This window comes from Homalodisca vitripennis, chromosome 1 (assembly GCF_021130785.1).
Source record: "Homalodisca vitripennis isolate AUS2020 chromosome 1, UT_GWSS_2.1, whole genome shotgun sequence".
NCBI lineage: Eukaryota > Metazoa > Arthropoda > Insecta > Hemiptera > Cicadellidae > Homalodisca > Homalodisca vitripennis.
The window spans coordinates 140777935-140838882 of NC_060207.1; the positions used below are offsets into that span (position 1 = coordinate 140777935).

The window sequence follows — 60948 nt, forward strand, 5'->3', positions numbered from 1 at the left end:
TTTAAATGATTTCTCGTAGTATTATGAAATTAGGATTGGTGTATAGAATTCTTTGTAATTTCTTACGAGACTGTAAAGCATTGGCCATTACACTTTTTAAAGTAATTATATTTAATTTATTACTATAACCCTGAGTTGATGGTAGGTATAAATAATTAAATTAAAAAATAATATGTGTGTTATTTTTGTTGAAAGGCGACTAAATAAGCAGGTTAGGTATAGGATAAATCCTTGTTGTATCAGGTAGATAAGATGTACCTGTATAATAGATAACTTTATCAAAATATATTTCTCAGTATATGTTACCGCGTTAGTTAAATAACTCATGTCTTTACTCACTATTTTTAAATTATAAGAATACATAGAAATTAAAAATTTCTTTAGTCTTATTCTAGTAAATATGATAAATAGAATAAATCGGCACATTTAGATTGAAATAATTCTCCATAGTACTAGGAAAATTGGATGTTTCACAGTTAACGTTGACATTTATTTAGAGATTTTAAACACATACACGTACATGTATATACTTTCTAAGAGTTATTCTTGACGTTTGAATAATGGGTTACTACGTTTTTCAGGCGTATGGTAATTTGAAATAAACCATGGCTGTTAGTTTCTTTATAGACCTTTTTTCGAAAATAAGACATTTTAATGCATTCGATCCATCTTTCCACACTCGATACAGATTATTTTATAATTATATGATAAATATTATTCTCTAAATGTGTTACGAAACGGTAATATGGAAAACGGTGGATTCACTTCAACTGCTTAAAAAACTTTTCAAGCCCGAGGTAGGTTTCTATATAGAGAAAGCTCGGAATAATCCCAAAGTATTTTATATTTCTGAAAAAAATAATCATAATATTCATTAAACACATTAAAATCTAACTAATACTTTCAGCTAAATTTCGCCACAGAAGTTGAAACATTTGTTAACATTTCAAGCTTAGAAACAATTAAGGAGCATAAAGTGATTACTAATATTGTAATGTAGATTGTAAAGACGAATTCACTACCTAATTTTCTATAGATTGAGTCAGTGACGCATTTTTCATTCTTCCCCTTTTACCAGAAGTAGATTACAAGATCAAAAGTAGGTGCTTTTTGACTATTCTTCTCAGTCCTATGTATATTTTCTTCATTGGAGCAAGGTATGACACTGTAACTTCACATAAGTAGATTACAAGTACCGGAAGAAGACGCTTTTTAATCGAAGTCGGTTGTCGAGGCCTACACAGTTTTTTACTAGGAAAAAGACAAATTTAACTGTGGCACAGGAAATAACGTTAGATTAGAAGTGAATTTAAACTGCTGGAATATGTATTTTTACCGTGGTAGCCTTCTCACTCATACGTATGTATATACATACTTATTCGTCAAAACGACAAGAATAACAAATTTACGGTACTGGAAATATCTGAGACCAAAAGTAAATTTCAAGGGCCGGAAGTAGACGCTTTTTGACCGAAGTAGATCGTAGTACCGAGGCCTACATATATATTTTCATGATGAGAGCAACAAGACAAACCCAACAGTCGGAATCTAACTTATTCGAAACTGAAATGCTCTTACACGTACAAAATATGAAATAAGAACCAATCGTAATTTCTCTTAGCCTCTGACCCAATAAGGAACATTGAAATAGTATTTAGACTACACGATATATGTTTATCTCCGTTGGAAAAAGGGAGGCAACTGACTTTGATTTTGAAAATTGCGTGCAAAGCCACGGGTCAACAGCTAGTAGTTAAATACATACAACTAATTTTCAAGAACTGAGTAGAGCGTTTGACGTATATTCAGAGAAACCATTTTTTTTTTTTTTATTTCAAGAAAAGTATTAATACAATCTTCAGCAGTGCTGGAGATACATTATTTAATCTCTGAGGAAAGATCTTGAACATTAAAATGTAAAACCGTACAGTTCTATACATGTTTTAGTCGTTCTGGGAATTTTAGTCACGTATTTGAAGATTCTCATGTTAATCCCATTTCATAACACTTATGATGTAAACTGTAGTCGTTTTGCACAAAATCCCACGGGCTAGACTCCACCACACTAATGGATCTCTTACAAGTTACTTTATTATTATTTTCCAATCTTAAAATCTTTTAAAGCAATAAATACACTATCGGGATATCAAATTGAAGTGAATGATTATTTACTGAAAACTAATTTGTTCATACTTTCTTGTTACTGAATCATCGGCTAAGCAAAGCGGAACATTCCACTTTCGGGGATAAAAATCCGAGGCAGCACAATGTCAATGACGAAGTGAGAATAAAAATCCCACAGAATTAAGCGTAATGGTAAACTATAAAGCATTAATGAACTGTTGACCTGACATTTAATGTACAAGTTATCGTAAAATGGCATAAATTGCTTTCCTTAACCTTGGTGTTGAACAATCACGTCATCTTTACGTCACACCTCTCTAGTTCGCTCCGATTATTCTCATTTCGATTAATTAAAAACTCAGGCTGAATATATGTTCAAACAATTGGGCTAAACACCTTCTAATGGAAAAAACCTCCAAGTATCAACATAACAGGAATACATATATGAATAAGCCAAACTCAAAGTTAAAATCGAAAATATATTTTACTTCAGTTTTCGTGGTACAAACATATTGAGCCTTCCACTCTTCCCAATTCTTACAAATGGACGCGACGCGACGCGACGATGTCAAGACCTGCATTGTTGTTGTTGACGGTTGTTTATTCTATATTACTGTATCCCCATAGCTGCGGTATAACCGGGGCGTAATGATGAATGTGACATGAACACGATCGCACCATGACCTTCCCTCTCTCTGTACTCTCGCTTCTCAACTTTTTCTGAGTCTGAACAAGTTTTAGACAGTGAGTAATATTACTTGACCCGAACACTGTTTCAGCCTGGGCAAGGCACGCGAGCTGTGTTTTTATTTTGGCGACGACCTGCTGCAAACTAAGCAACTTTGATGGAAGATTATTAAAAGTTTACCACTACTGAAGGAGGTTAAGTGAAAATTAAGTAATTAATTTGTCCGCATGAAGAGTTCTTAAATTCATTTAATCGCTGGTTTATTCAGAGACCAGAGACACAGTTAAAATAAGTATGCAAAAATTAGTGATAATCTTACAACATTATAAAAGCATATGTTGTCCACTGATTTGTTATTGTTTACCGCTGTAAAAGTACAAACGTACAAGAGGGTTATAGTTAGAGACGATAAAAATCATTAAAAAGGAATCATAAAGAATTATTGTTAAGAGTTCAGTTTAATTTATACTGAGTATCATACATGTATAGCGTACACCCTTACCTGGCTATTATTCTATTTTAAATAATATAAATGTTATTCAGTAAGACAAGTATTGGGGAAATATTGTTATTCCTGTGGGGGACCCGTTAAGTCGCATCCAGCACAACAAAAATACCCAGATGATTATGTGAGCACAAAGTGTCACAAGTAAAATGTTGATATATATTCATATTACGTGTAACAGTAAAATCGAAAGTTAATTATAAGAACAGAAGATAACGTATGGCTGCAATGGGAGCAGAACAATCGGATCTCCAGTTCTATGCAAAAATTAAATAATTGAAACCTTATTCAGAATCTAGAAACAACAATCAAGACAAAAATTAGAATTAACTTATTTATTAATAGGTTGACCGATTCCACCACACATTTGTACCCACCCTTTAGCGCCTCTTAACTTCTGCAACACGTATTCAATACATGAATCCAGCCAATAGCAATAGGTGACCAAGAGCTCAGGTCAGAAGCCTAGGCTTAAACACTAGGTGGAGCTGATATAATCCTAATATCCAACAGTATATATGCACGCCGGGGGCATCTAGAGGAAAGATTGCCCCAAAACTTATGTTCACTCAGATAGAGGTGTCCTTTATTCCATTGATTAAGGACTACCATTCAGCATTTCTATAATTCAAAATTATTTTATTTCCTTACTAAAAAAACAGAAGTCACGTGGTCTCTCAAACCGTGTTTGTAGATCTATTTTCTTGCATTGTTGTGAATGTACAATAAATAATTTTACCAAATATTGTGAATTATCCGTATTGCAAGCAGATTGCGAAGTTTGAAGGTTAGAACCACATTATTTGTGAACATATATAAATGTGGAGTAAGCATGTGTACAGCTGTCAGTTGGTTGCCAGAGACAGCTAATTTGTGACTTTTCCCGGTTTAGGTTTAGGATTAGTGCTACCACGGGGTGACGTCTTTACATTCCCACATTATGTAACAACTACGCGATAAAGACTGAATCCACCAATAATTGTGAGGCACAAAACACACATTTCAATCATTAACACTCTTCAGCTCGTGCATCAACAGATAATTCGAGTATGCCGGGATAAAATATTAACAAAGAAAACTGCTTACCCTTTCCAGAGTTAAAGAACGCCACTTATATAGCTCATGTTTCACGCTATAACATTCCCCCAGAAGGAAAAAAATATTCTAGCAATCGCACTAATATTCCCCGTATGTATCGTTATGTCAGTAATGGCTGCAGGTATATTATCTGGGCAGCACGCGACGCGACGGTCGGGCTTGTTTATGTCATGTACGCTACATGGACATTGCGCTTGTACGAGTATTGCGAGTATATGCTAATGAACGGGAAAACGAGTACTGTAGCTGGACTTCCTGACTCTAGCTGTGGCTTCCAGTGGCTAAGGAACAATTAATAATAATGTAACATGTGCAACGTGTGCCATTCTCAAACCGCAACATCGGTGAGAGATGGGTTTTAATTATTAAGTGTACTCAATTATAACTTTTGTAATTATTCAAATTTGTTAAATGTGCTAATTTACCAGCTTTGAGTACTTTTAATAATCTAATATTCTACAACAAAAAATTAAATTAAACCTACATGTATGATTCCATTTATTGTGAATTACTTAAACATACACATTTTAATGTTTGAGAATGTGAAGCTTCAAGCTAAAAATAATAATCCTCGATTCAACAGGATACTCACAAAAACGTTTTGTCCTAAAGTTAAAAAAGGGTGAGTATCAGGAAACGTGTTGCCTAGCACATCACGTCATGGTATAGCCTAACTCATTATGGCTATTATGCGAGGACTAACTTGTGTGCGCGGGGTGTACCTGAACCAGGCGTATGGTCACACTATACAAACGATTTAACCAATTATTTCGAATATCAATAACGTGTTCTTCAAAACGTACTTAGTTTGCATTCTTTCCTTTACTTTCATCTTGAATGTAAATACGTACGCTGTTTACGTATTTTATTAAGTCCTTTGTAGTTACAAAAACTCTTCAATATGGGCTCTATTGCTATGTAATTTAGAAGTTGTATCCATATTGCTCTTTTTCCTTGGATTCTTTGACAGCTATGAGTCATTCAGTATCATATGTGATGATAACTGATTAACAACAAATAAATCAAGTACACTAGTGTTTTTATTTCTCCATAATAATCCCATTATAATCCCATTTATAATCCCATTACTGTTTTACTGCTCTCTATTCGTTCGACGCTTGCGTGTAGAAACAATTGATTTCCTTCCTCGAAGAGGCAACGCAAACTCTTCCACATAAGTGCACTTGCCCAGCGCTTATCAATGTGCACAACACAGTCACGTCGACACTAGGTTTACATACAAATCTACGATTTTTTATTCAGGCACGCTTCGCCAAGCTTACTCTTCGAGTTTACTTACCTAAGCGTACTTTCAATTTGAACGTGGCTCTATAGAGTCATTAGGATTCTAACGATCATTCGAAACAGTTTACATTCACAAGTGGGATGAAGTAATGTAGCTAGGCTCTCACATATGCGTTGCGCTGCGATGCGCCGCGTTCCCTGGAGCTTATTGTGCAATATATTTGAGTTTTATTTAGAGTTATATGTCATATGAATATGATATTGGTTCTACAACGGCAATTGATTAATACATAAATGTGGTCAAATAACAAGTAAAACTGGCTGAAAACATAACATTATTTTTGTATGAAAGTACAATCAACATTATAAAAAAATTAAGTTTGAAAAATAAGTAAGGCAGTATAAATATTTCTTTTACTTAGTGTGATATGGTCAGAAACATTGTCTACATAATGTAACATTGCATTTTTACAGTATATTAAAGGTTTTGATGTATAGTCTGGCACCTATTCTGCTTGTCAGTTTTTTAAGTGACTACGTTTTCTTTTGGTGGGTCCCGGATTAGGTTTGGGATTAGTGCTACCACGGGGTGACGGTTTCACATTCCCACATTATATAACAACCACGCGGAACAAACTGAATCCATCAATAATTACGAGACACAAAACACATTTAAATCATTAAAACTCTTGAGTTCTTGCATCAACAGATGATTCCCGTGGGCCGGGATACAATATTAACAAATAAAACTAAAATAACTCATGTTTCACGCTATATTCCTGCAGAAGAAAAACATTAGTCTAGCAATCGCACTAATATTCCCCGTATGTATGGTTATGTCAGTAATGGCTGCAGGTATATTATCTGGGCAGCACGCGACGCGACGGTCGGGCTTGTTTATGTCATGTACGCTACATGGACATTGCGCTTGTACGAGTATTACGAGTATATGCTAATGAACGGGAAAACGAGTACTGTAGCTGGACTTCCTGACTCTAGCGGTGGCTTCCAGTGGCTAAGGAACAATTAATAATAATGTAACATGTGCAACGTGTGTCTTTCTCAAACCGCAGCATCGGTGAGAGATGGGTTTTAATTAGATAATAACTGTTGATAGGTCCATAATCATAACTTTTGTAATTATTAAAATGTGTTAAATGTGTAACTTTATCAGCTGTACATTCCAGAACCTCTTTTCTTATTGGAATTCCTAATTAATTTGAACACAAATACTCCAATAATATGATTTATTGAGAACAATAGGAAGAAGAATTATGAGAATAATTATGTGCTTCTTCAACACAAAAGGACTCACAAAAATAAAAATTTTGTTACTGGAGTATTTGTTTTCAAATTAATCAATTAAGCATTCCAATAAGAAAAGAGCTTCTAGAATGTACTCATTGACATTTAAATAATCACAGCTTTTAAATCTTTATATTCAAAACTATCCAATTTTGAACCTCAAACATTTGAACTCTATCTAGAGATCACTTGTATAACAATTTTGAATAACAATAAGTACTCTACTTCTCATATGAAATACACAATGATCCTAGAAAGTATTGAATACAAACACACAAATAAACTGGAAAAACTCGAAAAGAAGTTCATTACAAGTTCAAGGTGCGTCGTGTCGTGGACATTTATCAATACAGGTTTAGAGACAGGTACAACTTCCGATCTCAGCAACATAAACTGATGTTATCTCAACACATACCCCAACAAGTTGGTACAGTATTAGATTAATCGATAAACTCCCTGAGGGTATCAAACTTTCCAATAACGACATCATTTTAAATTTTGTTTCAGACGTCTTGTGGTGTTTAACAACTCATGATGTTCCGCTTAGATATCTGAAAGTGTTTGATGCCAATACGATTTTGAGAAAATGTATGCAATGTCTGAATATCTAAATGAAATCAAGCCTATTTAATAAAATCTTTGACGATTGCAATACAATGTAACACTGTGATTTATAATGCAACAAAATTATAAATATGTATAAATCCAAGATCACCCGTCGTAGTCGTTTAGTTCATACACATAAACTTAACTTCCGTAAGAATGTTTACGCAAAAGATCATGCTTTTGATTTGTTCATGTTTTTAAAGCATGAGCATGATTTTAATTCTGTTTATGTGTATTTTAACTTGAACTGCAAAAGTTCGATACGATCCATCTCAGTTCTCTATTCCATCTCTTTGTTCCATATTATACTTTAAAAGTCTCCCAGGGGATCCTGATATATGCAGGGAATTCGCCAAACACATTATATTTATTGGGAAATCCTAATTTATGCATCTTGTCCTGTCTCTCTGTGCTAGAATAGATTCAACATTACCTCCAATAGGGACGTCACTTGGACCATTAGCATGACAAACAGTATTTCCCCTGCACTCTTAATGTAAGTGAAGAAACTTATACCTCGCCTTCTCAACCCATTAGCCACTCAATATTTCTGCACCTAACCTCCTTGTACAAATCCAATTAATGTGCAAAATATACTTAGGGTTTAGCAAAACTCTCACCAAAATCTCATTTTATTGCAATTTGGTTTACTGAACTATTGTTATTTAGCTAATGAAACAGGCTAAAATACAATGTAAATTATAAGCATCTGAGGTACATAAAATATTAACACAATTTTTTATTTTTTGTCCGATTACAAAACAAGTAATTTTTTAGTTCAAAAAACAATTTAATTCCATTCTATGTTGTGTGCTCTTACAGATAATTTAACTTTTTACATGGAAAATTTTATTTTAATACCTAATTTATCTTCATCATTTTCGATTTTACGTACATTTTTGTAAAACACATTTTGGCCGTTCCTATTTTCAAATCAAAATAAACATGAAAAAAGCCAAAGGGCTTGATAAAACTCTCACAAAAACTCAATTTTATTATGATTTGGTTGTCTGAGCTAATGGAGCTTAGCTAAATAAACAGGCTAGATTATAACATAATTTGAAGCATTTGAAGTATATTTAGAATTTTTTTATTTAAAAAATAATAAAGACAATGTTTAATATGGGAAAGCAAGAAATGTTTTTGGTATAAAAAACCATTTTTCCAATTCCTACATTTTATTTTTTAGGGAATTTGATCCTTTACGTAAAAATATTATTTATGCTATCAATATTTACAATGTATAAAATATTACTACTAAAATAAGTTCCACAAAATAAAACACTGATACATATTACTAAAATATTACATTGACGACAATTCCACTACCTGACTAGTTAGAACAGTGCAAGAATACTATGATATGTATACTTTGTTTCAATTGCTTCTATGACGTGAATATATATTTGTGTGTATAGTTGCTTTGTGTAGTTTTAATATATGAACTTTATCATTGGAGCGCATGATAACGTAAAAATTATTCAATAAATGTGCGGTAGGGTACGATAAGCGGACCCGGTTTTGTATATCGAAATTGGCAAACGATATTTCTTAATCATAATCATCGATATAATCAATCGATACTGATTAATTTTTTTGAACTATTAACTTAAATAATCTATATCAACAGCTGTAAACACTCTAAAATAATACACGTAGGATAATATTTCAATTTTAAGTAATTCTGATTATTAAAAATGGCAGTCAATTTTAGATAACTACATGACGTTGCTTTTTCGTGGCTTCAACATGTTGGACTCGTACCGAAAAACCCATTATGTGAAATTTGTGGGAAAGAAACAACTGTACCGGTAACTGTGAGAGGAGTAAATATAGTCGTCTACAGTTTTCCTAATTTTGGTTATAATAATTTGTTTGGTCCTGTAAATATTAAATTTATATTTTAACTAGCTGTTCCCCGTGGCTTCGCACGCTTTTTGTAAGCTTTGCTCGTGTATGAGCACTTCTGGTTCAAGTGAATTATATTGTCAATGCCGATGTAGAGTTTACCTTGTTGACACTATCAAGAAAATCTGCAAAAAGTGTATGTTTATAGCCATTGCATACGTACATGTACTTAATAATAAAGTGGTCTAACATTCAAGCTATAAGGCCAAACAGAAATTCATCTGAAAGACAAATATCCATAAAAACTTAGCGCCTTCACATAGTGTGTGGTTATTATACACAACTATCTCGTAATTGTAGTTTACAATATGCAGGCGCTTTGATAACTTATATATTTTGCAGCGCCTCCTGGTGGTGAGTTACATCAATGGGCATAGCATATAAAACTTATACGTGGAAAAATAAATATACATACAAATTTTAATAATGATCGGTCATATAGTTTCTGAGTCTATAAAGAACAAACACACAAACATTCATTTCTATATATATAGATTTAAAACATATGATTGTTATTGAGGACTATAGGTACTTTTATATCGATTGATAGTCTAGGATTTGAGATGCGAATATTAGGTATCGATGACTATATTCTTCGATATAAAAAACCGGGTCCGCTTATTGTACCCTACCCTAAATGTGTGTAGTCATCATGGTGTCGGCTCGTGATGGGTGTTTTGGTACGCTTCGGCCAGTTCCGTCTCGTTGTTCTATTTATTTTTTCAAAAACTTAAACTCTTCTTTGGAGGGTATTATCTGGAATCCTGATATTAACAGGGAAATTTGTTTTTAGAATTAGAATAGAAGATAAGTTATGTTTTTGTCCTGATCTCTGCAGTTTATCCCGTCTCATTAGATTACTTAGGACGGATTTCACATTTCCTCTAACAGGGAAGTTACCCCTAAGCCCAACATAAAAATTTTAATTAATAAGATTTTGAGTTGAAAGTTATACTTTATTTATTAATAACTACTTCCGAAAACATGTATTTGTATACTGGTCCAATCCTTAAAAAGTTAGTAAAACCTACGCAAGGTAGTTTTTGTAAAGTTCTATTAATTTTCTATTTTGAATTTATTAATATAATGATCAATGATTATTAATTTAATAATGATCAACAATGATCAATGATTATTACTTTAATAATGATCAACTCTCAATTACATATTGTTTTAATTTAATTTTCATTTCCCATCCCATATATGAAATAATTAACCCATATCATTGTAATTTAATATAATTATGTATTATTTGTATTACATATTTTGTCAATAAATAAAAATAATAACTTATTTATATACATTTTTATTCGCTCCTTAATGGTTTATTTACTTGATTGCATCTCATTATTCCCCAATTCTGGAAACTACTAAATTAAATACTCAAATATTTAATCTTTCTTTAATTACTGTTACTAAATTTCAAATTCCCCCCCCCCTTTCCTTTCATAAAATACATATGGAAAGTGACAAAACAAACAAGTGATAAGAATAGTAAGTGTAAACTTCCTATCTGGGTACAATTTTATTTTCTGTCATATTACCAGTGCTCGATTTCTAGAAATTGAGGTACCGGAACTACAACCTGCCGAGACTTATTCCCCACCCCCTTCTATTATATATCATTCCATCACCACAAAACAGTGTTTGCCTTTGTAAAGAATTAGGTACTTGGAAGGAAACAAGAAGATTTTATAGAACTCAAACTTCTTTTATTAACATAAATAGCAGTAGAGCAATACAGCGTTACTTTTTGTATTCGGATTCTTTTTTAAATATAGTCCAAAACTTTAACTCGTTTTCATCGTATTTCTTTTCTCTTGATCTCTTTTTACTTTTGACAGCTAGCACTGAGTGGTGTCCAGAAACAAGCGAATTGTCAACGTACTTTTCTGGCTGAAACAGCTGGAGAGGAGGTCCATTTATTTTTACAAACAACAGGCCAGACACCGTTGTAATATTAAGTGACAATCTCAGAGGTGCTATTATTAAATTCATTTGAGAAAACCCTCTTTCACATTCACTTGATGAAATGGCAACCGAGTTGATCGATTGCTTGAGCCGACAGAGGCTATCTGGTAACGTTCTGGAGTAGATATATTCTCTGAAACCCTTTATTAACTGCCTTTCATTAAGCTTAAACCTGGAAGCAAGTTCCCTCATTTCGTTTTCTCCGAACGTTATTGGGATGTCTTCAGGCCAGTTTCTAGTGTCCATAACTTTGAAAGTTTCTGCTAACTTAGTGTCTTTTTCATTTAACAGTCTCGCTTCAATAGACGTTTTTATTACTCCGTAAAATATTTCCGGGTTCATCGCTTGGTCGTTTACTCGACCAGCTTTTGTTTGGAGAGGAACACTGAAAAAAGACAAGTTGTCAACTGCTTCTTGGGCCATTTTAGAGTATAGACCAGGAGTTGTTTTTCTTTCTTCGAATAAAGCAACTACGATTTGCAATTTTCTATTTGCATAGCTCCAATCTGCGTTGCAATGCTGTAAAGCTTCACTTAGTTATGAAAGCTCTTGTAAAGCGTCAGCCATCAAACCCAGGTCTAATATGAAATTTGTATCTGTGATTTTGTTGAGGAGGCCAGAAAAAGTACTTCTTTCTTTGTTGTCTCTAGTTGTATCATTTGAAGCTTCTTTGAAGTGTTGTACTAACGCCTCGTAGGACAGCTGAGACAGACCTGAAACTAGATGCGACCCAACGGGTGCTCAAAACTCTTCCAATTTTTAATATTTCTGCCTCTAATAGACTTGCACAGTTCCGGAGTTCCCTACTGTTCTTTGGTGAGGCGTGATAGATAACATAGAGCGTGTGAATAAAGGATTTGAATCTGCTTACTCCCGAAACAGATTTAATAACGTCTGAAACTGACAGCTCAAGTCTGTGGTTTGCACAGTGCCAGACAATAATAGAAGGGAATTTCTGACAAAATAATGCCCCAATTCCTTTGCGTTTTCCGAGCATAGTTAAGCTTCTCAAGTTATCGCTTAAAAACTGCTCAGATAACCCATTTGAATGAAGGCAATTCATTAAAGAGTCAAATACTTCTTTAGCGGTAACGCCATCAAGTTCTACCAGATTCAAAAATGCGTTAGTGGAGCCACACATAACAGTTTTTTTCAAAGAACACCGGACGTATACAATAAAACTCGACTTATTACTTAAGGAAGTGGGTTCATCAATAATCAGACCAATTTGAGTCTCATTCTCAATAATTTCACTTACAAATTTTTTATTCACTTCCTTACTGATGTGGAAAGCAAAGTTAGCACAAGCTTTGTCAGAATGTAAAATGCGACCCATGTTAATCCCGTTAAGTTCTTGCAAATCTATTTATGTTTCAAAATCATTAAAGGATTAATTTTCTTTAACAACCTTGTATGCCGTTCGAAATATTTTTTCAGTCACTTCTTTTTTCTGGGAACGCTGTTTCAAGATATTTTTCTCCAATGCTCCGTCTTTAGCTTCGGATAAAATTTTGTCTGCTGCTTTATGGCCTCTCTTTGTGGTTATGAATTTTTTTCCTTAATGAAGTTTGTTTTTTCTCTTTTGTGTCACCATATTGCCCATTCTTTTGAAATGTTCATGCCTGTTCTTTTCTTCCTTACAAGTCCTACATCCTAACATTCCATTTTTAATAAACAACCAATCATACCTTTTGCAAAATTCTGTTTTTTTGCGAGTTATTCCAACAATCTGGCAAGTCATTGTTGCATTCAATCTGCTGTTCTTTTTCTTTAGGGGGTTTCACATTAATTTCAAATCTGGTTACCTTTTCACTGCTAGAAGATGGTTGTGACGTCGATGAAATCTGTTGTTCATGGTTGTCTGGACATGCAACAAGTCTTTTACTGTCACCCGAAGACGAAAAGTAATCTGTTAATTTTTTGTTCATTTTACTTCACAATAAACACTTCACTAACAAATACAAACACAGAAAAATATGTAACCTCAATGAAGTAACATAATAAATGCAAGAAAACCACGTTTTCGATGGAGAGGCGCATACACATTTGAAACCACTACTACTGAGCAACTGAGCGAATGCGTAATACGACACGTCGACACAGCCAAACGGGCGGGTCTATACGTCGCTGATGGTGGAGAGGGAACATGTGGGGGGGGAATTAGTAATCTGGGAAGTCTATATGCCACTGACGGAGGGGAGGACGCATGTGGAGGAGGAAAGATTAAGAGGCTTCTGGTGCATTTTAAAAATTGTAGGCACTTCGAGATAGCTTCGTGATACATTTGAATGTTTTATTATTGATTGCGAGGTAAGCTATAGTAATCATATATTTCAAGAATTTGATGTTCATAATAAATTTGGTAATTAACTCACCAACCAAAAATTTAGTTTTGGTTTCATTGGCTTTTTGGTACAGCTTATTATTATTATTATTATTATTATTTATTTATTTTTTTTTTTTTTAAGGATAGAGGTCCCGGAACGCCGTTCCGCCGCGTTCCGTCTCAAATCGAGCACTGCATATTACCACAGACAATGGATACGTAGAAACGTATCACAGACAATGGATACGTTTCTATAGAAACGTATCCATTGTCTGTGATATTACTATTTAGATAGTGGAAGAAAACCACGTCTCGACATACTAGTTTTGTCTGGGTTATTCATAACTGGTTATGTAGACCTTTCCAAAGAAAGCGTTATGTGCAACACTAACATAAATAATGAAACAACCCCTAGCAACATTGAAAACTGCAATGTAAACTTTGTAAACCACAATCTCACTCTTACTTCCTCAATGCCTGGAAAAGGCCCTGACTTTCAACTAGATATGGCACATGAATACTCTGCTACTGAGCCAACTTTGGGAACCATCCCATAATTATATTACTTTATAAATAATATTTGCAGAAATAAAACTAACTTTTTGTCTTCATCAAATCATTTGGGCACAGAATTAACTCCCCCTTATGAAGTATCAAAACTTAACTGTAGTCAAAGACATATGATTTTGTGGGAAAAGATTTTTCTATATTGAGTCGCCATTTTGTACTCTATAACTCCGACGTAAAGAAAAGTGCAAAATAAAATAATCATCAGTCTTTCTTTCTGAATTTTAATTCTTACTACAACTAGCTGAAATGTTATTGCAATAAATGTATTAACTGATACCTTATTATTCTTTATTACATCCAAGAAATTATATATATATATATATATATATATATATATATATATATATATATATATATATATATATATATATAAATAAACAAAAGTGTTAAATAATTTTATTATTATTTACTAATTATTTAAAATGACTTTCTATCTACTGACTTTGAGTTATATGTCCATAACTTTAGTATAATTTGATCTCGGCCTAAATTTGATTTATCGTCAGCACGACTGCCACCCCTGAGAACCTCATTGTTCTATTATATATACATATATATATATATATATATATATATATATATATATATATATATATATATATATATATATAATACCTTACTTAATAACTTTGTTTACCCCCAAATATTGGTTGTACCTAATGTTCTTCTTCAAATAAATTCGTTAATTTTATATTTCCTGGCATCGTAAAATTGATTTATCGACATTTCATATCTTTCTTTTTGTAAAACAAAATAAACCAAACAAATACTTTTACTATCAACGAATTTATATTTTCCTTTTCTTTAAAAGTATTTCTCACCTTCTTCCATAGCAGATTTTTATCAAAATCGGTTTCGTAGTTTTAAAAAATCTATGGCCAAGTGTAAAAAAGAACACAGACACATTGAAACGCATGAAACAGGTCGGGTTGTGTCACCTCCTTGTTCTTGAAATTGGCTTAAAAATATACAGTACATAAAGCAGCAGGAATCTTATTTAAATTAAACTTAATCAGCAAAATTAGACATAACAATTTAGGTTTAGTTAAGTTTAAATAAGGGTTCGTACTGGCATCAGATGACACAGAATATCGGATTCCATTTCTCATTAACTGCAAACTACCCGCACAATTCGATACCAAGGCAGATGGAGTACAGCCAAAACAATAAAGTAAAAGTAATAATTAATTAACAGTTCCTTTTACCTACAGAATTTGTTGTTACCAAACCCTAGAAGTTCAAATATAAAGGCTAGTTTGTTTAGAATATATTAGTGGGGATATCAACCATGAAATCAACCCTAGATAATATACATACAAATCTAATAAAAATGTGTTTCTTTCGGCGTGTTATCTATTCTAAAATGTTAAAGGTTTAAAGTAATATAAAAAGGTTAAAATTTTTCCAGGATTGTTAATTAGATCTCTGACCCACACCTGTTGATGTTTAAGACAAATCAGATCCACTGCGCGTTAATTCCCTGTTTTCCACATGAGATTATAAACAGCCAAGTTGAAACAGTGTAATCGGTGATAATATCACTTGTAGAATTTTATCCAGCAGTTTTTTGTATCATTGAGAATTTAACTCAGATATAGGGAAAGGTTTAATTACATTTTTTCACTTTTTCATTTTTTCATTGTTTATAACAAAATCATGTTTACACACTAAATAACATCTTAATGTTAAATAATATTGGCTTAAGAAGTTACAACACAGTTTACGATATTTTAATAAAGATAATTTAGTCTTGTTGGGGTGTGGATATACCCACTGTGTTTAAACGATCTCTTGCCGACAGTCCTTCAGGAGAGGGAAGATTGCTTAATGCCATAGGCCTACATATTTCAAACTCAGGACTACCGCAACAAAATAACAATTTCCAGGCATTCCTCTTTTTGAATAGTATTATTCTTTCACGTTCTTACTGTATCACATTTGTTTTATTTTTAATACAAAACTGTGGATAAAAGAAGTAATGAAAGTATTAAAACAGCATTTGATAACTCTGAGCGGTCTATGTTTTCCGTGTATATAATATTATAACTATTTAGGAGCCCGGTAAAGTACCGCTAGCGAAATCTAGCGGCGGGCAGTGCAGTTATTTGACGCATAATGGCGCCTATCTCGCTTCGGATCTCTCACGAACTTACCCCATTCAGGACACCCTTTCTTGCACTGTTTATTCACCTTTGGCCTATTTACACGTCTTTTGTCCCTTCAACACCGTTTTACCCTTATCTTAAGATGGTCACCTGCGAGGTATTTGTTTTATTACATTTACCTTAGTAGGGCGACATTACTTATTCCGCGGACCAAATTAAACTAAAGTCACGCAGTTAAAGACGCTCTTGAATTTGTGGTTGAGAAATTAAATTATTTTTCTAGTACTGAAACTCTCTCATTTAGCTAATATGTCATATAGCTGTAAATTTCTTAATTCGCAGTCTCTTATGAATTAATTATCCTTGATTTAAAAAAAATTAAACACTTGTAAATGTGTAAACACTGAGTGATCATTTTAAAACAGACCAATTGAAGATATGTTATTTCATCTACAATCTATTGCGGCAATTCAATAATTACTGTCTATACTGTTATAAAAATGTGTGTATATAAAAATCTAATGGTGTCTCGCTGTGTGTGTGTGTGTGTGTGTGTGTGTGTGTGTGTGTGTGTGTGTGTGTGTGTGTGTGTGTGTGTGTGTGTGTGTGTGTGTGTGTGTGTGTGTGTGTGTGTGTGTGTGTGTGTGTGTGTGTGTGTGTGTGTGTGTGTGTGTGTGTGTGTGTGTGTGTGTGTGTGTGTGTGTGTGTGTGTGTGTGTGTGTGTGTGTGTGTGTGTGTGTGTGTGTGTGTGTGTGTGTGTGTGTGTGTGTGTGTGTGTGTGTGTGTGTGTGTGTGTGTGTGTGTGTGTGTGTGTGTGTGTGTGTGTGGTGTGTGTGTGTGTGTGTGTGTGTGTGTGTGTGTGTGTGTGTGTGTGTGTGTGTGTGTGTGTGTGTGTGTGTGTGTGTGTGTGTGTGTGTGTGTGTGTGTGTGTGTGTGTGTGTGTGTGTGTGTGTGTGTGTGTGTGTGTGTGTGTGTGTGTGTGTGTGTGTGTGTGTGTGTGTGTGTGTGTGTGTGTGTGTGTGTGTGTGTGTGTGTGTGTGTGTGTGTGTGTGTGTGCATCTGGGTTTATTTTTATTGAGCTTTTAATCATCTACAGTAAAATGGCATAATTTATTATGAAAGTGTGATCCCTTTCGCCTTAGATCCTTTCGCCTTAGGATTTCTCAACTTTGACCTAATATACTCTTAGTTCAATTGTTACTAAAATCGTTGGAGCTAGTTAATAAAATATTATTAAATATTGGAGAGAAATTCAATAATTATCATACAAAAAAAAACACGTTCACTCTTCGACTTCAGGCCCCAACCTTACACTTAAATCTAAAATAGATAAATAGATGGAATATCTTCTTGTGACTATCACTTATCTCAAGATTGTTTGGGATAGCACTTAAAAAGTAAGCTCATGGTTTCCCTGTTAATTAAAATTAAATTGCGTGCTAAGCCGTGGATAACTGCTAATGTACATTTATGTATGTATAATTTGGTTTTGCCCAATGGCGAAAACAAAAAAGAACTGTAAAGAAAAACCTCACCTTCACAAAAGTCTCACTGAAACACAATTTTGCAGGACAATCCTACGATCGACTTAGGAACTGTCATTTATGATAGCAATGATAGCGAATTCAGCAGTCTAAGTTTGAATTATCCTGGACCCCCAAATTGCAGCGACATCTTATATATAAAAATTAATCCCTAAATGTGTTGCTAAGCTAATTTTGAGAACAGCTGGATGTATTCGGATAATGTTTAATATCGTTGGAGTCCGATGAAGGATTTTATGAAAATAAAAATAAGAAAAGTTATCCGAAATATTTTAGAGTTCTGAAATATGAGAGTAATATTTACGAAGCATAATCCAAACTTAACTGACAGTAAACAGCTGTTGCCACTTTCGGCTGAAGTTTACCAAAGAGTCATAAACATTTGTTGAAATTAAAAGTTTATAAATAATAACATAAATTCCTTGATCAATAGTTGCGGATTGCAAAGACGATATTACTATTTACATTTTACTATGTGCTGTGTGACGAATTTAAACCGCTAATGCATTGGATATACTATTGAAACGCTGTTATAAATTAATTCTAATGAACGAAGCTGTGAATTTTTGCACATAAGTTACTCGAAATGTGTTGGTTTACTTGACATTGAGTATGAAATCTATATTGTTCATTAAGGAACAATAACAGGGAGATGGACATAAACACCCCCAAAAAAACAAGACGTAAAACTTATTATGAACGATATTGTCAAAAGCAGAAAATATGGGACGGAAGTAGTTGCTTTTAACTGAAGTAGTCTTTTTAAGCTTATGTACGTAATCTTATGATTATATTTTATTAATAGAGAAAAAATCTAAATCAACTATAACACCAGAAATATTGTAGACCGGAAGTAGCCGATCTTTAATACAAATTGGTTTTTAAGACTTATATATGCATATATTTTCCTGGTCCGGGCAACTCAAACTCTAACTTCCAACTATGGAACTGTGAATAAACACAGACAAAACCACAGTCTTACAACCTGCATATGAAATATCTTAGACCGGAAGTAGATTATACAGGCCGGTGTAGACGTGTTTTGACCAAAGTAGGACTTCAAAACCAACATCGTACGTACACATTTATTGAAATAATTGAAAATAGTTAAACTCAATTGTGGTACCATTAATACAATGACCAGAAGTAAACGTAAAGGATGGGAATAGGCGCTATTAAACTTTAATAGCTTCTGAGTCCTCCGTATTTAATATATTATCTTTATCAGTACAACAACACAAACTTAAGTTATGGAACTGGAGATATCTAGAGATTTTTATGAGGGTTGAAGAGTTTAGGTTTGTTGCTGTACTGAAATGTAATTGCATTAGTACGTATCGAATAGCCTCGGCATTTAGATCTTTGTTTGTAGTTAACTGTTTTGTAATTGTACTTTATTGGATTTTGCTACAGTTATTTTGACTACTTTCACAAGGTTTCCTAGTTAGACACGTTCTCTGTAGCCTGTCGGATATCTTTTTCCAATAGTTTAGCAACTCCAGTTTGTGATGATAACACTACACTGAATGATATGGGTGTTCACGCGTAGACAAGCAGGTCAGGAGAACCAGACGTTCTGCGCAGGGTAGCTCTTTTTTTATGAATAGAACAGTTTAGCGACGAAAAATGTATCCCGTAATAACACAGGCTTGTCTCAAAATCAGCTATTCGACTCAGAATTGCTCTTCTAACTTCTGTTTATGTCTGCTCAGGTATTTAACACGCGAAAACTAACTCTTTTTTTATTTTATAATTATCCAGTATTAACAATTCGACCATATGGCAAATAATAAGTGAAACAATAATAAACAGCTGGTTGTCTAATAGTGATGGAATCATCGACGAACTTCTTGTTACAGTCGTACATGCTTCACATAACTGTATGAGTAATAAAATGCATTCTTCCCATACGTAACACGAGTTAAAGTTGATCATACTTCATAACATTTGTCCGATATTTTAAATTTAATACTTCTAAAGTAACTGGAAATAAAATACCATAATTTTATTCATATCATCACTAGCGTCAAATTAATTATATATTATTTAAATTTAATACATTGGTGTTTAATTAAACTGGTGGAATTTTCTTTTCTGACATAATCAATATTTCAAATAGAAGTTTCACTTAAACCGTTTAGTTTAAACAAAGCTAAATAACACCGTCGCCACCAAATTAGGGATAGTAAACATATGGCTTATACACGCCATAATGTATGAATCCTGTACTAAACTCGAGGAAACATTATTTTAATGAATTGGTGGATGTGTCCAACTGACTTTGCCTACTTATTTCAAAGTTGCTACGAATGTTTAAACAATTGTGTATTTGTAAATCTGTTTGATTAAATCAACTTCATATATCTTGGTTGTTTTTTTACTGGCATAGGAATTACACTCAGGTGTCAGCTGAGAAGCACTCTTGATACTGTGGTAGTTTTTTTTTTTTTTAATTCTGCTACGTTTAATTGTTAATTTTTAAATTTATAATAATTTTAGTATGAAAATGTGGAGGGAGTGTATGACTTCCGATGCTATCACTATAGAATTTAGAGCAGCAATGGGAGACTTTAAGAGTGCTACTACTCTAGTGCAAATGCGTTACATTGGAGGAACTAAAAGAAAATATAAATAATTTATTAACCTTGCAGACTGGGTTACAAACTCTTTTCGTAGCCGCTTTAATGGTGGAACCAGTGCTGACAAAGAAGATTATACTAGTAGGGTCAATGATAAACTCTATTATATATATATATATATATATATATATATATATATATATATATATATATAGGTAGCACATTCACCCGGCAAGTGAGAGATCCGGGTTCGAATCCCGGCGGAGCAAGTTCTTTTTACGATCCAATGTTTATATATATATATAATATATATATATATATATATATATATATATATATATATATATATATATATATATATATATATATATAAACTAGTGAGGTTCTCGGGTAGGTCTTTACACATTTTTGTTCCAAAATGAGAAGTTCTTTTCCTTCCCACCTCAAGCCCTACTATGCGTAACTGAAGTTGATGATCGACGAGTGCTGCGCTGGAAAACTTGGTCTCTATGCAACAGACTATCACAGGTGTTGCAGCTCTCGTAGCGCCACGATTGTGAGTCATGCAGTAGCTACTCATAATACCGAATAACAAGCTCAACAACTTTACAAAGTTTCAATTTTGTTATATAAGTGATGTCTTAACTAACCAGTTTTTATTACAAAAAACACATAACCTACACGCGGAAAGAAAAATGTAGTCTATATGATCGTTTCAAAGTTTTAGAAAGTATATTTGTAAACAATTGTATATTCTGCATGAATGTTAAGTTTAGCTCCATTTCACCTTCCTCTAGTGCAGCGTCTGAAATCTGACACTGTCACAAACTTGACTCTTTGAATCTGAGGTCCACGTCCGTCTGAAGACGTTGGCCGTATCGTTCAAACCTTTATTTAATTTTTTCGACATCAGTTAACCCTAGACTACAAAAGAGCTCTGACTGATTCACCCAGCAGCCATTAAGTGAAACTAAGATAAAGAGGTATTCTCATTGTCTCATAACGTGCACCATTGAAATCACACGATGTTTAGACACGATCCCAAAGCACGGTGGAACTATTGAATTTTCCACACATGACACCCGAGCTCCAGAGTTTTATTTATCTCTCTATTAGCATGGAATCAATTATTCCCAACATAGTTATATACAGGCGCGCACCCACGGCGGGGGTTAAAGGGGCTGTAGACCCCCCTCATACTGAATACTGAGCACAGCAGAGCGCTCCTTTTGCACTCTTCGGAGAATCAAGACATACCTAAGAAACACGATATCTGAAAGTAGGCTAAATGGCTTAGCCATTCTCAAAATCCACAGAGAAATTCAGTTGACACAAACAGTGTATTATCCATACTGACGAAGACCCAAAGAAGACTCATTTTGTTTTGTAACACAGCTGATATAAAAAGAATTTGTCAAAATAAAACATAAAATCTTATTTAATCTGCTAGGTTTTATTCATTCCTATAGTCCCTACTCAAAACTTGCATTCAAAGAGCTAAAGTAAAGTTAAAGTAATGCCTTAAAATACCCGTTTTTCTAAGGAATTTTTAAAAAGTTTTCCGTTGGTTGGCCCAGGGACCCCCGGTCAGCCCCCCCCCCATAATTATTTTCTGAGTGCGCCTCTGGTTATATAACATGTACCTGTCATACTATTTCTTTGTATAAAAGACTTGTTTACAGATCCTATAGGATTGAAACATGAAACCTCTGCATCATATGAAGAATTATCAACTAAACCATAGGCCTGGTTTGCAATTCCTATGGTCTCTTAGTTGTGGTTAGCCATACATTACCCCATTTACAAAGAATAAAGAAACTTTCCTGATTCGTAGTGCTAAAATACAGAACGTATTTACGAACGAATCTTAGAACCGTCATAGGTTTTTAAATAACCTATTTTAAAGGTGGCTCTTAGATATGGTTTTTGTGTACAATTATTTATTTCTGGATCTATGAGTTATGATTTACACTGAATTTTTAACATACAATTATTTAACATACATACACATATTTATAATAATGGGTCGGCCTGTCAGGCTCGCCCTGAATCATAGAAAAGAAGTAATAAAAATACTGTGTGTCAAAAATAGTTAAATAAATAACTTAAATAATTTGATGAATACGTAGCATGGATCTTTAACCCATTTCAAATCGAAAGTCCTGCGATTGTCTTGGCCTTAGCCATCTAGCAAATGGAACCTGTCGAATGTTGAAGGCAGCAGCATCAGGCACAGGGTCTAAAGAGTAAATGTATTTTTGAAGGATCTCTGCACAGTGTTCAACACTGAGTCAACTCCAAATTATTCGTTAATGTGCCTCGTTTGTGTTAATAGACCGTGGGACATTCACTGCAACTGTAAGAATCTTGTGTTGAAGAACTGGGATTTTGCCAAATTTAATTGAAGATACTGTCAAACCCCAGACAAAAGAATTGTTTTATAAACACATTGTTGCACAGAATTCTTTTTACTTTGATGTTTTGTTTATTATAAGAACCAGTTTTGTGAGAAGTGCATAGTCTTGCATTAACTTCTTGTTTACATGAAGATTTCAATTTATTTTTTTCTCAAACTAAACTTCTAGGTATTTTAGTATTAGAATCGCGCCTCTCATACGGGAAATCATGCAATAAGACGCGTTGGCAGAGGTACAGAATACCTGTTTTAAAAAGACAATTGAATTACCTAGCTAACCAGGTGTGTTAAATCAAAATTTTCAAAATTCAGGACACATTTATATGAAAACTGCCTACTTTATCTGATATTCACCCGAGTGTTTCCAACATACGCAACGAAACAAAGCGTATTCGGAACGTCCGTTCTACTATTCATACTTTGAAACATGGTAAGTTGACTAATGACAATTATGTGATTGACTACATAAAAATGGTGAAAGAAATAATAACTGCAACGTGTTTGTCGCTTATAAGTTTATTTCAACACTATCAAAGGTCTTGGACAAAATTATTTCACAAATAATTCTGTGGAACATTTATTCTGCAAACATAATCCCTTCGGGTCTGTTTGGGTCTCGACCTAATCATCCAACTCTTAATCAAATCCTACAAATAAATATTAAACAATAGTACACGGGATCTAAGGAAAATAACATAAGGTAGCAGTTTTGATATTACACAGGCTTTCACCATGGTATGGCATGATGGACTGCTCTTCAAATTAAATCTATTTTACTTAAACAAATATTCTCTAATAAAGATAAATTCCTGTATCGTATCCGATCGATCTATTGTCATAGATGTACCTCACAGTAGATAATGAGACCTGTATTATCAAATTAAAATACGTCTTACATTCCTCTTAATAATGTTTTAATCCCTTTAAGAGCTATCTTATATCAACACCCTACTGACATCTATAAAGCCGCAGACTCGTTGCAATCTTCCACAGATATTGTAATTGGTTGGTGTCATCAATGGAGGATTGAGCTTGTGCGCGCGCGCGCGCGCGCGCGCGTGTGTGTGTGTGTGTGTGTAATTTCAATAAAGATGTTTATTTCTATAAAAATAAAGCATTTCAATCAGAAAATTAGTACATAGCCTATTACAAAACCTACAATTGTAGTCCACAGTTATTCGAACTGTAATCTACCCACAGCGACACACTGATAATAGCGCTTAAAACATTAATCGTAGGCTCTTACAACGAAATTCTGCGGTATCCAGAAAATTTCCTCTTTAATTTATTGTTTTAATTCCTCATTATTATTGGAGCTACGAGTATAAACTTGTTCCTTTAAGTAACCTTATAGAAAGAAACCACACAGTTAAATCTGGGGATCGGGTGGTCAATATAAAAAATCACTTCCACGACCAATCCAACAGCAATGAAGGTTATCATTTATTTTGACAGGGCTTGCAAAATGAGGAGGAGCACCATTTTGTTGGAAGATTGCTTGAACCATTTCTGGAACCGTAAAATGAGGCAAGACTTGTTCATTTAATACCTATTCCTAGTCATTGTACTTTCTGAAATGTCGTAAGATAGCACTCCATTACAACTGACAGCTGCCCAAACAGTTATTCCTTTTGATTTTAGTAGAGTCTGTTCAAGAATGCGTGTATAACCGGTGTTGTAATAATTAAAATTATGCCTATTTACAGCACCATTACGGGACAAAGTGGACTCGTCTGAAAACACAATTTGAGTATGCCAATTAGGATCTAGCTCATTAAACTCAATGATACGAGAACAAACTTCCACTCTCCTGTCCGGAACATCTTCAAGAAGATTATGAACTATGTGACTTGTGTAAAATTTAATCTTGTATTTCTTAACTATTCTCTGTACTGAAGACTTTGGAACGCCAGTTTCAAGTTCAACTTTTCTTAGTGATTTCGGTTTACCTGGAGAACGGAGCATTGACTCGCATACTAGTATTTCTCTTTCCTCATTTGATCCTCTAGAGTACTTTTTACGACCCTTCCAGTTTCTAACACAACATTTTTCTATTTAGTTATTGTTGGATTGCTAGGTGGTTCAACTCCTGGGTAGGAAACCTGAAATTGTCTACTTGCTTCTGCAATGTTGCCCAAAGCAAGAGCCCAGGCACAACACTTCACTTTTTGTTCAACATTAAGAGCCAGTTCTCGAACTTCGATATCAGTAAAACAAAACTGTAATGAGGAGGTTAGGTTATGTTTTTATAGCACAAGCAATATTCTTCAATCAAACAGCTGTTTTCAACAATGAGCGTTATTAAACAGCTGTTCTTTAAAACTGCAACGCAGTAATGAAATCGGGAATTAATATTTATATGAAGCAAAATAATGGTAAGATTTTCAATATGTCACCATTTTGTGTCTACAATTGTTAGGGAGCTTTAATTTTCCCAGAATATTTTTAAACCCTACTTTATTAATTGTGTTGAGTTTGAAAATGTTCGGTGCATAAATGGGCAAGTAGTAAAATATTTTATAAAAGCCTTTATAAAATCAAAGGCTTAATCCTCTTCGTGAGACACTCTATACATACAAGTAAACTTAAATTAACTCAAACTTAGATTTCACAAGAAGTTTAAAAAGTCAGTTAAATCATTCTAATAACAGCAGTTTACATATATAAATAGAACCATGCTAGAGAAACACAAGAGACAGATATAACTCGTTAACATTAACTGTACAAAGTTTGTTGGTAATTACAGTTACAGTTTGCCGGCAGCATTGCGGAGGATGTTGAAGTGTCCGTTAAAAAAATGTAAAACATGTTTACGACAGTAATTAATGGGTTTCGGGTGGGAAGCAAGATTTGTGCGTGGCTTGCATGACTGCTTACATTAACCAACCGTGTGTTGTCTTGCGCTACCACCACCAAGGCCATAAATCGCTTCTCCTCGCGGTCGATACATACTATAATCGATTGCATTGCTATGAAACCACTACGCCTTTACCTGGCATATATAGTGATTGTTTTATACTATTGAGAATAGACACAGTCTCGATGATATATATATATATATATATATATATATATATATATATATATATATATATATATATATATATATATAAATGGTTACATTTTATATAAAGGTTAAACGTTTTACTATTTTCGAAGTGCTAGTACATTATTAAAGTATTCATTAGTAGATACTTAATACCTATTTTAAACGTTACTATTCGTACTAGTCTTACAATACTAGTAAGTCACAGCTGTGAAACGAACTTAAAATGATCATGAGTAAAAACTATCACGAGTAAAAAAAATAACGAACTGTGCTGTAAAATCATTATTTCATTCTCAAATCTTCTTCTCTGACCAGTAGGAATAGATATAATGTGTGGCATAAAAATACATAAAACATAAAACCAATACATCACATTGGATTTATACAGTCCATTCTGATTCCACAGTAACTCACTCGGAAGTACTCTCGCAATGAACACGTTTCTTTTGAACCCACGCTTTAATTGTTAAGACGTACAACTTGTGTTGTATTTTTAACTTTGACGCGTTCATCGCCATAATATGGCGATAATCAATATATTATATTAATTTGTGCTTTTTTACCTTATATTAGGCTATTAGTATATGAAAAAGAGAATAGATCTCAATTCTTTAAATAGTGTTATATGCTTGAAACGAAACTGTGGCAAATGTTACGAGAAATTCCATAATATTAATGTCTGTAGAAAATGCACAACCTGAAGAAATTGTGTTGGTCACAATGGCAGTGTACAAAAAAGTTCTTTGGTTAGACCAGTGTTGCCAATCGTGGATTAATTACCCCATTTGAGATAAAATCAGGAAACTTGAAGTAACAAGATAATTATATAGTGTTATGGAAGTGACTGACTACTTCTTTTGGCGGGCTATTAATTTATATTTTTCACGGGGAAAACTTCCGTTTTGCGTCTCGGAACGTCACGCATCACGTATGAACGCTTTGTAGCCTCTAGGGACGGGACTATCGCGGCCATTTTGATGTCAGTGCGTTTCTTCGTTCCATTCAGTGGCTATCCAGCCGTGCTATTGCGAGGTTACTATCACTTCTTTTGCTGGGCTATGGATGTATATTTAAAGGATTAAAAATAAATTGTTTAGATATTTTCTAGCTAACAAATGTTAGCTGCAATTTAATGCAATAAAATAAGTCATTCTGTTGATTATAATATTATAACCTTTACTCAATTGCGTTGAGCCTTACCTTACATTCACTTAAAAATAAATTAAGTTAAAACAGATTTAAATACAAATGTTGCTGAAGAAACGTCAAAACCATTTATGGACTTTTAAAAGATAAATTAAATTTAGCAATGTCAAACGATAAAAACTAAAGAACGACAGGAATGGAATAACAATTAATGCTGTGTTTACAAGATATTTAGCACAAGATTTTGTTTCAAAAGGTTTATTCCATATCTAAGTTATCATAATCCCATCATTTCATTTTTAGAATAAAATGACAATACAAATTTTGTAATTCATTCAAAAATACAAGATTATAGTGAAAATGAAACTGACCTAATTATAGAAACTAATAATTGAAATGTACAAATATTTATTACTTTAAGATTTAGAAGTCAGTGATCATTGTAATATATGAAATGTAAAATATATTTTTAGAATCTATATAAAATTAATATAAAATATAGACATTTTACGTTAATGAATTTAGTGACTCATATTATTTTTAAATATAAGAAATAACCATTTAATAAATGGAAAACGTACTTGTTCATGGCATATATACACAGTCCGTTATAAGAAATAATCACTTCTTTTGGTTAGTCCCACGACTACTTTTTCGGGGATAGTACGAAAATCTAAGCTGTAAACTGTAATTATCTCGATAATTATTTGGGGATAACTCAAGTTAACGTTCCCTGGTCTTTTCTCGTGAACGTAAGTACTACATTCCTCTTTTTAGTTTTTAGTTAATTAAAAGAAAAAAGAACAAGAATTGCGTTGTCTTCTGAACTGGAACTGAACCACTTTAAAGAACTATGGAAATCACTCGAATCAGAGTTCTTCCCCAACATTACTTGTACAAGGCGCACCGAGCAATTTCTTTTTGCAAACATCGCACCACTGTAGCCTCCTCCTAATTTAACTGAGAGGTTATATCGTTAGTGTAAAGTGTGTTTTCGTTCTAGTGTGTTGTTATTTGAGAATTTAACTTTTAAAATATTTTTGCGAAGAATATATGTATGATAAACAATTTATTTTTTATCTATACATGAATAAGACAGTAGGGATGTACTGATGGATTTGAACCTTTAAAGGCAATACTAAAGTGCAATATCTGGAATGAGGGGAAATCCAGTTTGCAAATATGTAAAATAGAAATAAAAAATCATCGAAGCTTTCATATTTCTAGTAAAGAGTATTGGTGACGTGTGAGATATTTGATAACTAAAAATGTGTTTTCTAATGTTTTCCATTGCCAACAATTTTTATATAATAATGTTTATTTAATCTGTGTTTTATCAAATTAATTTTATTTATTCCATACTAGTCAATAAATTATATATAAAAAACACACACATTTCGACTTTTGTATAGGTAGACAATTAATAAAGACATTTGGTGTCATTTTTAAGAAAGTTCTTTTTTAGAAAAATTTGGGGAATTACAACTAAGTTTGAAGCAATTTAGAGTTAAGTTGGGGATAGTTTGATTGCTTACTATTGGCAACACTGATTTGGACAGAAAAGGAGTCTGCTAGCTGCCTCTTTGCAGTGCACACACACAGATGAGATGACTCAATAAAAAAAGACAGTTGTGTTGAACTTTAACCTCAATACAATCAAGTATTAATTTAATCTTTGATCCTAGGACATTAGTCTGAATTATTCTGTCCAAATAGTTTTATATTATAGCAACTACATAATAATTTAGAAAACTTTCAGTAGTTTTAAGTGAATAAATCAATGATTATCAGTTTTTGGGAATGATATCAAATGAAACAGTTTTGATACTCCAACAAACTTGTAATTGAGCTATAATTTATTGTAGTTAAAACTTCACAATTAGTGTAAGAATACTTTGGATCCGAGTTTGGCCTAAGTGTTGAAATTAATATAAATAATGGCAAGAGTACTGGTTGGTGTTAAGAGAGTTATTGACTATGCAGTTAAGGTGAGACATAAACTATTTGTATGTTTGGTGTAGTACCTTAAGTTTAAGAGTGTATTTTTTCAAGTACCCCTTCCCATAATTTGTTGATTGTTTTAATGGAAAGTACTTGAAAAAATATTAGGTATAGTATTATTAAATGTAAAATGAGGGGAAAGACCTAATAAGATAATTTCGAATGAAGATAATTCCTTAAACCCTAACTTATACTATCTAAAATACTTATATTTAACCAATTATTATTGCAATAGTTATGAGAATAAAGTTTAAGTTTATTTTTTATCATAAAGTTAACAAAAAGTACCTGACTGTCTCGCTTACACAAGGATCAACCATCCTACCTAAGGGCCTACCACACTACCTGGGAGCTTACCACCATACTTGAGAACGTCCTCTGTACATGAGGGCTTTAATACCCTACCCAAGAGCTCATTTCCTTCCTTGGGAAATATATGTTTAGGCCTACCCTCACTTGTATTTGATTAGTATTGTTACTGTAGTCGTTTTCTGAGCATTTTCAGGGGCCAACTGACCTACCTGAGACTTACCACCCTACACAAGGTGTGTTGTCCTTTTGGAGGAATGTTTTGTTAGTTTTTAGGGTTTTCCTCACTTTTATGTAATTAATATTGTTCTCCTAGTCACTTATTAATCACTTTGCATAAAAAATCAACCAAAAATTTGAAGTGGCTCTTTTAACCTAATACCTTATAGGCTACTGACAAACATATACCTAGCCTACTGTACAAAAATTACATACCTACTAGATATTTATGGTAATCCCACATAGTCCATTGATCTAGAGAATCGGGTTTTTAGGTGGGGAATAACAATTTAAGAAGGGGATAATAGGGTCATCAACATTTACAGAAAAAAAAAAAAACATGGAACTTGAGTTCAGAGGTCTAGAAACTGTAAGAATAATTTAAACTTTTTGTGGCTGCAGTGTATTAATCATCCAAAACTCGAGTGAACGATAATATTAAATCATAAATTACAATGATTTAAATGCTGTCAGACATGTTTACCCTGTTAAGTAATTGTAACTATTACGCAGCTGAGACTTAGTATAAACAAAGTTGTATTGTTTTCTATAATCAAAAATGCACATATTTCTCTGACATATAAAAATTTAGTTTCACTATAATACAATCTTTAAAAGTCTATAGTTTAATTCATTTTGACATCATTGTTCCAAAGTAATTGAAACAAGTTAAATCATGGGTATAGTATTTGAGTAATGGGTGCTTGTTTGTCAATACCTATTACAGAATAAGGTACTTTGGGATTATACCGACCACACCCAGACATGAATCGTTATTTGACATTTTGCTTCTACTGATTACTAGATTAGCGTAGAACAATATTTCGTCAATATAAAACAGGAATTGTCTTATCGCAAACCCCTCCCCATCCTCAGACAGAGGTCAAAGTCGAGCGGTCTAGTAGATAAAGTGATTACAGAGTCTCGCCGCCCGTTCAGCTTGTGCGTCACTTTGTTGTAGGCCTACTTCCGTGTTTTACCTCTACATTTCTCCAAACACAAAAATTCAACAAAAACAAATGTTACCAAACTAAAACTAAACTCTTTATTGAAAAAACACTCGAAACTTGTTTTTATTCTTGATCACACTTCACCACCCAAAATGCGAGTGCCTCCGGCCATCTGCGCATGTCAATAAAAGAAAAACATCCCTCGAGATAGTACCTATCAGTAAAATATCAAATTCTAGAGGGCCTGATCAGAAATATAAATTGCATTGTAATGGAAAGGCAATTATGTACTGTGCAAATCATGTGATGCCGCGTGGCCTGCCGTAATCGGGATTCTTGAGAAAGATAAGATAACAGCGACAACAATACCGATCACAATACCTAGAAATGCTTTTAAGTTTGTAATTTTGTAATTAAAGAGTTGTTTTTTCGTTCTATCATGTTTGTTTCTATAAATTAATATTTTTGTGTTCTTCATACTGGGTGTGGTCGGTATAATCCCAAAGTACCCAGAATAACGTGTTGTGTTATTACATTCCTGTAACCCGTTAACATGGTAGCATGTTACCATACAACAATGTAACTAACTTACTACAATATAACTAGCTCACAACATAGACAGATAAATTAATAAATTTATAAACGGGTTAGTAAAAATTTGACTCTATTGTTTGTTATTAAGCTAAACATATTATAAATATAAAAAGATAACCTTAACAACTGCTCATGTGATCTGAGCTTGAATTTGGCTATATCTCGAGGGATGTTTTTCTCTTTTTGCCAGAAGTGCGGAGTGGCGCCAGGCTCCACCAAAGCCCACACTGATGGCCAGGGGAATTTCTGATCGGTATTTTCCAGACCTCAGATCGTCCAAATTCTCCAATGCCAAATCACGTTATAAGATTTAGGTTGTGATCTAAGATCAGGAAAGTACCAGTTAATCAGGAAGTGTATCTCTAAACAAGTGAACAGCTTCAGAATTCTGAAAGCTTCTCATCACAGATATTAAGTTGCTGGATTCTGTATTTTTCTTTCATCTATCAAACAAACCTATACTAGCTTTAAAATCAGTTTTACCTTTGTTTAGTTCATTGCAACACTTTCCTCTTCAAAATTGGGCCTGAAACCCATACACCTTATTCTCTATATTGAGTAAACCATAGGTACAAAGCTTCACTTACCTTTTCATATTTATATATTTTCATTGTTTTTCAGTCTTTCAAAGAAGTTGTTTCTCTCTGAGGACACTACTTTTCAAGTTCAATGCCGTTCCTATTCCAGTCTCCTACCATGGTCTCTACTTAATAATAATTATGTAATAAAAATTAAAATAGTACACAATTATTGTGTACTATTTTCAATAAAGTATGACCATTGGCGAACCTCTTTAATACTTCTAAGTTTTTTCCATTGAAACCTGTTGAAAACATCACTACAAATTTTAGAAACAACATAATATGTTGTAATATTATTATAAACACAACTAACAGTCACATGACAATAGAGAAACGAGAAAACAAATCACTCAAGACCACTCAGTTGCAGATTGACACTAAGAAGTAGCCGACGGCATTGAACTAACTGAGTGGTTTGCAAAACGTATAACAATAAGGAAAATAAAAGAGGCCTTGTGTGATAATGTATTGCATACATATGAAAGTGGCATGCTGAAATGGATTGTGCACAAGAAGGGTCAGATAACACGGAAGGTATATTAATCAAGGCTTTACTGTAATAGAATTAGATATTTTAGAGAGAGGTGTTGATTACCTGCAACAGCAGTAATATAAAAATTACATTTTTAAGTTACTTATTTTTATTATATTTTCTTTGCTATACCCATAATAGCTTACTATGCCTTAAGTTTTCTTTCAAGTTACTGTAACATGCTTAAAACATGTCTAAATTGTGTTTTGATATAACTGTAATATTGAAATGATTTTCTGTGATGTTTCTTAGATTCGAGTAAAACCAGACAAGACTGGAGTGGTGACTGATGGAGTGAAACACTCAATGAATCCCTTTGATGAGATTGCAGTGGAGGAAGCTGTCAGGATGAAAGAGAAGAAGATTGCTGCCGAAATTGTTGCTGTCTCTTGTGGTCCTGCCCAAGCTCAGGTACAGATTTTTCTTCCAATAGCTGTGTGAAGTTATTACTAGACCTAAACCTTCACATATATGGCAAGTAAGTGTATTTATACTCATCGTGTAAATGACTTGAACAGTGTCAGGCAGATACCGGTTTTAACAGGAAGCTTAAGTTCAAAAATGTGTTATAAGTAGGGACACCTCAAATTCATAAATGTTTTCTTTAGAAACTTAGATTTCTCTATCTCAATACTGATGATATTGTTAAAAATACATTTATCTTTTCGATGCAAATATTGTTGCTACAAAGAGTTTTTAATGATTACTAATAAATTACGTATATTAAAACAGTTTCTTATGGGAAAATCTGTACTGAATATAATTAATTTTGTTAAGTTATGTCAAATATATTTTTAGGTGTTGCCTTTTTATGAAACTAGATTAGCATCTCCCCTGTGAAGTAATTAATTATTAATACTTTTACAGTCATGACAATCAAATATTAAAATTATTTAACACTCTCAGTTCCACATGAAGATTCATATCAAGCATATTTACACTTGTTTTAGAATAAAATAAATGCCCAGAGCTAAAAGTGTTTATAAATATTCACAATTCTGTTATTTATAAACCTAGATAAAAATTAAAAGTATACATTTTATAAAGTTGTTGCAATTAACAATTTCTCTGAATCTCAGTTTTCATGATATTGATTACATCTAAATCCCATAAGAATTTTTTGATTGCCAATAACTGACAAATGAAATGCTGAGACAAGTTCAAACTTGGTACAAACAATACACAAATTTTTACTTTAGTAAATTTACGGGGGCAAGAGAATACAACGACACCAATACGACCGCAACACGAGTATCGTACGACTACTACTTGGCAACATCTCATCATATTGTCTGGCTACATGTAGTTGACATATAGAGCCTAGTTCACGTATTAAACTTCTAAACTGCTAAAAGTAGACTGTTGTCTCAATGACCCTCTATTACAATATTTTATCCTTTCCATTAAAAATGGGTTGTTGACGCTACAATCCTTTTTCATATTGTTTATTCATAGCTACAATGACCTTTGACACAAAGATTAATGGTTTAGTAAAGGCTTAATTTTCTCAATATAAACATTTAATATAATTTAGGATCGTTGAGACAATGACCCATCTTTTAAAATATTATACTAAATTGGCATAAAGTAGTATTGTCTCTACAAACCTAGTTGAGTAATCAACCCTTTTCATTCAATTTAGTGAGTTATTGGAACAATAAACCTTTGTAGAACTTCTTAAATATTAAAATGGGGTTGTTGTCTCAACAATCTATAGACTAAACGACATTGTCTTATTAGTACTTTTCTCAGAAAGAGTCATTGAGTCAACGATTAGTAGTGTGAAAGACCTATCACCTTTTTATGTTAGCTTCTTACCATTTCATCTGATGATTTTCAGACCAGCAATATTGAGCAGTTTAGTTTTTTCGTAGACCCAGTATATTGTATAAAAAATTCAGTCTTTTATAGTAAATAATATTAATGTAAAGGACATTAAATTTGCTTAGTAAATAATGGTATATTTTTTTTATGTCTGCGCATAATCTTTAAGGTATGCCAGGGCTAAATTGCATGTCAGCTGAAAAGTTAAACCCTATTAGATAATTATGTTTTTACTATATATTGAAACACAATTAATCAACTTGAGGCCAGTATGCAAATAGCCCTCATCCTATTTTCTTCTGCCTATTTTTAGGAAAGTCAAGCAAGTTATGGTGAATGCTATGGCTTTTAGTTTAAGCCTCCCTGTGGTACAAGATCCTGGTTTCTGTAGCTCTGTATTAGTAAGAGCTTCTGGATATGTAGCTCCTGGATATTTAGGCATCCCTCATTTATTTCCTCGGGAACATCATAAAAAAACCATTATGATCATTTTATTTCTCAATCTTGTCCATTTCAAAATAAAATCTGTAAAGTAATTAATAACTGCTGCAAGTAATCTGATGCAGTATTGTGCATGATTGCCCTATTTCAACAGGAGACGCTGAGGACAGCCTTGGCAATGGGTGTGGATCGGGGTATACATGTGGAGGTGACAGGTCCTGAGTACGAGACTCTGCAACCCATCCATGTGTCCAAGATTTTGGCCAAGCTGGCTCAGGATGAGAAGGCGGATCTTGTCATTGTTGGAAAACAGGTAAGCACCGACATTATCAATAACTTGTTAGTTGTTATTCTTAGCCACCAGTTGATGTCATATACTTTTTCAATAATTTAATTTTTTACTCAATCCTTATCAGATTTCTTAATTTTTAAAACGTTATCATAATATGCAAAAGGGATTCATGCTAGATTTTGTATTTAATTATCTTCGTCCACAGCCATTGTAATCGAAAAACGCACAAACCAAATCAGTATAGTAGCCAATAATTGCAGCATTGCAAATCAGTGATTGTTCGTTGTAAAGATAGTATACTGGCCATATGACTAAAAATAATTACTTATAAAAAATATAATTGATTCTCTATGTTGGTTAATATGAACTATAATATCAATGTTATTAAATAAAATCAATTTATAAGATGTGTATTTTCCTGTTTTGTACATGTTGATAACTTGTTTTTATAAATAGTTTTTAAATAAAAAAAATGTAACAAGGCTGTATAAATATTTCTTTATTTTACTTTTCTTATCTATGTTATATTATGTCCATAGTCAATATTTACAAAACTAAAATTCGTAAAGATTCCTGTTTATTTAGTTACAAATTTACATCGTGTTATCGTATAAGAAGAATAAAATGGTAATAGTTAAATTAACTAAATCAATTTAGTTTACAAAAGCATCTTTTAATAATATAAATTTGTGTTGTTTCCGTACCTCCTTATATTCCCCATCTAACAGTTACTGTTGAGCGTTAAAAAATTGAGTATTAAAATTCTAAAATTATTAGTAAACTTACAACTATGTTGCCATATAATTCTACACTTAGAATATAGTTCATTTATAAGGTTAAGAAATTATAACCATTTACTGCACCTTAGTTATACGGTTTGGATAAAGATCTCAAAATTAAATTGGAAAATTGTTTTGCTATTTATAAAATTATTAAACAATGACTTATTTTTTATAGTATATACAGTTAAACATGCCAAGTAAAATTAAATTTTGTATTTTTTAAACTCTTTAATGTTGCTATGTCACCTCTGCTTTACAGGCTGACTGATAAGAAAGTAAAACAAAACAGTTCAAGGTTAAGATGTAGATAATGTTATTTTCAGTTGAAGTGAATTTAGAACAAACATAAAAGCAAATACTTTACATTTGTTTATATCTTTTAATAAAACTTGACCAGACAATTTTGTAGTAACAGTAAAAACAGTTAATGTTGAAAGAATGTAAATTAAAGTAAAATGTGTTAGCCAATTCACTATGTTTGTACATTTTTATCCCCTTGTAAACTAGGCAATTTGTGAAATATTGTTTTATAAATACTTACCATTTGCACCTAGATATTGAAATTTATTTTTAAATTACTAGTGTTCATTTATGTATGTATATATATACACACACATAAAACCATTAGTAAACTTACAACTATGTTGCCATATAATTTTAGCATATAATGAATTTATAAGGTAAAGAAATTATGACTATTTACTATACATTAATTATACAGTTTTGGATAAAGATGTCAAAATCAAATTGGAAAATTGTTTTTCTATTTTTAAAATTATTAAACAATGACTTATTTTGTACAGTATATAAAGTTAAACGTACCAAGTAAAATTAAATCTGTGTATGAGTCATTTATGACAGATTAATAACAGAAAGAAAATGTATATTAATGATTGAAATTTTAATATAGACATATAATTATCCTCATAATAATATAATACTATAATATAATATAGGAAAATACATATAATAGAATACTCAGTATTTTAACTAGATGGGGTTGATGGTACATCAAACTGTAAGAGTCTTGTACTTCTGGGGAATATTGACAAATTTAACAAAACAGCCTGATGTAAAGGTCTTGGAAAAGTGTAGGAACACATGTAGTAATCTCGTACGAACAAAGTTGAATCTTCACTTTATATAATTTTTTGTATATTATTTTTCAAAACTACCTTACTATAGACAAAACTTCCAGGTAGTGTCAATTTAACCTACTTTAGAAATTATCCTAATTTATTTTATGGTTTTAAAAATTCCTTAGTTCTGCAAAATGTGTAATCAAAGAAATAATAATGTTATTTTTAATTAAAAAAACAAATACTACAGCAGAATCTCACTAACTTGACATGTGGTAACTCAACAGATCACCAGGGTTGTCATTCACCAATGTTTTCAGATACATTTTTATCCCAGCAGTTGATATTTTTCTAACAGCGTTATATTTGTTAATCTCTTAATGTACAACATTAACAAATTCTGACAATATATTTGAGTTCAACACATATATTTACAATTGTGATAAAACCTGTTTAAATTATCATATGTTTGCTAACTAAAGTTAGTTTTACAAAGTGATAAAGTGTCCTGCGTTACAAAGTAAGAATGGGTTACTATTCTTACTTTCAGTAACAGGAGAAGATAAAATTAATTAAACTTTTTATTGTAACATCAAAAAACCCAAGGGCTGATAATAACATAAATTGCTTAGCCGATGGCTTTGATTTGTCAGTTTGATATAGAAATCACCGTAATGTATGTAAGGAGGAATTAATTTTAACCCTTTAAGTGGCGGTCATTTGTGGTCTCAGTGGCAGGTCGTTTTCGGGTAAATTGCCGTGATCGTTAAACTTATTTTTAGAAAATATTGTCTAAGTGATAACCTAGCAACATTATATATTTTTGTTTTCCTTATGAACTATAGAATAAGAATAAATATGATATTTGGTTCCTTATTTTTATTTTCAGATGAATATCATTGTAGATGTGTAAAGATTTTCTTTTAGAAAAAATAATTTTTAAGTTCTACTGTCCGTCACTTTGAAACTACTGGAGCTACAAAATAATGTCATATTCACAGAATATACACAATTTTATTCTAAACAAATTACTTCCTATGCATTTTTTTCTATTTACAAGAACAGAAAAGTTAGATGGGAAAAACTAAATCTATGTACAAACTGTTTTTTTGGTTTTTTTGTTTGTTTTTTTTTACTCCAAGTCACTAGAAAGGGCTTGTCTTTTCCTCCCAGTAGTGTAGGGCCTATTATAGTGTCTTAGTTTGTCATAGCACAGTATATTTCGTAAATATAAAACAGGAATTGTCTTATCGCAAACCCCTCCCCATCCTCAGACAGAGGTCAAAGTCGAGCAGTCTAGTAGATAACGTGATAACAGAATCTCGCCGCCCGTTCAGCTGGTGCACCGCATTCTTGTACGTTCGTGTTTTACTGTGTGTGTAATAGATTAGTGATGGGTGACACTATGAGAATTTGGGATTTACCCAGGAGCGAAGAGGGGACCATTCGTTTTTTACAAGATTATGACTAGTTGCCTAAATCTAAAATATTCGTGGCGGTCGGCAGTTGCGGCTGAAGGCGGAAATCCACTACACTCACTCATCCTTGATATTGCTGCATTCTGGGCGTCACAGGAAACCCAATAACAATTAATAATCGTTGTTAGTTTGTAATTGAAGAGTTGCTTTTTCGTTCTATAATGTTTTTTTCTATAAATTTATATGTTTGTGTTCCTCATACTGGTGTGGTCGGTATAATCCCAAAGTACCCCAACATTTTCCATGACGAACGAATAACCTAAACATTTACTGGTAACACAAACAACGCGATAGACAATAATATACTGACAATAACAGTACGCAAAGTCGCCAAACAAAACAGTGACGAGACGAGTAGACAGCTGTTCTCTCGTCTGCCGCCAGGTCAAATGAAAACTGTTGGATTCATTTAGGCCAGCAAACATTAGTAACATGAATACACACTATACTATATGATATATATAGGAAATTTCATGGAGAATACGATAGTTCAAACTAGGCCTAAAAATAATGGATGGTTGCGGAGCAACAGCCTTAAATGTGAAACGACGGCTGTGACGACGCTTGCCACTTCGCGGCGGCGTGAATCATACGTCTCAGACGGCGCTAGCCACTTATAGGGTTAAAGGACTGGTTTTTTCAGTAATTTGTTCCTCAGATGAGAATTTTTTGAATTTAAGAATCTACAGAAGAAACCAGTTGTCATGTTGGATAATACTACAACTTGATACTGAATATTTTAAGAATGAGGATATAAAATCGTCTTCTACCAATCACAATCTGTCAACCAATGGGCCAAGGTGTTTTGGCTGCTATAAAAAAGAGATATATGAACAAGCTTCTTTCATCTTAGTGTTTACTGTCCATAGATAAAGGTTTTGATCTCATCAGTAAGTTGAAAGAAATTGATTTACTTTAGCTGGATCTCTGAATCATATAATAAACGCAACCTATAACTCTTGTGCGCTTATGGAAAAATTTTTTGGACCATTTAGGCAATGAGTTTGCTGGTGAATTAGAAGAAGCTGATAAAAAAAAAACTGGATGCCAAGATACTTTTCATGAAGATGTTGAACAATGGATTGGTCTTGGTGGAGCAAATTAACCATTTTTAGAAGAAAAAATAGTAACTGCTATCAAATATTTAGGAAAAAATGATGTCTCTGATGATGGCAAAGAAATCAATCCAAAAGCAAAGAAGAAATCACAGTGATAGTATGAGGTAACATTGAGGGGGGAGGCGTTATTCAGAACAACAGGGTTCATCTGCAATGGATATTGTTTTTCTTCCTTCACCGTCACAGTGATGCTTCCAGAAGTTGAGTTTATTAGAAAAACAGACATCTAACATGAAGTTTCTTTGTCAGGATTAACTGTATAATGTTTAGTTTTACATTTTTAGTTAAAATATTTTTTTTATTTTATTGCTTTATGGTAGACATACAATACTGTATTAGTAATGGGTTATATTTACTATTGTAATGTAAGGAGTAGGTTAATAAAGTAGAACATTAAACCATAAACTTTGTAGTTATTTACAGTAATTTCCTAGTAATCAGTCTTAACTCGACAGTAACTAGATAATTTAACAACTTTATTAGTGCTCATTATTCAAGTTATTGAGGTTGAACTGTATTAATAACAACTTGACATTTTTGTACGAGGGCTGTTCAGAAAGTAACCTCCGGTTGGTCACAGTGCGGGTAGTGGAGGGGAGTAGCGCGCCATCTGTGCATTCACGCACTAAGCAGGTCAGTCGGCATCAAGCTGTAGTCGAGTGAACATCGTACCTGCGCTAGTTTAGTTTTTGTGGCAGTTTGAAATGTGTGCTGCAATAGAAAATACCGCCAAATGTGAAGTGCGTGCTGTTATACGGTTTTTTACAGCCAAAGGATACTCTGCAGCAGCTATTCATCGTGAGCTTTGTGCCGTGTACGGACCACAAGTTATGAGTGAAGGAGTTGTCCGTGAATGGGTACGTTTATTTAAAAGTGGACGAGAAAAACGTTCATGATGAAGAGAGGAGTGGTAGACCATCCTTGGTGACTGACGAACTCGTTCAGACAGTTGATGCAAAAGTTCGTGAAAATCGACGTTTCACAATGGCGGAGTTGTCTACTGATTTTCCACAGATTTCTAAGACTCTTTTGTACGAGATAGTGACAGCAAGATTGGGTTACCGTAAGTTATGTGCACGATGGGTGCCCAAAATTCTTACCGACCACCACAAAACTCAAAGAATGGCCTCTGCATTAGACTTTCTGTCACGTTATGCGGACGAAGGAGAACCATTGTTAAACAGAATCGTGACCGGTGACGAAACCTGGATTAAGTACGTAAACCCTGAGACAAAAGAACAATCAAAGATGTGGGCACATTCAGATTCGCCTACCAAACCAAAAAAAGCCCGGCAAGATTTTTCTGCCAGAAAACTGATGGCAACGGTGTTTTGGGATGCCAAAGGGGTGTTGTTGGTTGAATTCATGGAACGTGGGACGACCATTAATCAAGACGTGTACTGTGAAACACTAAAAAACATTACGACGGGCTATACAGAACAAACGCCGTGGTATGCTGACTTCCGGTATCGTTTTTTTGCACGATAACGCCCGTCCTCACTCTGCTTGCAGAACAACAGCCCTTCTTAAGTCCTTCAAGTGGGACGTTTTCAACCATCCACCTTACAGCCCAGATCTGGCGCCAAGCGACTATCACCTCTTCATGCATATGAAGAAATGGCTCGGGTCCCAGCGGTTTGATGACGACGAAGAGCTCAAAGATGCGGTCACAGGCTGGCTCAAGGCACAGGCGGGTGATTTTTATGCAGAAGGAATTTCAAAGCTTGTGAAGAGATACGATAAGTGCCTCAATCGTGATGGAGACTATGTCGAAAAATAGTGCAAAGATGTAGTTGTAAGATGTATATATTAAAATATTTTTACTTAACTTGGTGTATTTTTTTCAATCGACCGGAGGTTACTTTCTGAACAGCCCTCGTATTATTTAATTCAGCAACTCCTGAGTGCTAAAATCAGTATTCAATATGTTAGTATTTATAATATTTTGATTTTTATTGTATTATTGTAGATGAGAATAACTAGTTAGTTTATGTATAGATTACATAATTTTAATGCAGACTTATTTTAAAAATGAATTGTAGCTAATTTGGTTTTTAAAAAAATTGAAAATCTCTAAAGCTAACATATTTGACTGTGCTATTTTCAATAGTAAATTGTTGTTGGTTGCAGGCTATTGACGATGATTCCAACCAAACAGCTCAGATGACAGCTGCTGTCCTGGACTGGCCTCAGGCTACTTTCGCTTCCAAGGTTTGTTTGTCTTTTAGTTTGTTCTAGTAACATTGATTATATTTTGCCTTTTTTTCCAAAATAGTGTACCATGTATAATATAACATCAAATTGTTGCAGTTATTACTAAATTCTAATCCTGTTTACGTCCACTGTTGTGTGCAGGTGGAGAAAACTGACGGAGAATTAACAGTGACACGGGAGATTGATGGTGGACTTGAAACTATTAAGGTGAAACTGCCTGCAGTAGTCAGTGCAGACTTACGACTCAACGAACCTCGCTATGCTACTCTGCCCAACATCATGGTAGGGCAACTACAACCTACATATTTCTTTTATACACTCTTGTTTTTGTAGTTCAAGGTTATTTTTACCACACCCTCTTTCACTAATTAAAAATTCAAATGCAAAGCTCTCTTTCTTTTTATTAATTTTGTAACTGATAATTAATCTACACAAGAACCATTTGATTTATAAAATACCTAACATGGAGTATTTTATTAAACGAAAAAGATAGGTTTCTCGATTCAGCTGCTGTGCATCGCGGACGGGTTGCCTCACCCTGTATAACATGAGTAGCTATTAATAATTTAACTATTTCATTGCAAATAACATAACTCACTACTAGAGCACTTGATAATATAAGGGTTAACTTGTAAGTAATAGAATAGCTAGGTATTGAACACAACATTAAGTAAGTCTTTCAATGCAAATGACAACTAACTACTACATTACATGGCATTAAAAGGATTAAGTTGCATGTAATAAAGTTTAATATGTTCGCTACAAAAGCTTCATACTAGTGGATAGTTATAAAATATTTCGCTCAGTAACCAAAATTTTAATTTGTTTCATTTTGTATAGGCAATAATACAAAGGTTGCTTTCTAAAAAAAAGTTTAGTTTTAAATAATGAAATTTCTTTCTCTTGTTTCAAACTAAAAACAAATTAGTATAGTACGTAAATGAGGTATTTTTATATTAATTATATTGACTTTTTATGATTATTTTTGGAAACGAATCAAGTTTGCTTACTTAATAGGATAATGATTTGGAAATTTTACTCTTACTACAGAATCTAAAGCAAATTGCAGTCTTTGGAATTTTATACTTTAAATATTTTTCTAAATCAGGCATGTTTTAAAAAAGTTAGTAATTTTTTAATAAATGAAATTAATATCCTGAACGGTACTATTTCACTGGTTGTCTGGTTCACTGTTGTTTGAAACCTATTTGAAGGTATGCTGTATTGCATAGTTAAAAATTTGGGGACCTGCTCTTGTATGGCCCCTAGTGATTAATGTGTATCATCTTATTGTTAGAACATTATCACATCCAACTCTCTTGTGGTATTTCAGAAAGCCAAGAAGAAGCCAATCAAGAAAGTGACCCCAAAGGATTTGGGAGTGGACACAAGTGCCAGGATAGAGGTGTTGAGCGTGGAGGATCCTCCAGTGAGGCAGGCAGGAGCCGTGCTACCTGATGTGGACACACTTGCGGCGAAACTAAAGGAGGGAGGTCATGTCTAATTATGGTGAGTCAGTTATCACATTAAATTAATTAAAGTCTTATATGTACCTAAACTAAATGTCAGCGATCTACCTCATCATTGCCTCACAATTTTGAGTTATATATGCTAAAACTTTAAATCCTTTAATTAGAGTTCTGTGTATACAATGAAATAATTTCTTCACTACTCATGAACACTGATTCTCCTACTAATTGTGTAGGTATCAAAAGAGTGATATTAAGCAAATTAATAACTGCTGCTCCAAATCAATTATTTCTTCAAACACTCTATAGAAAGGGGTAATGTATTGCTAGTTTTTCAACTTGCAATTAATAGTGTTGTAGATCAATCTGCACATTGTTAGTGCTATGTCTCTCAATAGTAGGCATGTTAATATATACTGTTAAAACAATTTTAATCTTCACTATCTTAAAACTTCATAAAAGTCAGTTATAAGAGCATAAGCAATTTATCAAACAAAGAAGTTTTTACAACACTTTACATTATTGATCTCTATAGTGATTTAAGGGCTTAATGTTTCCAAAAAACTTAGAATGGATTTGGAGATAAGGATTTATTCTATTAAATGGACATCACTGACATCTGGAATGCTTGAGGACTTCTCACAATATAGACTATGGCTATCCAAAGACCCTCTATTGTAGACCACAAGCTTCCAGACCTAGTGCAACTAGGCAAGAAGGGATGTAGGGTCGATTACTAATAAAGTTTTCAAGTGGATGCCTGTTAGAGGATACATAATGAACCCATAAGCATATTATGTATTATGTAGTAGCGTTGTTGGATATTGATTCACCTAAGAGAGTTGGGAGAGGAAACATTTCAAACAACCCTACATTAAATTTTGTACTTTTTGGAAAATCTCAAATTAAAATAGCAACATTTTAAATATATACAGGTATATTACTATTCAACAGACTACTTATGAAATATGATTGTCAGAAATAATTTTTGTTGCCATGGACACATCCTCATCCCATGTTTATATTTTACTATGCAATTTACGATATTAAAAAGAATTCGTGCAAAAAAATTTAATGTATGTATTTTTGAAAAGGATATTCAATTATAATCTTTATATGTATATTGACAAAGCTATTTTAACTATAACCCATGTTGTGTTGTATATCATTGGAAAGAGCACAAAAATTGCTGCAAAATGACAACTCTCCCAGCTCTCGTGTCATTTACGAGAGCTCCTAAAGCATTTTCAGAAATCTCTGTTTGTGTCTTTTCTGCAAGTTTTTGGAAATTTTACTTAGCTGTATTTCTTAACGGTTTGAGATTAAAATTTAAAATATTTTACTTTTCTTACTTAGTACTTTTCTTACTTCTTTTCTTAGTCTTAGTTATTCACTTTGACACATTTTTTTCCAAACCTAAAATAGTGAAGTAAAGTTTTTATTTAAAGTGCGTTGATTGACCCTATTCAATAAAATTACTACATCGTAACTGAAATGTAATTAAATTTATTTTTTACAGTTCATTTATTTTAGTCAGTTACAATTTATCGAACATGAACACAATTTTTAATACGGACTGTAATCAAAATATTATTTGCTAAACAATGGCAATTGTTAATTTTGTTACCTGTCTAAATGTTTTATATAGAAAGCATTACAATAACACATTTTAGCGAGCAGTAATTTGTGTGCTACCAAATAAGCTCTCATATAAAAATAAGCTTATTTGAGGATTCAGTCAATTCAAGATTCAGTTTCGACATATATTGATGAAATCAATACTTTTCCAAGTGTTGTATTTTAAAGTACTTCTGTTGACTTTATTTATTATTTTGTAATAAAATACTTTGAAAATATATATATTAGAATCAAACGAAAAAGCCACGGTATCGAGAATCCTAAATACCTCAAAGAGTTGAGATATCGAGTATACTAGACCTAAACCTTCACATATATGGCAAGTAAGTGGATTTATTCTCATCGTGTAAATGACTTGAACCAGTGTCAGGCAGATACCGGTTTTAACAGGAAGCTTAAGTTCAAAAAAATGTGTTATAAGTAAGGACATCTCAAATTCATAAATGTTTTCTTTAGAAAACTTAGAATTTCCTCTATCTCAATACTGATGATATTGTTAAAACAATACATTTATCTTTTCGATGCAAATATTGTTGCTACAAAGAGTTTTTAATGATTACTAATAAATTATGTATATTAAAACAGTTTCTTAATGGGGAAAATCTGTACTGATTATAATTTAATTTTGTTAAGTTATGTCAAATATATTTTTAGGTGTTGTCTTTTTATGAAACTAGATGTAGCATCTCCCCTGTGAAAGTAATTAATTATTAATACTTTTACTGCCATGACAGTCAAATATTAAAATAATTATTTTAACAACTCTCAGTTCCACATGAAGATTCATATCAAGCATATTTACACTTGTTTTAGAATAAATAAATGCCCAGAGCTAAAAGTGTTTATAAATATTCACAATTCTGTTATTTATAAACCTAGATAAATAAATTAAAAGTATACATTTTATAAAGTTGTTGCAATTAACAATTTCTCTGAATCTCAGTTTTTCATGATATTGATTACATCTAAATCCCATAAGAATTTTTTGATTGCCAATAACTGACAAATGAAATGCCGAGACAAGTTCCAAAAACTTGTACAAAAAAATACACAAATTTTTACTTTAGTAAATTATACGGGGCAAGAGAAATACAACGACACCAATTATGTCCGCAACATGAGTATCGTAAACGACTATACTTGGCAACATCTCATCATATTGTCTGGCATACATGTAGTTGACATATAGAGCCTAGTTCACGTATTGTAAACTTCTAAATGCTTAAAAGTAGACTGTTGTCTCAATGACCCTCTCTTACATTATTTTATCCATTCCATTAAAAATTGGGTTGTTGACGCTACAATCCTTTTTCAATATTGTTTATTCATAGCTACAATGACCTTTGACACAAAGATTAATGGTTCAGTAAAGGCTTAATTTTCTCAATATAAACATTTAATATAATTTAGGATCGTTGAGACAATGGACCCATCTCTTATAAAATATTATACTAAATTGGCATAAAGTGGTATTGTCTCTACAAACCTAGTTGAGTAATCAACCCTTTTCATTCAATTTAGTGAGTTATTGGAACAATAAACCTTTGTAGAACTTATTAAATATTAAAATAGGGTTGTTTGTCTCAACAATCTATAGACTAAACGACATTGTTTTATTGGTACTTTTCTCAGAAAGAGTCATTGAGTCAAACGATTAGTAGTGTGAAAGACCTATCACCGTTTTAAGATGTTAGCTTCTTACCATTTCATCTGATGATTTGTTTTCAGACCAGCAATATTGAGCAGTTTAGTTTTTTTTTCGTAGACCCAGTATATTGTATAAAAAATTCCAGTCTTTTATAGTAAATAATATTATGTAAAGGACATTAATTTGCTTAGTAAATAATGGTATATTTTTTTTATGTCTAGCGCATTTGTAATCTGTAAGGTATGCCAGGGCTAAATTGCATGTCAGCTGAAAAAGTTAAAACCCTATTAGATAATTATGTTTTTACTATATATTGAAACACAATTAATCAACTTGAGGCCAGTATGCAAATAGCCCTCATCCTATTTTCTTCTGCCTATTTTTTAGGAAAGGTCAAGCAAGTTATGGTGAATGCTATGGCTTTTAGTTTAAGCCTCCCTGTGGTTACAAGATCCTGGTTTCTGTAGCTCTGTATTAGTAAGAGCTTCTGGATATTTAGCTCCTGGATATTTAGGCATCCCTCATTTATTTCCTCTCGGGAACATCATTAAAAAAAACCATTATGATCATTTTAATCTGTCTCAATCTTGTCCATTCAAAATAAAATCTGTAAAGTAATTAATAACTGCCGCAAGTAATCTGATGCAGTATTGTGCATGATTGCCCTATTTCATACAGGAGACGCTGAGGACAGCCTTGGCAAGGGTGGTGGATCTCGGGGTATAACTCATGTGGAGGTTGACAGGTCTGAGTACGAGACTCTGCAACCCATCCATGTGTCCAAGATTTTGGCCAAGCTGGCTCAGGGATGAGAAGGCGGATCTTGTCATTGTTGGAAAACAGGTAAGCACCGACATTATCAATAACTTTGTTAGTTGTTATTCTTAGCCACCAGTTGATGTCATATACTTTTTCAATAAAGTTTAATTTTTTACTCAATCCTTATCAAGATTTCTTAATTTTTAAAACGTTATCATAATATAGCAAAAGGGAGTGGTTCATGCTAGATTCTGTATTTAATTTATCTTCGTCCACAGCCATTGTAATCAAAAAACGCACAAAACCAAATCAGTATAGTAGCCAATAATTGCAGCATTGCAAATCAGTAATTGTTCGTTGTAAAGATAGTCATACTGGCCATATGACTAAAATAAATTACTTATAAAAAATATAATTGATTCTCTATGTTGGTAATATGAACTATCAATATCAATGTTATTAAATAAAATCAATTTATAAGATGTGTATTTTCCTGTTTTGTAACATGTTGATAACTTGTTTTTATAAATAGTTTTTAAATAAAAAAAATGTAACAAGACTGGTATAAAAATATTTCTTTATTTTACTTTTTCTTATCTATGTTATATTATGTCCATAGTCAATATTTACAAAACTAAAATTCGTAAAGATTCCTGTTTATTTAGTTACAAATTTACATCGTGTTATGTATAAGAAGAAATAAAATGGTAATAGTTAAATTACTAAATCAATTTAGTTTACAAAAGCATCTTTTAATAATATAAATTTGTGTTGTTTCCGTACCTCCTTATATTCCCCATCTAACAGTTACTGTTGAGCATTAAAAAATTGAGTTATTAAAATTCTAAAATTATTAGTAAACTTACAAACTATGTTGGCCATATAATTCTACACTTAGAATATAGTTCATTTATAAGGTTAAGAAATTATTTTAACCATTTACTGCACCTTAGTTATACGGTTTTCGCGGATAAAGATCTCAAAATTAAATTGGAAAATTGTTTTGCTATTTATAAAATTATTAAACAATGACTTATTTTTATAGTATATACAGTTAAACATGCCAAGTAAAAATTAAATTTTGTATTTTTTAAACTCTTTAATGTTGCTATGTCACCTCGGCTTTACAGGCTGACTGATAAGAAAGTAAAACAAAACAGTTCAAGGTTAAGATGTAGATGTTATTTTCCAGTTGAAGTGAATTTAGAACAAACATAAAAGCAAATACTTTACATTTGTTTATATCTTTAATAAAACTTGACCTATGACAATTTTTGTAGTAACAGTAAATAACAGAAACAGTTAATGTTGAAAGAATGTAAATTAAAGTAAAAAACTGTGTTAGCCAATTCACTATGTTTTGTACATTTTTTTATCCCCTTGTAAACTAGGCAATTTGTGAAATATTGTTTTAATAAATACTTACCATTTTGCACCTAGATATTGAAATTTATTTTTAAATTCTAGTTCATTTATGTATGTATATATATACACACATAAAACCATTAGTAAACTTACAACTATGTTGCCATATAAAATTTTAGCATATAATGAATTTATAAGGTAAAGAAAAGACTATTTACTATACATTAATTATACAGTTTTGGATAAAGAATGTCAAAAATCAAATTGGAATAATTGTTTTGCTATTTTTAAAATTTATTACCCAACAATGACTTATTTTGTACAAGTATATAAAAGTTAAACGTACCAAATAAAATTAAATCTGTGTATGAGTCATTTATGACAGATTAATAACAGAAAATGTATATTAATGATTGAAATTTTAATATAGGACATATAATTATCCTCATAATAATATAATACTATAATATAATATAGGAAAATACATATAATAGAATCCTCAGTATTTTAACTAGATGGTTTGCGGTTGATGGTACATCAAACTGTAAGAGTCTTGTACTTTCCATGGGGAATATTGACAAATTTAACAAAACAGCCTGATGTCAACAACACTATGGTCTTGGAAAAGTGTTAGGAACACATGTAGTAATCTCGTACGAAATAAAGTTGAAGCTTCACTTTATTATAATTTTTTGTATAATTATTTTTCAAAAACTACCTTACTATAGACAAAACTTCCAGTAGTGTCAATTTAACCTACTTTAGAAATTATCCTAATTTATTTTATGGTTTTAAAAATTCCTTAGTTCTGCAAAATGTGTAATCAAAGAAATAATAATGTTATTTTTAATTAAAAAAACAAATAACTACAGCAGAATCTCACTAACCTGTGCTTGACATGTGGTAACTCAACAGATCACCAGGGTTGTCATTCACCAATTTTTTCAGATACATTTTTATCCTCAGAAGTTGATATTTTTTTAACAGCGTTATATTTGTTAATCTCTTAATGTACAACATTAACAGATTCTGACAATATATTTGAGTTCAACACATATATTTACAATTGTGATAAAACCTGTTTAAAAATTATCATATGTTTGCTAACTAAAGTTAGTTTTTACAAAGTGATAAAGTGTCCTGCGTTACAAAGTAAGAATGGGTTACTATTCTTACTTTCAGTAACAGGAGAAGATAAAATTAATTAAACTTTTTATTGTAACATCAAAAAACCAAGGGCTGATGAATAACATAAATTGCTTAGCCGAATGGCTTTGATTTGTCAGTTTGATATAGAAATCACCGTAATGTATGTAAGGAGGAATTAAATTTTAACCCTTTTAAGTGGCGGTCATTTGTGGGGGTCTCAGTGGCAGGTCCGTTGTTTCGGGTAAATTGCCGTGATCGTTAAACTTATTTTTAGAAAATATTGTCTAAGTGATAACCTAGCAACATTATATATTTTTGTTTTCCTTATGAACTATAGAATAAAGAATAAATATGATATTTGGTTCCTTATTTTTTATTTTCAGATGAATATCATTGTAGATGTGTAAAGATTTTCTTTTAGAAAAAATAATTTTTAAGTTCTACTGTCCGTCACTTTGAGAAAACTACTGGAGCTACTAAAATAATGATCATATTCACAGAATATACACAATTTTATTCTAAACAAAAAACTTCCTATGCATTTGTTTTTTTCCTATGTACAAGAACAGAAAAGTTAGATGGGGAAAAAACTAAATCTATGTACAAACTGTTTTTTTTTGGGTTTAATTTTTTTTGTATTGTTTTTTGTTTTTTTTTACTCCAAGTCACTAGAAAGGGAGCTTGTCTTTTCCTCCCAGTAGTGTAGGGCCTATTATAGTGGCTTAGTTTGTCATAGCACAGTATATTTCGTAAATATAAAACAGGAATTGTCTTATCGCAAAAACCCCTCCCATCCTTAGACAGAGGTCAAAGTCGAGCGGTCTAGTAGATAACGTAGTTATAACAGAATCTCGCCGCCACCGTTCAGCTGGTGCACCGCATTCTTGTACGTTGTGTTTTTTACTGTGTATTTAATAGATTAGTGATGGGTGACACTATGAGAATTTTGGGATCTTTACCCAGGAGCGAAGAGGGGAACCATTCGTTTTTTAACAAGGATTATGAACTAGTTGCCTAAATCTAAAATATTCGTGGCGGTCGGCAGTTGCGGCTGAAGGCGGAAATCCACTACACTCACTCATCCTTGATATTGCTGCATTCTGGGCGTCACAGGAAACCCAATAACAATTAATAATCTTTGTTAGTTTGTAATTTTGAAGAGTTGCTTTTTCGTTCTATAATGTTTTTTTTCTATAAATTTATATGTTTGTGTTCCTCAAAAAACTGGTGTGGTCGGTCGGTATAATCTCCAATAGTACCCCAACATTTTTCCATGACGAACGAATAACCTAAACATTTACCGGTAACACAAACAACGCGATAAGACCAATAATATACTGACAATAACAGTACGCAAAGTCGCCAAACAAAACAGTGACGAGACGAGTAGACAGCTGTTCTCTCGTCTGCCGCCAGGTTCAAACGAAAACTGTTTGGATTCATTTAGGCCAGCAACATTAGTAACATGAATACACACTATACTATGTGAAATATATAGGAAATTCATGGAGAATACGATAGTTCAAACTAGGCCTAAAAATAATGGATGGTTGCGGAGCAACAGCCTTAAATTTCTGAAGCGACGGCTGTGACGGTGCTTGCCACTTCGCGGCGGCGTGAATCATACGTCTCAGAACGGGCACTAGCCACTTACAGGGTTAAAGGAATGGTTTTTTTCAGTAAGTTTGTTCCTCAGATGAGAATTTTTTGAATTTAAGAATCTACAGAAGAAACCAGTTGTCATGTTGGATACGATACTACAACCTGATACTGAATATTTTAAGAATGAGGGATATAAAATCGCCAATCACTTTCTTTCTACCATCACAATCTGTCCAACCAATGGGCCAAGGTGTTTTGGCTGCTATAAAAAAGAGATATATGAACAAGCTTCTTTCATCTTAGTGTTTACTGTCCATAGATAAAGGTTTTGATCTCATCAGTAAGTTGAAAGAAATTGATTTACTTTAGCTGATCTCTGAATCATATAATAAACGCAACCTATAACTCTTGTGCGCTTATGGAAAAAATTTTTGGACCATTTAGGCAATGAGTTTGCTGGTGAATTAGAAGAAGCCTGATAAAAAAAAAAACTGGATGCCAAGATACTTTCCATGAAGATTTTGAACAATAGATTGGTCTTGGTGGAGCAAATTAACCATTTTTAGAGGAAAAAATAGTAACTGCTATCAATATTTAGGAATAAAATGATGTCCTCTGATGATGGCAAATAAATCAAGTCCAAAAGCAAAGAAGAAATCACAGTGATAAGTATGAGGTAACATTGAGAGGGGGAGGCGTTATTCAGAACAACAGGGTTCATCTGCAATGGATATTGTTTTTCTTCCTTCACACCGTCACAGTGATGCTTCCAGAAGTTGAGTTTTATTAGAAAAACAGACATCTAACATGAAGTTTCTTCATCAGGATTAACTGTTATCATGTTTAGTTTACATATTTTAGTTAAAATATTTTTTTTAATTTTATTGCTTTATGGTAGACCATACAATATTGTATTAGTAATGGGTTATATTTACTATTGTAATGTAAGGGGTAGGTCAATAAAGTAGAACATTAAACCATAAACTTTGTAGTTATTTACAGTAATTTCCTAGTAATCAGTCTTAACTCGACAGTAACTAGAATAATTTAACAACTTTATTAGTGGTCATTATTCAAAGTTATTGAGGTTGAACTGTATTAATAACAACTTGACATTTTTGTATTATTTAATTCAGCAACTCCTGAGTGCTATAATCAGTATTGCAATATGTTAGTATTTATAATATTTGATTTTTATTTGTATTATTGTAGATGAGAATAACTAGTTAGTTTATGTATAGATTACATAATTTTTTAATGCAGACTTATTTTTAAAATGAATTGTGTAGCTAATTTGGTTTTTAAAAAAAAATTGAAAATTTCTAAAGCTAACGTATTCATGGGTGACTGTGCTATTTTCAATAGTAAATTGTTGTTGGTTGCAGGCTATTGACGATGATTCCAACCAAACAGCTCAGATGACAGCTGCTGTCCTGGACTGGCCTCAGGCTACTTTCGCTTCCCAAGGTTTGTTTGTCTTTTAGTTTGTTCTAGTAACATTGATTATATTTTGCCTTTTTTTCCAAAAATAGTGTACCATGTATAATATAACATCAAATTGTTGCAGTTATTACTAAATTCTAATCCTGTTTACGTCCACTGTTGTGTGCAGGTGAGAAAACTGACGGAGAATATCGACAACAGTGACACGGGAGATTGATGGTGGACATGAAATATTAAGGTGAAACTGCCTGCAGTAGTCAGTGCAGACTTACGACTCAACGAACCTCGCGTATGCTACTCTGCCCAACATCATGAGTAGGGCAAACTTACAACCTACATATTCTTTTATACACTCTTGTTTTTGTAGTTCAAGGTTATTTTACCACACCCTCTTTCACTAATTGTTAAAAATTCAAAATGCAAAGCTCTCTTTCTTTTTATTAATTTTGTAACTGATAAATTAATCTACACAAGAACCATTTGATTTATAAAATACCTAACATGGGAGTATTTTATTAAACGAAAAAGATAGGTTTCTCGATTCAGATCTGCTGCTGTGCATCGCGGACGGGTTTGCCTTCACCCTGTATAACATGAGTAGCTATTAATTAATTTAACTATTTCATTGCAAATAACATAACTCACTACTAGAGAGCACTTGATAATATAAGGGTTAACTTGTTAAGTAATAGAATAGCTAGGTATTGAACACAACATTAAGTAAGTCTTTCAATGCAAAATGACAACTAACTACTACATTACATTGGATCTTAAAAAGGATTAAGTTGCATGTAATAAAGTTTAATATGTTTCGCTACAAAAGCTTCATACTAGTGGATAGTTATAAAATATTTCGCTCAGTAACCTACAATTTTAATTTGTTTCATTTTGTATAGGCAATAATACAAAGGTTGGCTTTCTAAAAAAAACGTTTAGTTTTAAATAGACTGAAATTTCTTTCTCTTGTTTCAAACTAAAAAACAAAATTAGTATAGTACGTAAATGAGGTATTTTTTATATTAATTATATTGACTTGTTTATGATTATTTTTGGAAAACGAATCAAGTTTTGCTTACTTAATAGGATAATGATTTGGAAATTTTACTCTTACTACAGAATCTAAAGCAAAATTGCAGTCTTTGGAATTTATACTTAAATATTTTTCTAAATCAGGCATGTTTTAAAAAAGTTAGTAATTTTTTAATAAATGAAATTAATATCCTGAACGGTACTATTTCACTGGTTGTCTGGTTCACTGTTGTTTGAAACCTATTTGAAGGTATGCTGTATTGCATAGTTAAAAATTTTTGGGACCTGCTCTTGTATGGCCCCTAGTGATTAAATGTGTATCATCTTATTGTTAGAACATTATCACATCCAACTCTCTTGTGGTATTTCAGAAAGCCAAGAAGAAGCCAATCAAGAAAGTGACCCCAAAGGATTTGGGAGTGGACACAAGTGCCAGGATAGAGGTGTTGAGCGTGGAGGATCCTCCAGTGAGGCAGGCAGGGAGCCGTGCTACCTGATGTGGACACACTTGCGTCGAAACTAAAGGAGGGAGGTCATGTCTAATTATGGTGAGTCAGTTATCACATAAAATTAATTAAAGACTTATGTAACCTAAACTAAATGTCAGCGATCTACCTCATCATTGCCTCACAATTTTGAGTTATATATGCTAAAACTTTAAATCCTTTACTTAAGTTCTGTGTATACAATGAAATAATTTCTTCACTACTCATGAACACTGATTCTCCTACTAATTGTGTAGGTATCAAAAGAGTGATATTAAGCAAATTTAATAACTGCTGCTCCAAATCAATTATTTCTTCAAACACTCTATAGAAAGGGGGTAATGTATTGCTTAGTTTTTCAACTTGCAATTAATAGTGTTGTTAATCAATCTGCACATTGTTAGTGCTATGTTCTCTCAATAGTAGGCATGTTAATATTATACTGTTAAAACAATTTTAATCTTCACTATCTTAAAACTTCATAAAAGTCAGTTATAAGAGCATAAGCAATTATCAAACAAAGAAGTTTTTTTACAACACTTTACATTATTGATCTCTCTATTAGTGATTTAAGGGCTTAATGTTTCCATAAAACTTAGAATGGATTTGGAGATAAGATTTATTCTATTAAATGGGACATCACTGATATCTGAATGCTTGAGGACATTCTCACAATATAGACTATGCTATTCCAAAGACCCTCTATTGTAGACCCACAAGCTTCCAGACCTAGTGCAACTAGGCAAGAAGGGATGCAGGGTCGATTACTAATAAAAGTTTTCAAGTGGATGCCTGTTAGAGGATACATAATGAACCCATAAGCATATTATGTATTATGTAGTAGCGTTGTTGGATATTGATTCACTAAGAGAGTTGGGAGAGGAAACATTTCAAACAACCCTACATTAAAATTTTGTACTTTTTGGAAAAATCTCAAATTAAAAAAGCAACATTTTAAATATATACAGATATATTACTATTCAACAGGCTACTTATGAAATATGATTGTCAGAAATAATTTTTGTTGCCATGGACACATCCTCATTCCCATGTTTATATTTTTACTATGCAATTTACGGTATTACAAAGAATTCGTCGCAAAAAAATTTTAAATGTATGTATTTTTGAAAAGGATATTCAATTATAATCTTTATATGTTTATTGACAAAGCTATTTTAACTATAACCCATGTTGTGTTGTATATCATTGGAAAGAGCACAAAAAATTCCTGCAATAATGACAACTTCCCAGCTTCTGTCATTTACGAGAGCTCCTAAAGCATTTTCAGAAATCTCTGTTTGTGTACTTTTTCTGCAAGTTTTGGAAAATTTTACTTAGCTGTATTTCTTAACGGTTTGTGATTAATATTTAAAATATTTTAATTTTCTTACTTAGTACTTTTCTTACTTCTTTTCTTAGTCTTAGATTCACTTGACACATTTTTTTTCCAAACCTAAAATAGTGAAGTAAAAATTTTTTATTTAAAGTGCGGTTGTATTGAACCCTATTCACAATATAAGAATTACTACATCGTAACTGAAATGTAATTAAATTTATTTTTTACAGTTCATTTATTTTAGTCAGTTACAATTTATTGAACATGAACACAATTTTTAATACGGACTGTAATCAAAATATTATTTGCTAAACAATGGCAATTGTTTAATTTTGTTACCTGTCTAAATGTTTTATATAGAAAGCATTACAATAAACACATTTTAGCGAGCAGTAATTTGTGTGCTACCCTACCAAATATAGCTCTCATGATAAAAATAAGCTTATTTGAGGATTCAGTCAATTCAAGATCAGCTTCAACATATATTGATGAAATGAATACTTTTCCAGTGTTGTATTTTAAAGTACTTCTGTTGACTTTATTATTATTTTGTAATAAAAATACTTTGAAAATATATATATTAGAATCAAACGAAAAAAGCCACGGTAATCGAGAATCCTAAATACCTCAAAGAGTTGAGATACGAGTATCAGATTGATACCTGGCCCTATTCAAAATTAACTTTTCCACAAAAAACTAAATGTTAAACTTTACTTCTATGTGATGGTTAGTTAGTAAAACTAAAATTGTGTTTTTTTTTATCAACACAAAGTTTGATTTTATCTGTGTAAAAAATGTTTAAACGGAAGATCTTACATTTTTATTTTATGTTTCTGTTTTTTTTATGTTGTGTTTCTCTCTGAAAGGAATTCAAGTTAACATATTGCTTAGAAATTCTCAGTGCTAAATTATTGATATGATACAACTGTTGTATTGTGTTTTAATTGCAAGCACAATATGTGTTATAAACATCCAAATCTGGTGTTTCTTTTTATTAATGCCTCTTTATGTGATTGTTGCAGTTGCTGCTCAAACTCTAAATATACAAATGATGTGGATTGCCAAATCTAAAAGTTTCAATTGCATGTTTAAAGTGGGGATCAAAAATATCATAGAGATTTATTTTTAATAAAGTTCACTGTACCCCTCATCACTAGAATATTAATTGTTGTTATAATTTTGTTTGAGATATCAATAAATGATTGTTAATGATCTTTTATTTTGTTTTAATTTATTTGTGAACACATGATTTTCAACCCTTTGTAATAGAATAGAATAGAATAGTGCTTTATTTCTGAACATCAAGTACAGAGAATGGTGTCAAGTATGTTGAGGTTAGACAATTCAATATTGGGATGAATATACAATGTTATCATGTTCTTAGTTAAGTCCACTGTCTTTGGTCTTGTCAAGAAACTCTCTCGATTGAGTAGACTGGATTATCTGTCAACCAGGAGCTCAATCTGTGTTTCAGCGCTTCGCCTGTCAGTAGCTTGAAGTCAGCAGGGAGATGGTTGTAGAGTTTAGCCCCGATGAATGATGGTTTTCTTTCATTTAAAGAGCTGTCCTATGTCTCGCAACGGGGATTCTTGATGAATGTCTAGTGTCATGAAAAATGTAATCTTGTTTCTTTTGGGAGTCCTAATTTATCAACATGGAGTATGACTGCCTGTATGTAAAATTGAGATTACTGTTTTAATTTTGAGGTTTTTTAAATTCTTCTCGGCAACTGTCTCGTGCTTTTAGGTTTGCTATGGATCTTATAGCTGACTTCTGGATGGTGAGTATACGATTTAAGTTGGTAGTTGATGTGCCACCCCATACTACTATACCATACCTCAAGTATGTCTCAAATAAAGCAAAGTATGCCATCTTTGCTGCTTCTATGTTGCTGATGCATTTAATTCTTCTTATTACATAGAGAGCAGAGTTGAGTTTCTTGCACAGGGATGTCAACATGTGGGCCCCATGTCAAATTTGAGTCTAGGAGTGAGACCCAAAAGGTCAGTTTGGTCTGCAAGGTCAATATCAGGAAGGGCCGGGATTTGTTCACCTCTTCTGCTGAAATTGATCTGTTTTGTTTTAGAAGGGTTTGCTACCAAGTTATTTGTAAGGCAGTAGTCGTATGTCATGTTTAGGGCAATGTATGCACTGATGCTGATGTCCTCTGGTGTGTCTCCTTTCAGTAAAAGGGTTGTGTCATCTGCGGTACATCACCACCGAAACTGTAGTCCTTGATGTAATCAGGGAAGTCATTTGTCAAAAGTATAAAAAGTACAGGCCCAAGCACCGATCCTTGTGGTACTCCTCTTTTAATCGAACGTAAACTTTGATTTTACTGTTCGAGTAACACCATTTTCCATGTAACTGAGCTCTACCAGTTGACACCGTCCTCTGAGATAGCTTTCAAACCAGTGTTTTAGCAGTTTCCTGGACCCCTAGTGCCTCTAACAACTTATCAGGAATGATATCATGGCTAAGGCAGTCGAACGCTTTTGAGTAGTCAAGGAGAACAGTAGTGGTGTATTTGCTTTGTCAATGTGATCAATAATAAATTTACTAGGTCTGTTAAGGCTGTGGCTGTAGATCTACCCTTTAAAAAACCATGTTGGCAGTTAGTGAGGAGGTCAAGTTGTGTCAAATGGTCTATGAGTCTCTTCAGGACGATTTTCTGAAAGATTTTGGAAAAGGTGGGAATTATTGAAATGGGGCGATAGTTACTGAGGTTGGTTGAGGTTCCTTTCTTCAGTTTTGGGTACACTTTTGATACTTTGAGAGCCGAGGGGAAAATGCCGCTTTTGAAGGATTTGTTGATAACATCAACAAGAGGAGCAATGATTGTTTCAGCACAGTGTTTTACTAGCTTAGCAGAGATTTCATCTAGACCACTGGAGGTTTTATTCTTCAGGGAGGAGATGATTTCTTCAACTTCCCTCACAGTTGTGTCTGTTAGAATAAGCTTTGTCTGTGTTAGCCTAGGCCTAGGTGTTGTGGCTCTAGTAGATGGTTGATTTAGGTTGCTAGCTGCTCTTAATGTGTCCTCTGCGATGTTTGAGAAATAGGTGTTGAGTTCTTCTACAATGTCTTCAGGTTTTTCTATGGTTTTCCCTTCAGTAATTAATTTGATGAGTGGATTGTTCTTCTCCCTCTTTTTGTAGCCCTCTCAGAATTCACTATCTCCCAAGCTGCTTTGGATTTATCGCTGGGACTGCTGTATATGGTTTGCTTGCACTCTCTTGCCTTAATTTCCTCAGTCTTAGGTCATATTGCTTCTTTTTACTAGCCATGGCAGATCTGTTTCTCTCTAGCCCTGTCAAATTCATACATACGAAGCAAACTGAAGATAGTCCTGCTTTAGTTGGGTAATTTCTATGTCATTGTAGTTAACATAGGTTTTGCTTTTTCTCTGCCTAAGTTTCTTTAGTGGACATGCAGCATTTATTTCCATAGTCATAGTATTTAGAAGATTGTTATAGGCTTCATCGGCTGATATCGTTGAGTAGACTTCGGTCCACATTTGTAGTGCAAGGCCAAGTTTAAGGTGGTTAAGTGTATTAACATTTATTTGTCTTCTGATTTGGGATGTCTGTCTTGGTTGCTCGGTGGTAATATCTAGCACACAAAGTTGTCCTTTGTGATCTGATAGACCTGTATCAAGTATGTGCACTTTGAGGCTCTCTATGGGGAAGTTTGTACAAAACACAATCAATCAAGGAAGCTGAGTGATAATAAGTTGAATGCTGTAATGTGTAAGCGTACAGACACAGGACATGGACGTGAGAGGTAATACACGACAAGCATATACGACACTAGCAATGTGGGCATCATATTACAGCACTGAAACGATGGTAAAGGGGTGACTATAATGTGTGTTTGTGAAGAGACGTTTATGAGGAGTACCATCACTTGTTTCCTGTTTTAGTAAGGTAAGGAATGAGAAACATTCATCTTAATCATAACCTTGTTACTGTGATGTTTTTCTTGTTTACCTTATTGGAGATCTAGAAAATCTTTGTTAATGAACTATTTACAATCCATTATTTAGCCAATGTCTAATCACTCCTTGTTTGTGCAATATTGTATCCAGCACGCGATTGTTCCACCCACCCTGCGTGTGCTAATACACTCTTGGTTTGAAACGTACATTATTGATTGCATTTGTTATGAGTTGGAAAAAATGACAAGCTGTCTCATCAGTGTAATATACAAAATAGAAGTACACCACACCACCTTGTTTCGTGTAGCAGGCTTCACTGAGGTTCAATCACAATTTAAATCTATAGCACATTTCATTAATATTGACAGATTGAATGACAGACAATGATTGACAAAGAAACTTTTAGTTCCCCGGCTAATAAAATAGAAATAGGCGTGAGTAATAGGCTTCACTAATCCTCAGACAATTATTTACCATGTAAAAACACTCAATATAAGACAAAAAGGGTCAAATTTAATTATTTTAATGAATCAAGGAAGTATACAAGTTAAAGATGCAATTTATGCATTTCACTAAAGAAAGAGACTGATTATCACCCTATTTCAGGTGACATAACCGCATAAGTTCCGAGTTTCCAACAGTGCTGTCATCTGGTACTGCCAGGTTTATTTGCCACAGTCAGCAAAAAGTTGATTAGCTAGTGAACGATTCAGACAACCTGGTAGCAGTTAATCAAGGTGGCCAGTCAAAACTTAGTTTATAATTCCGTTAAATATATCTACCATCTAGTGCATTTTCTAACAAATATAAATACCCTGATTAAAATCGTGACAGTTTTTCGTCACCTGCTGTATTTGTAGAAAATACCATGAAGCTACAGTGACCTAGCAAATTTCTTCGCTAGTGTTATATGCGAGAAATTCATGACAATTCATCGCTACCAACCACTTTAACCACCTTTGTCTATATCTCTATGTCTTTGAAAGTGTCAATATAAAATTGTGTATAGCTACTAATTTTCCTTTCTGTGATGGAAAATACATGTATCCAATTCAGAAAAATAAAAACAAACCAGTGCTACCATGGGCCATACTGCATTGTGTGTCAGAGGTCTGCAGTGTATGAACTTCGGTACAGGAACAACCATTTTGCCAGTACACAAGGTCAGTTTGGTACAACCAAAATATAAACAAAAGAAACTTCATCTGAACTTTACTTTTAATTTGTTTGTCCTTTTGGAGGGAACCAAGCCTAAGAGTACCACGATATTTCAAAGGAATTTGGTTAAAGAGAAACGGATATATTTTTAAACTACAAACCTTGTCCTCTACCTACCACTTCAAAATAATAGAAATGATATATTATATGGGTTTCAGAATACATTTAATTCAAATAAAAATTTATGGATATATATTTGTGATTAGAATAATGTGAGATATAAACATACATACATACACACACACACACACACACACATATATATATATAT

At 32.9% G+C, this 60948-nt stretch overlaps 1 protein-coding gene and 1 pseudogene across 1 annotated transcript; both read left to right on the plus strand.

Moving 5' to 3' along the window:
* The first annotated feature begins 28793 nt into the window (after positions 1 to 28793).
* LOC124372400 (electron transfer flavoprotein subunit beta-like) lies at positions 28794 to 56741 on the plus strand. The gene is made up of 7 exons (XM_046830801.1): positions 28794 to 29173; positions 32624 to 32782; positions 34791 to 34949; positions 41516 to 41596; positions 41741 to 41881; positions 42933 to 43108; positions 56545 to 56741. Exons 1-6 carry the CDS (start codon positions 29123 to 29125, stop codon positions 43101 to 43103), a joined length of 762 nt encoding a protein of 253 aa, XP_046686757.1. The 5' UTR covers positions 28794 to 29122; the 3' UTR covers positions 43104 to 43108; positions 56545 to 56741.
* LOC124353491 lies at positions 46043 to 54244 on the plus strand (annotated as a pseudogene).
* Positions 56742 to 60948: the final 4207 nt, after the last annotated feature.

Excerpts from the sequence above, each read along its gene's own strand:
- LOC124372400 (XM_046830801.1), top strand. The coding sequence starts at position 29,123 with ATGGCAAGAGTACTGGTTGGTGTTAAGAGAGTTATTGACTATGCAGTT. Across the intron at positions 32,783-34,790 it reads GTGGTCCTGCCCAAGCTCAG|GAGACGCTGAGGACAGCCTT; the intron begins GTACAGATTTTT and ends CTATTTCAACAG. Across the intron at positions 41,882-42,932 it reads CTACTCTGCCCAACATCATG|AAAGCCAAGAAGAAGCCAAT; the intron begins GTAGGGCAACTA and ends GTGGTATTTCAG.